The sequence below is a fragment of the Paroedura picta genome, chromosome 8 (assembly GCF_049243985.1).
Source record: "Paroedura picta isolate Pp20150507F chromosome 8, Ppicta_v3.0, whole genome shotgun sequence".
Classification (NCBI taxonomy): domain Eukaryota; kingdom Metazoa; phylum Chordata; class Lepidosauria; order Squamata; family Gekkonidae; genus Paroedura; species Paroedura picta.
The window spans coordinates 10,390,900-10,462,988 of record NC_135376.1 but is presented as its reverse complement, the minus strand read 5'-3'; the positions used below and the strand labels follow the sequence as shown (position 1 = coordinate 10,462,988).

Here is a 72,089-nt window from a genome sequence, read left to right as displayed (position 1 = left end):
TCGGCCTCTCTTGCCAAGAGGCCTGTGGTTTTGACCCAACACCTAGGAATGTACAAACCCCAGCAGAATCCTTAGAAGACTTGTTTGGATTGCTTCATACACCCAGCCTGGGAGAAGATGCAGATTGCACAATGGAGCAGGCACCTCTCCTCGGCCAAGAGGTCTCTTTGCATGCTCGGGAACAAGCGAATCTAAATGTGGAATGGCCCTTTCCATCTGGTGGAGAGAGCACATGCAAAAGAAAACACGGGTGTGCTGGCTCTCTGCATGATGAAACGTAAAGTGTGAGAACTCTGTGGATGTAGCAATTCTCTTCTGTTGCAGATGGAACACTGGATGCATTTGACCGCAGCTAGCCACAAGCTTAGGGTACTCGCAGGAATTTCCACGCTCAGTAAGACCAATGGTTCCCTGAGCACAGCAGTTGCCAAGATGCCATAGAATTCACTAATGTGGTTTCAGCATCCTATTGCATTAAAGAAGTGTGCCTGCACACGAAAGCTTATACCAGCCTTTCTCCACTTTTTTACCATTGAGGAAACCCCTGAAACATTCTTCAGGATTCAAGAAACCCCAGAAGTGGTGCGATAGTGCAGAATATGGTTGGGAAGCAGAGCAGTGGACACGCCCATTCTGGGCCCCTCCCAACCCCCTCCAGGCCCATCATTGGCCACTTTGGGAGGGTATGTGTAGAGTGATGTGACCATATATGGTCATAAAAGTAAAGGTAAAGGTATCCCCTGTGCAAGCACTGGGTCATGCCTGACCCTTGGGGTGACACCCTCTAGCGTTTTCATGGCAGACTCAATACGGGGTGGTTTGCCATTCCCTTCCCCAGTCATTACCGTTTACTCCCCAGCAAGCTGGGTACTCATTTTACCGACCTCGAAAGGATGGAAGGCTGAGTCAACCTTGAGCTGGCTGCTGGGATCGAACTCCCAGCCTCATGGGCAGAGCTTTCAGACTGCATGACTGCTGCCTTACCACTCTGTGCCACAAGAGGCTCTTGATATGGTCATATCACCCGATAAATGTTTAACAAATTTAAAAATATTACAAATTAATTCCTACCATTTGGGAAACCCTTCCAGGGCTCTCAAGAAATCCCAGGGTGTTCAGGAAATCCTGCCAGACAAAGCCTGGCTTATACCTTGCCCCTCAAAGACAAACGCACAGAATCTGCTCATGGTCCTCAGCCCCAGAAAAATTAAATTGACCTCAACCACAGTCTTTGCTGCCCTGGGGCCGCCCTGGTGGAACACTCTTCCGAGTGTTCTTCCTCTCTGATAGATATATAGCAGTGAACTTAGATTGGTTTTGTTGGAATTGCAATCAGCAAGTAATTTGGTGAAGTCGGACTTGAAGGGCTGTTCTTAAGCTGTATAAATAGCTGAGCTGTACCTGGGTGCTCATTAGTGCGTCAAGTGGTCAGAGGCAAAGTTGCAATGGAAAAACTCCAAGCACATGTCCTGGGATTCCTTTGTTTAAGATGGGCTCCCACCCACTTCCTGTTTCTTCAGGAAGAAGACCAGTGTATGTGTCCTTTGCAGAAGCCAGTAGCAGCATCCATTAAAGGTCTATGCAGCTGGGTAGGCATGTAGTCTGCTTGAGCCAGCCATGGAGGCTTGCAGTGTGTTTTCTTTGTAACTACTCTTTTAGCTTTTTTACTATGATATATATTGCAAATAACCATGCAGTTGACATTCTCTCTTTTAAACCTCAAAGTGCTGTGAGTCTTGATCAACATTGACACAACCTTTTCTTTTTGGTTCCTTCCTGGCCTTCCCATGTCAAACTGTTTCAGCATGATTCTGTTCATGTTTGCCCTGAAGTCTGCAGTGCTGTGTTAAATAGGATGCACACGTCTCCCCAGGAAGAATGTGGAGGAGAGCAGCCTCAGCGAAAGTACCTGTGCATTACAAATTGCTTTGAGTTTTTCTGTTCAGCTATCCTGGTATTCTTAATGGAATTCCTGTTAATTGGACATACAATTAGAGCCATTTAGCGGAAGCATGGTAGGCAACAGGCCTTGTCTCCCTGCCATGGCTCATGGACCATGGCTCAGAAGTAGATTGCATGTGGAAGGTCCCCAGTTCAGTTCCCTACATCTCAGTTAAAAAGAATCTCATTTAAAAGAGTTGGTGGGCAATCCTTCAGCTGAGACCGCCAGGAAGCTTACTGGAGTAGATAATACTAGGATACATGGACCATTGATCTGATCTGGTGTATGTTCTGCTTCTCCTTTCACTTCCTCGAAGAAAATTCTCCCCACCTCAGTTGCTATGCCTGGGAAAAACCAATTGGCTAGTGCCTGTGCCATCACAGATGACTGGTAACACTGAACCTGATGTCTCTATGCCACGTTGTACCCTTACAGTGAAAAGTCCAAGAAGAGGAGACTCACATGATAGGAACTCAACCTGATGAGATTTATTAGTCCATCAAAGTCACCGGAGGACAAGGGACAACACAGACGGTGAGTTTTGTGCATTATGAAAGAGGGTTTGAAAATAAAATGGCCCCTGTATAGATCGATGATACAGCCTAATTTGGAATACTCTGTGCAGTTCTGGTCACCATATTTCAAAAAGGACATTGCAGAGCTGGAAAAAGTACAGAGGGGGACAATTGAGATGATGAGGGGGTTGGAACACTTTCCCTGTGAGGAAAGGATGAAGGGTTTGGGAAAGAGATAACTGCATTAGGATGCTTAGGGCTGATCCTGTGTTGAGCAGGGGGTTGGACTAGATGGCCTCTATGGCCCCTTCCAACTCTATGATTCTATGATTCTAACTCACGGGGGACACGAGAGAGGCTTGTACAATTATGCAGGGGGTGGAAAGAGTTGACAAAGAGAAATTTTTCTCCCTCTGCCTTGAGGGCCTCCAATGAAACTGATGGGGGTGATTTAGGACAGACAAAAGGAAATGCTATTTTACACAGAGAAGAATTAAAATGTGGAATTCACTGCCAGGGGATGTACTGATGGCCACAGGCATAGCTATCTTTAAAAGAGGATTGGATGGATTGATGGAGATGAGCCCTGTCACTGACTGTTGGCCATGGTGACTGAGGGGAACCTCCACATTCAGGGGCAGGAAACCTCTGGATATCAATGCCAGGAGATCACATCAGGGGAAGGCCATTATCCCCTGTTGCTAGATCTCCAGAGGAAATGGTTGGCCATCGTATGCAACAGGACGCTGGACTAGCTGGGCAACTGTCCTAGAATCATAGAATCAAAGAGTTGGAAGGGGCCATACAGACTCAATGCAAGATCAGCCTAAGCACCCAAGATAAGTCAGTGCCCAGCTGTTGCTTTCCCTGCCCTCCTCTAAGTGACAACCTTTCAGATACTTAAAGAGAGCAACCCTGTCCCTTCTCAGCCTCCTCTTCTCCAGGCTGAACGTTCCCAAGTCCCTCAGCCTTTCGTCTTAGGGCTGGGTCCCCAGACTTCGGATCACCCTCATTGCTCTCCTCTACACCCTCTCCATTTTCTCCACAATTTTATTTTTTTAGTGAGGCCCCCAGAACTGCACCCAGGACTTCAGGGGCAGTCTGACCAATGTGGTATTCAGCGGGACCATGACATCTTGTGATTTTGATGTGATGCTTCTGTTGGGACAGCCCAAGACTGCACTTGCCATTCTTACCACTGATCTGGTAGGTCTCTTAGTACCTTCTTCACAGCATTAAACACGAGGGAAAGGTAGTTATCTGACTACAGTGGTGGTCTCCTGTCCAGGTACTAACCTTGGCCAACCCAGCTTAGTTTCCGAGTTCTGACAAAATCAAGTCAGTCAGGGCTATAACAATAACTTCAAGAAAATAAAATGAAAGAGGCTTCCAAAGAAACGGAGCTGCCGCCAACGTCTCCTCCTGTGGGTTGCTATTAACAACAGTGCTTTTGTAGAAGGATGCAAATGTCAAAACTGACAGCTCAGCTCTGTCCGTCTAAAATCTATGGAGAGAAATGCTTACTAGCTTAGGACCAGACCTTGTATTTGGTTAGCCTTCCCTGTTTCCTTTCTCATAAGTGCTGCTCCTGTGTCCATGTGTGTTTTGGTGCGGGACAAGCATCGAAAAAAGGAGAGACGAATGCTTATTGGAGGGGTATTCCAGGGTTAAGAAGAGTTGGTTCTTATACCCCCCTTTTCTCTATCAGGAGTCACCAAGTGGCTGACATTCGCCTTCCCTTTCCTCTCCCCACAACAGACACCCTGTGAGGTGGGTGAGGCTGAGAGAGCCCTGAGATTACTGAAGAAGAAGAAGAGTTGGTTCTTATATGCCTCTTTTCTCTACCCGGAGGAGTCTCAAAGCGGCTTATATTTGCCTTCCCTTTTCTCTCCCCACAACAGACATCCTGTGAGGGAGGGGAGGCTGAGAGAGAGCCCTGATATTCCTTTTCGGTCAGAACAGCTTTATCAGTGCTGTGGCGAGCCCAAGGTCACCCAGCTGGCTGCATGTGGGGGAGCGGGAAATCAAACCTGGCTTGCCAGATTAGAAGCCTCCTGTCTTAACCACTACACCAAGATGGCTCTAAGGAGAGCTGGTGACAGAAGACGTAAATAGTTACTGGGAGGAGGAGCTGTAAGTTTTGATGGGATAAATGAAGCTGGAGGACCGCAGCTTTCTAGTGTGGAAATTCTGGGCGATTAGAGATAATGGATGAAGAGCAGCCAAAGCTTTTTCTGTTGCCATTTTAATGGTAAATATCAGGGAATTTGAAGCCAAGGAAGAGAATGAAAGATGATGGCTGCACCTTCTCTGAGATCAGAGCCTTGATGGGCAGCCCATGAGACCTATCTGACGCAGTCCACATCTGAATCCGTTCTTTGGTGTGCCACTGTGATCTGAAATAACCCAGTGGCCCAAGTGAGACAGGGCTTTCTCCGTGGTGGCCCCTTGCAGCCCTCCATCTATAGATTTATTGGCTGGTACAATGTGTTTCCAGTGGCAGCTAAAGATGTTTACTGAGGTCTTCTGTTAAGTTTTAAAATGTATTTTAGAATGCGATTACGGTTTATATACTTTTAAGAAAATGGTATGTAATTCCAACACTTCCAGTGAAAACAGCAAGACAGAAATGATCAAAGAAAGATTCCCCACCAGCTCATACACAAATCAAGGGCTTGGAACATCCTTAAGTACAGCTCCTGCCTGCCTCCTGATCATTGCGGAAGGCCAGGGAGACTTAGATTCCCACAGCCCCAAATGTCTGACCCTTCCATGTGAGCAAGGGAGAAGTCATCCCTTGTCACTGAACAGGGCTTGGAGACATTCATCCTGAGCGATCTTCGTGGAGCCCCCTCCTCCCTCGTAGTTTGATTTTTGCCACCGCTTTTAATTGTCAAAGAACTGCTGATGCGTGCCCATCTATTTAGCATGAAATATTCCCGTCCAGATTGACAACTGGTAGAGACCGAGGTGGCCATGTGGAAAACGACAGGGCGGTGATGCATTTCCATGTCTGACAATGTGGCTCTCGCTGTCAACGAGTCAGCACACAGATGGAAAGCAAAGACCATATCTATTAAAAAAAAAAAAAGCTATAGAGCCGGAGAGGTAGTTATATCTGATATACAGTAATTCTAGTTCTTACGAAGACATAAAGTCAGATGGTGCACATTAGTGCAAACTCAACAGAAGTCAATAGGACTCGCTTTCTTCCCAATGGGAAAGTTGATCAGAGCCAAACACAGATGGCTACAAAATGTAATTTCCCCCCAAGGTCCCCCAAAGGTTGAAGATTGTTCTTTCCAATGCCTGATGGGCAAGAACCTTGCAAACTGGTATGGAATATGAGAGGGTCCTTGCAGCTGTTGTCCCAAACACTACAATGGTGAGGACCATTCATGGTGAAGATAGCAGAACGTTTCCAGCTGCTTTTTATATTCCGGGGGACCACTACATTCCAGTGGGTTTAGTAATCACTCCAGGGAATACCTGGAGCAGTGGTACAAGTAGGGATCTGGGGATTTGAACAGTCGTGTAAATCAGCAGTTGTACAAGTAAGGATATCTAGCAAAGAATGCTATAACCCAAGCTGAACGAGGCATATTTGTAGAAAGGTTTCTTTCAGAAAACCCTGGACCATTGAAATTGAGCTAGGACTGAATGAGGTCAAGTGCTTTCTGCAGCTTCAAGCAAATATTGTATACCATGGTGACAGTGACGAAGACAGAGAGGCAGGATATGAAATTTGTAAATAAATACAATTAGCACTAGCCGTGTTTAAATGGAACTTTCCCGGGTCAGGAAGTGGGCCTATGCACCTTGGCAGGGGTGCAACGTAACATCTTGCCCTCAGCCAGGAATTCTGCAGAGCCTGCTAAAGGGAGCTCCTCCGCCAGGCATTTGGTTGAGGTTGACTGGTACCACCACTTCCAATCGCCCCCCCCCCCAGCCTCCCTCCCACAACCATCACTGCAGATCCGCCCACCCACCAGGCCAACAGTAAGCGTTGATTTATTGTTCTCCCCAATGTTCTATTGTCCATCGCGTTATAGTTATTATTGTATTATTATAAACTGAGTTATTTGTATTGTTTCTGTTTGATGTAAACCGCCCCGAGCCTTCGGGGAGGGTGGTATATAAATAAATAAATAAATAAATAAATAAATAAATAAATAAATAAATAAATAAATAAATAAATAAATAAATAAATAAATAAATAAATAAATAAATTTGAGGGTGATCCTCCTCATTGATGGAGGCCCAGGTCACAGGAGGAACCCGCATGGCATTTTTCAATCTATGCCAGGTGAAGCTACTAGTGCCCTACCTGTCATCAAATTGCCTGGCTACAGTGATTCATGCATCTGAAGTCCAGATTGGATCTCTGTAATTTGCTCTGCATGGGCCTACCCTTGTCCTTGACCCAGAAATTGCAGTTGGTGCAGAACGCAGCAGCTAGGGTCCTCCCAGGTACATCTTGGAGGGCCCATCTCCAGCCAGTGCTGAGGCAGCTGCATTGGTTGCCAGTTGTAGCCTGGATCAAGTTCAAGTTTCTGGTTTTAAACTTTAAAGCCATCCATGGCTTGGGCACCACCCATCTGAGGGAAGGCTGGTCTTCTTATGCCCCCCCCCCCGTCACAGGGCCCTTTGCTCTGCGAGTGCAAATCTGCTGGAGATCCCTGGAACAAGGGAAGTGCATTTGGCCTCGACCAGGGCTACTGCCTTTTTGATCCTGGCCCCAACCTGGTGGAATGAACTTCCGGGAGAGCTAAAGGCCCTGATGGTACTGTCAGAGTTCTGGGCCCCCTCGGGTTGCACTAGAACATCAGGCAAACCCCATATCCTGAGGCAGAGGGTTGTCTGGACAGGCTAGGTGGGGCATAGGGGGCATATTGCTGCCGATCTTGTGATGGCTGTTGTGTGGGTCTTTAATGGGGTTTTAGTAGGGCCTTTATGTAACTATTGTTAACTGCCATGAGTAGTTCCCAAGCATGGCAGAATAAAAACCAACCAACGAAACAAACAAACAAACAAACAAACAGGCAGTAAAACTCTATACTGAATGCTGGGAAATAAATATTAAGCAATGGCCATTACTTGCATTCTGAGCTTAGAATATTAGGCTGCCTATTGTTGGAATTGAAATGTTTTGTTGGGTGATGTGGACTTTCGGCTTTGATCTGCTTCCAGCATTGTAAGTTCCCCTAGAAAACAGCTCTGGGTCATGTTGACTCTATAAACCCATCAGTTGGTAAGAATTGGACCCTTATGGTTTCCACGAAGAATTCTGGGATATGTTGTTTGGGTTGGGTTTGTAAATTATTGTAGGAGTACCCCAAACCCCTTGCAGAAGTGTTTTCCAGGATCCTCTGCCCAGAGGGGTCACTAAACCACTTACTGGATAGCCGTGTGGCCAGTGCATGAATATAAGAACATATTTTTTATCATTCTCCCCTCCTCCCCTTTTTTAAAGCTAAACTTATCAGCTTCAGTTGTCTCCTTCCCATCTCTTCCGTCATTCTCTCTGGCAGTTCTGAGCTCTCTCCGAAAAGTCTCCGTAGTTCAAGTTTGCTAATTAACAGCTAACAGTTAAGTGTGTCAAAAGCTTTCGAAAGATCAAGTGAAACGTCGCCTTTCACAGTTTCCTTTGATCAAGGCTGCAAAGATTATTGCCTCTGGATTCCGAGAGCCCATTTGTGCCAAAACATACAGCAAATGGCCTCAAACCAGAGAACTGACCATGCAGAATCTATTGAAGGGAAACAGCTGCTTTATGAACTCTGTAGATTCGATTTGGGAGACTGACAGCTGTGCTCGAAACACCCAATTGTTTGCCTCCAGTTGGAGGATTATTGCATAGATACCAAGCCATGATTCACCCCTTGTGTGCTGTAGCGGTTAAGAGCCATGGCTTCTAATCTGGTGGGCCGGGTTTGATTCCTCACTTCCCTACATGCAGTCAGCTGGGTGGCCTTGGGCTCGCCATAGTTCTGATAGTGCTGTTCTCACCAAGCAGCCTTGTCAGAGCTCTCTCAGCTTCGACTGCCTCACTGGGTAACTGCGGTGTGGAGAGGAAGGGAAGATGATTGCAAACTGTTTTGTAATTCCTTCTGGTAGAGAAAAACAATGTATAAAAACCAGCTCCTCCTCCTCCTCCTCCTCCTCCTCCTCTTCCTCCTCCTCCTCCTCCTCCTCCTCCTCCTCCTCCTCCTCCTCCTCCTCCTCTTCTTCTTCTTCTTCTTCTTCTTCTTCCTCCTTCTCCTCCTCCTCCTCCTCCTCCTCCTCTTCTTCGTCTTCTTCTTCTCCTTCTCCTCCTCTTCCTCTTCCTCTTCCTCTTCCTCCTCCTCCTCCTCCTCCTCCTCCTCCTCCTCCTCCTCTTCTTCGTCTTCTTCTTCTCCTTCTTCTCCTCTTCCTCCTCCTCCTCCTCCTCCTCCTCCTCCTCCTCTTCTTCTTCTTCTTCTTCTTCTTCTTCCTCCTTCTCCTCCTCCTCCTCCTCCTCCTCCTCCTCCTCTTCTTCGTCTTCTTCTTCTCCTCTTCCTCTTCCTCTTCCTCTTCCTCTTCCTCTTCCTCCTCCTCCTCCTCCTCCTCCTCCTCCTCCTCTTCTTCTTCTTCTTCTTCTTCTTCTTCTTCTTCTTCTTCTTCTTCTTCTTCTTCTTCTTCTTCTTCACTACCACAAAAACATTGGGGAAGGATCGTTGACACATGTCCTTTGCTCATGCCAGGTTTTACTCAGGGTCTCTTTTGAGAGAACTCAGGTTGCCAGAAAGTGCATGGCAACCGGTGGAAGGGCTGTGCGTGGGAATGGGGGAACGGAGAACGATTGTGCTGCTGGCTGAAGCACAACATCCCTTCCAGGACTGGCATAGGAACTGGATTTGAAGATGGCAGCCCTCTGTGGGAAACCGTGATGGGCCCTGTCCCACTTCAGACTGCTTCATTCAGTACCGATCCATACATAAATTTTCTCCTCAAAGAAAATCCAGAAAGAGAATGGTTCTTGTCTCATTTTCTCCCTGACACATTGATCTTCTGTGTGTGTGTGTTTGTGAGGGAACATCTCATGTGCCTTCCTTCACATGCTATCTGTAGTGATATAATTTAAAACATAAAGCTAGAGCCTCAGAGTGAACCAGGCCTCAGAGCTGTCCAACTGTTAGCTACTGTGCTGAGGTCAAAATGGCTGTTCAGCCAAATTCCTGTAAACCAGTCAATGACTGGAGGGTCTGAAACCTTTATTGTTAGGATCTGGAAATCTTGTCATTGTTACGAGACATTTGGTTCCCTGGAAGAGGGTAGCATGGCAAACATAATAAGGAAACAGACTTTGGTTTCATAAATTCCTCAGTCTGAAACGACATTTTCAGTATTCTTTCTTTCTGTTTTCGGCTGCCTGAAGCTGATCAGGAGTCCTGCACGCAGATTTAAGAGAAACAGAAGGGAAAAATATCGTTTCTCCCACTCCTGTCTTGGCCTCTTACGATTTTTAAGATGTCTGGTCTGGTTCATTTATTCGTAATCCTGGTATGCCACAGTTTAATCTTCTATCAATTAAATTAAATTGCCAGGGCGAGGCAAAAAAGAGAGCTTCAATTGAATCACCAGATGAAAACAGATCTGCTTGTCATATAAAGTAGGGTTTTTTTCCCCTCCCTTTTCTTCCCACTCTGGTAATCAATTGTCTAAGATTCTGCCAAGCAGAGACCAAGTGCAACTCAAAAGACTAGAAAAAAGATGCTTAGTTCCATCTGAGATTTTATTGAAAGACCGTCTGTCTCTACGTTGAGTAAAGGTTAAAAATCCTAGCTTTCCAGCAAAGCTCTCAACAACAATATGTATCATTGTAACCATAAAGGCTGCTTACATTTGGGGATGCCAGCCTCCTGGTGGGATAATGCGCTTTCAATGCACTTTAGAAGTAGATTTTCCTGTTCCGCACAGGAAAATCCAGCTGCCAAAGCACATTGAAAATGCATTATCCTATGTGTGCGGAATGGGTGTCGGTTGGTTGAGAGGTTGAAATCCACCCTTTTTGAGGAGAGGCTGACACAGTCGAGTGTGTGTCATTTGTCGAAGAGGAGGGCAAGAGGGGATAGGATAGCTGTGCTTAACCATGTGAAAGGCAGACATGTTGAAGAGGGGGCCGTCTTGTTGACTGCAGCCTTACAGACAAGCGCTAGGAGCAGTGGGTTCAAATGACGGGAAAGGAGGTTCCACTTAAATATTAGAAAGCAATTCCTTATGGTGAGGGCTGTTGGTCTATGGAATATGCTGCCTTGGAGGGTGTTGAAGATTTTTAGGGGGAGAGGAGATGAGAACCTGTCAGGAATGTGTGATTTTTACATCCCTGAGATGGTGGAGGCTAGACTGGATGGCCCTTTGTGGTCTCTCCCAGCTCAGTGGATTCTGATACCACCAGCCAGTGGCCACTTGGAATCTGGCTGGCAGCCCTAGTTCAAACTGGTTTTGGGACTGGCTGGCTGGGCTTGTCCCCCCCAAAACAGAATGCATGTTCTCTGTTGCAGCCATCACTAGAAATATTCTCATCAGAAAGCTTTCATAAGAAGCTTCTGATACCTTCAGGAAAACATCTAAGGGACTCTAGGGCAGAGTCTGCACTTAATTACTTTATTCCATTGTCAATCCTGTTGAATTCAGATCACTTTGAACTCGGGTCTTCCTCACCCCCCCCCATTGAAACAGGAAAGTCTTCTGCACATGGTTAGGGAGGCTCAGAAGGTGGGGGGGGGGCTCTTTCTTTCTTTTCTTGAAAGGTGGGGGGGAGAAGCCAAGCAGGGAGCCTCTTTCTTTTCTTGGAGGGGAGGGGGAGAGGATCAAAAAAGGCAGAGAAGGGAGAAAAAATCCAGGACCGACAGAAGTTGAGAGAAATTAGGGGCTTCTCCTTTAAGGCAAGCGTGTCACATGACCAGGTGTAGCCTATCAGAGGTTCTCTACCATGGAGCTTTCTTTCCCGATCTGGATATTGAGCATTAAAAGCACTCTGAGATATCACACAATAAAGGTAGGGTCACTCCGGATCAATCCTTCTTGCTGCAGAAGGAAAATTAAAATCGGCCCAAATCCAAACGGAAATCGCATTCTGTGTAGAGGGCAGGGACTGAATCGACCTGGGGTTGGAATAAAAGCTCCGTGCAGTTTACACCCTGGTCTGTCCAGATTGGACATTCAAAATGACCACTCTAGGGCAATGCTTCGCTATATATTTTTTATTTTGTGAGGTGAAGTATCAGTACCAGCCAGGATTATGTTTCCACTTGCCTAGCTGTAAACTTCTTTTTGGAGAGAAATATATTCTAATTTGGGAACCCGAGCAGGACTCAAGCTGCTATCCTAAGCATATTTTCATGGAATGAAGTTCCGTTGAAATGAGGGGCAAAAAAATTCTTTTCAAATAGCTGAGTTGAAACTTTGGATGCCAGCCATTTGTGAAATGCCGAGAATCCCGCAGTTGGCGTTCCATCATCTCCATTCAGATCTCATGGCGCCGGGGACGTTCAGAGATTAAATCTAAGTATTCTGTTATCCAGCCAGGAAGTAGATGAGCATTTGCTCATAGTCTTGAGTTTCTGCACAGATTTATTTTGGTTGCAGTGCTGTTTAATTTTCTTCGGAAGTTCTGGCTTGAACAGAACATGCAATACACAGTCCTCCAACCGCTTCTTACACAAGCAAGTTTGATAATCCTCAATTCCCAATGCCAAAGGACACACTATCAGTTTATAAACAGAACATTGCAATGATTATGTTAACAAGGAGTTGTGACTATTAATGTTACCGATTCCCTGCAATCTGTAGGCATCTAGGTAGAGAAAAGCTTTCTCCTCCCTGCTGTTTTAGACCCCTTCCCTGCAAAATCCCTTCGCCCTTATGCAAGTCAAACCTGAAATTCCATAACCTGCTTCTTTCCAGCAAATATTAAATGTAAAAAAAAAACACCATTTGCCTTGGAGGCACAGAAGCTTGACATGGTACACTTGATTCTCCACATTTCCTGGTTAAATGGAAAATGCTGTTCAAACCAGTTACAAAGATGGCCTAACTCTAATGGTAACAAGAAAAAGAAATTTTACTTACATGAATCGAAGCCCATCTTACTTGGCATATTTGCGTGGATATATTTAAATTATGGTGAACAGGTTAACTTAAGAAAGGTTAATTTGCAACAGCTTCAAGTTCAGGTAAAAGAGAAAAAAAGAAAGGTTCTATACAAGATGAAAAACCAGTGAGAGGGTGCTGCCAGTGGCCAAGTACCTGAGTGTGAGAATCTCTTGACCCTTTCCCTCCCAGTTCCTCTTGCATGCAGACAATAACCAACACCAAATGCCCAGCCCCATAGGCACATTTTTTCAGTGTTAGCTGCATGCCGAACATAAGAAGAGCTCTGCTGGATCTGGCCAAGATCCACCTAGTCCAGCATCCTGTGTCACACAGTGGCCAACCAGTTCCTCCTGATGCAGCCCCCTGGCTCTGGGATTCAGAGGTTTAATGCCTCTGAATGTGGAGGTTCCCCACAGTCACCATGGCTAGTAGACGGATAGACCCACCCTAATTAAAACTGTCTGATATCTCTTTAAAACTACATCCTCTGGCTGTGCAAATTCCACATTTTAATCATTTTTTGTCCATTCTGTGTCTACTGCCCATCAGCTGCATTGGATGCCCTCGAATTCCACTATATTGGAAGACGAGGGGGGGGGGGAAAGATCTCTTTGTAAACTCTCTGCATAATTTCATAAACATCCCTAAAGCTATTTTAACAGGTGGACTGTTCAAGGCGAAATGTTTCAGAGCTGGTCTCCGTACCTCTGCGGGAATCGGCCTTCACTTATCCAACGGTTTTTGGGTAAGCAGGCATGCCGATGATTTGTCAACTGAGCCTTTGAGCACTGCTTGAACGGTGTTTATTAATTAAGTATGCATGATCTCTCGGAAGAAATATGAGCCGAGACCGGGAATGTTTCACTGGCGGGGCCTCCCCTGGCCTAGTTCTCGGGAAGGTAATGAAAGGAAGGAATTGAATGTCATAAAAAGCGAACATCTGGTTGTGCGTTCAGAGGAAGGCTGTGTACCGATTTGCAGCAGCGATTTCAGAAGCATTCCAAATATTTGGGAAGGACGTGTTCTGCAGAGTGAACAGCTAGGCAGGCATGAGAATGACATGTCCAGAAAAGCAAGGCTGAGATGTTACCCTGACCCAGGATAACAGAAGGAAATCCTTGGGGACAGGCTGCAGGCCAGCAATGGAACACATGTTTTGTCTACGTAATGGACAAGTTGTAAAACCCCAAATCTCCAGCTGGGTTGGGGCTAGCATTGCCAGCTGGAGATTTGGGGGCAGTGCCTAGTGGGGACGGAGTTGGAGGGGGGTGACACCTTCGAGTTGACCTTCTCAAGCTGCCATTTTTTGTTCAAGGAAATTGATCTCTGTAGCCTGTAGATCAGTTACAAGCCCAGGAGATCTACTTGGAATTTGTTGACCCTCATTGGGACTAGTATCTACCAGGGGTGGACCATAGAGATGTATTAATTTATGCATTTATTTCTTGGATTTCTGCGCTGCCCATTTCTGAGCTGCCCGAGTAAATCTTTTATTTATTTGTTTGTTTGTTTTTCAGTTTGTATAGTGCCACTCTCCCAATGGTCTCACTGTGGTTCACAGTAATAAAAACATTAAAATAAAATCCAGGCTGAACATTCCCAGGTCCCTCAGCCTTTCCTCAGAGGGCTTTCATCCCCAGGCCCCAGAACATCCTCCTCACTCTCCTCTGCACCCTCCCAGTTCTGTCCACGTCCTTTTTGAAGTGAGGTCTCCAGCACTGCACCCAAGTGGGCTCTGCCCAATGCAGTATACAGTGGGACAATGACATCTTGTGATTTTGATGTGATGCCTTTGTTGAGGTAGCCTAAGACTGCATCTCTCTGTCTCTGTCTCTGTCTGTCTCTGTCTGTCTCTGTCTCAGTCTGTCTTTCTCTGTCTCAGTCTCTCTCTCTGTGTTCTGGGTTGGGAAGTCCCTGAAAATTTGGGGGTCGAGACTGGAGGCAGCAGGGTTTGGAGAAGGTGAGACCTTCAAAGGGTATAACACCCTAGTGTCCACCTTCCAAATTAGCTGTTTACTCCAAGAAAACTGATCTCTATCACTTGGAGACCAGTTAGAATCCCAGGAGATCTCCAGCTACAACCTGGAGATTGGCAACCTTAGTTTGGACACTGAAATTGTCTTATTTCCCCCCTCTTCTTGCTCGATTGGATGTAGCTTCCTAGAAGTGGCTATCCCCTAAAGCCAGTCCCTGGAGTTAGGAACAGCGATCTTCTCCCATAAAGCTGTTGAAGCCTTTGAAATATAGGGAAACATTACGACAATCATTATTAGTATAAATTACTAGTAAATGGAGCATTAGCCGCATCTGTTCTCCAAGAGGAAATCTTTGCACACGGTGCCTTAATTTTTAAATAAATAACCAATATGTAATTTTCCCCCTTTCCTTCTCTCCCAGGGAAAAAAAAAAAGAAAGATGGTTTCTTAAAAGTGAAGCCTTGTGACAGATCTTCTTCCGTCTCTGAGCAATAACACGCACGTCGAATTGCTCCAATGACGTTGCATCGGTTTGCTCGGGGAGTAAGAAAGAAGGGAAGGGGTAGTTATGATGAATGATGGGACTTTTCATTTTTGTAAAAAAAAAAAAACCCGTCCTAACATAGATCTAAAGAGCTTCTAAAAGGGGTGGGGGGGGTGGCAGGGAGAGAATGGGCCTCTATCTTCTCCATGGCACTTCCCACCGTAATTTGTCATCTTAATTTACTCAAGAGAGACATCAGCGAAACCTTCAGAATCACAATGCCGGGCTTAATGAATCCCCTTTTGCTAATGTTCAAATTCTGATATAGGAATGCTCTCTGTGGCTCCAGAGTGTGCCATGTGATGCTACGCCTTGGATGCTTCTTCTTTTCCCCTTTTACTCCATGTTTTAAAATCCCAACCGGAAGTTGCTTTGCAAACTGAGGGAGGATTCCCCAGGCGTCTTTCTTGCTTCCCCCAAGTTGTGATTTGAGAGCGTCTGAAAAGATGGGACTGAACTGAGGCTCAAAGGCTGCTGTGCTCAGCAGCTGTCCTCACAACGGGCAAAAGGGGCGGTCTGTTTAGCCCAAATGCTGCTACTGTGACACAGGTGAGGCAACGGATAATTTGGGGCCAAGCATTAGCAGTTGATTACAATATGAGGCTCACTAGAGCTATGCCTTGGAGTGGTTCCCCCCCCCGCAATCCCCCCCCCAAACTAGAACTCAAGGACGTCTGATGAAGCTGATGGGCAGTAGGCTCCAGGTGGACAAAAGGAAATATTACTTTACGCTGAGTGATTAAAATGTGGAAGAAGAAGTGTTGGTTCTTATATGACGCTTTTCTCTACCAGAAGTCTCAAAGCGGCTTACAATCCCCTTCCCTTTCCTCACTCTACAACAGACACCCCGTGAGGTGGGTGAGGCTGAGAGAGCCCTGATATTACTGAAAGAGAAGAAGAGTTGGTTCTTATATGCCAATTTTCTCTACCCAAAGGGAGTCTCAAAGTGGCTTACAATCACCTTCCCTTTCCTCTCCCCACCACAGACACCCTGTGAGGGAAGTGGGGCTGAGAGAGCCCTGATATTACTGAAGAAGAAGAACAGTTGGTTCTTATATGCCGCTTTTCCCTACCAGGAGTCTCTAAGTGGCTGACATTCACCTTCCCTTTCCTCTCCCCACAACAGACACCCTGTTAGGTGGGTGAGGCTGAGAGAGCCCTGATATTACTGAAGAAGAGGATTTGGTTCTTCTATGACGCTTTTCTCCACCCGAAGGAGTCTCAAAGCGGCTTCCACCAGAGGTGGGGTGAATGGTGTATCTAACCCTTTGTTATGAACATGACTGAGTATTTACATGGTGGTGACATCAGCTAATCATGGTGAAAGAGGGGTCTACAAGTCATAGAACAAATATGTACAATAATAGGGGGTAAAATCATGTTGCAGTGATTGTGTCTGTAGACACAAAGAGACCTTGAGCTTGGGATCTAAGACTGGGATCTTGAACCTTTGTCCAGGATTCACTAGCCCGGGGCATGTAGCCAATCACAGGGCAGCCTTCATGGACCAATCACAAGCCTCCATTAATAGCCAATGGTGTGTCTTGAGAATGTAAATAAGTTCTACAGTGCTGGCTCCTGTTCATTTTTTTTCTTGTTCTAGTACAATTGTCGGAGCTGAGTGTCCGTGTCTTACTGAACCCACGGATTTAATAGCGGTGAAAAGAAATAGGCCCGATGAAGTCATTCTTTCTGTCCATGGGATTCTGGGAGTTGTTCTTCTGTGAGGAGAAAGCTGCAGCCTTCTAATGGATAAATCTTTAGCTCTCTTGCCAGCCTGTAATCCCCAAGATTCACTGAGGGAAGCCACAATAGTTAAATTGCTATAAAAAACCGATTTCAGATGGCAGTGGAAAGATTCCTTCTGTCGCCCCCATTGACAGTGTTTTGGTCCTTCGTCAGTGCTGAAGCTGGGGATGGAAGCGGCCCTGATCTCTTTGTTTATACAACGACGGAATTATCCCAAGGGCTCTGGCCGCACCGACAGTACGTTATGACTTAAAGACACAAGATTTACAATGCTTCCCTGGAGAGATAATTACAGAATCCAGTAATAAAAACTTCACAGCTTTGGACTTTGTACTCTTGGTCCTTTGCCTAGATTCTTCTCTACTTGGGCTCATTTCTTTAAAACGAGTTAGAACTTTGCCATCTGTCTCCCCCACACACCCAGGCTAATCTCAGCACAGTCCTTGGTGTTCGTGTCCTTCGAGGCAGTTACCAGTCATCACCTTGCCGTCCTTCGTCCTAGTCAAGGAAGGGCTGACCAAGGGGCTTGTACTGAAATTTCCTGATCAGCCGCTGCTGCAGAGAGCCACTGTGGGCCAGGAGTGAGTCAAGCCAAGCCAAGCCAAGCCCTAGCATATCTAACAAATGATTTGGTGTTGGAACATGCAACATCTGCAGTATGCATAACTGAGCAGAATATAAAGGGTGTCCTGCAGGAGGCACCAGAGAAGATGTATATTTAGCATAGAATCATAGAATCATAGAATCATAGAATTGGAAGGGGCCATACAGGCCATCTAGTCCAACCCCCTGCTCAACGCAGGATCAGCCCAAAGCATCCTAAAGCATCCAAGAGAAGTGTGTATCCAACCTTTGCTTGAAGTCTGCCAGTGAGGGGGAGCTCACCACCTCCTTAGGCAGCCTATTCCACTGCTGAACGACTCTGACTGTGAAAAATTTTTTCCTGATATCTAGCCTATATCGTTGTACTTTAAGTTTAAACCCATTACTGTGTGTCCTTTCCTCTGCAGCCAACAGAAACAGCATAGTTAGGACTGGAACGTCCTGATGATTTTCAAATTACTTTCTCCAATATCCTGATTAGCTCAACAAGCTTAGTAGCTCCAGATTGGAAATACCTGGAAATTTTGCAGATGGAGCCCGAGGAGGGCAGGGTTTGGGGAGGGGAGGGACGTCAAAGGGCTGTAATGTCCTCGAGTCCCCCTTCAAAGCAGCCATTTTCTCCCAGTAAACTGCTCTTTGTCATCTGGGGAACACTTGGAATAGTGGGGGATCTCCATCTGCCAGCTGGAGACTGGCCACCCTACTTCCAGTTGTCTGCAACTCAAAACTGCCTGCATCTCTAATGCTAACCATGTAGTAGCTAAGTGTCCATCATCACATCCTGTAAACTGGTGCTTGTATTCAGGACTTCTCTGTTCAAGCCCAGTGACAACATCACAGTGGAGTCTCTGCTAGGAACGTACAGTTGAAAATGCCGTCTCAGCTGCCTGAGTTCTTACATGCATCTCAAGGACTTGACCTCTCCTGGCTGGCGAGGCTTCTAGGGAATGCCTGGCTGAGTCGGGGAAAGGTCAAGAGCTTTTCTGCTGAAGAATAGAAGCGATTATCCCCTGGCAGGCTCCCCCAGGTCACATGCTTGGCCCGGGCAAGGAATTCGAAGGCTGCCTTCCACACACTTGGGTTCAGTGATGAGCTCCAGTCTACCCAGGAAAAGTTGACGAAAGACAAGTCCCAGAACTAGGACAACTTTACCTGCTGTCCCAGCTAGCCCCTGCAGGTGTGGACTCCGGGGAATGGTCAAAGACAGGAAGGCCTGGAGGATCATTGTTCATGGGGTCGCGATGGGTTGGACACGACTTCTCACCTAACAACAACAAATATGTTTTTAAAAATTTTTGGGTGATATTCATTCATTCATTCATTCATTCATTCATTCATTCATTCATTCATTCATTCATTCATTCATTCATTCATTCATTCATTCATTTATTTAGATTTATATACCGCCCTACCCGAAGGCGTGCAATATGGCCATATATAGTCATGTTGATCCACCCACCCCTCCGAAAATGGCCAATGATATGCTTGGAGGGGCCCTGGTTGAGCGTGTCCACCGCTATGCTTCCCAACCATATTCTACACACCATCATGCAACTTCTGGGGTTTCTTAAAGCCTGAAGAATGTTTCAGGGGTTAGAAATTTGAGGAAGGCTGATCTAGGCATTCATCCCCGGTCTCATTGTTTGCAAAGTGTGGGTTCTTTCACACAAACAGATGCATGCATCAACATGCTGGATGTACCTGCAATTGCTCTGACATGGGAACAGGACTTGTAGCAAAGGATGCTGAAGTTGCACAAGGAAAGAGCAATAGCTGAGATGAGTTTCTGCTTTGTATGTAGAATCCAAGTGAAATGTGTTTCAGGCTTTGAGGCTGGCCATACCTCCCTGCCACACCCACCAGAAGTGAAATGAGCCTCGAGTGGCAAAGATTTAAATGGCCGGGGCCCCTCCCCTTCCCACCCCCTACAGGCCCATCACTGAGCACTCTGGGAGGGGATGCCCAAGGACAGGTAGAAATTCTTCTAAAACTTTAAAGTCCTTTTCTTTCACAGGGAGGGAGGGCTCTCCCCATCCGCCATTTTGAAACCCCCCATGCTGTGGTAACATTGAGGGGCCTTCACAGTGGTGTATGTCACCTTGGTAATGTGGTTCATAGAATCATAGAGTTGGAAGGGGCCATACAGGCCATCTAGTCCAACCCCCTGCTCAACACAGGATCAGCCCTAAGCATCCTAAAGCATCCAAGAAAAGTGTGTATCCAACCTTTGCTTGAAGACTGCCAGTGAGGGGGAGCTCACCACCTCCTTAGGCAGCCTATTCCACTGCTGAACTACTCTGACTGTGAAATTCTTTTTCCTGATATCTAGCCTATATTGTTGTACTTGTAGTTTAAACCCATTACTGCATGTCCTTTCCTCTGCAGCCAACGGGAACAGCATCCTGCCCTCCTCCAAGTGACAACCTTTCAAATACTTAAAGAGGGCTATCATGTCCCCTCTCAACATCCTTTTCTCCAGGCTGAATATTCCCAAGTCCCTCAACCTATCTTCATAGGGCTTGGTCCCTTGGCCCCAGATCATCTTTGTCGCTCTCCTCTGTACCCTTTCAATTTTATCCACATCCACATCCTTCTTGAAGTGAGGCCTCCAGAACTGCACACAGTACTTCAGGTGTGGTCTGAGCAGTGCTGTATACAATGGGACTGACATCTTGTGATTTTGATGTGATGCCCCTGATGATACAGCCCAAAATGGCATTCGCCTTTTTTGCCGCTGCATCACACTGCCTGCTCATGTTTAGCTTACAATCCACAAGTACCCCAAGGTCTCGTTCGCACACAGTGTTACCTAGAAGCGTATCCCCCATCCAGTAGGTCATTTTTCTGAACCAGGATCAGAAATTGCTGGCTTCTAAACTCAAACTCAAGAAGGAAACACCATCCATGTTCCAAGAGGGAAGGGTTTTTTTCGGTGCTTTGTTCCTGTCACCTCCACTTCCCATTTTCTAGAAATGGATAAACCACCCGTGCCCTGCTATACGTGTAAAAAGGGATGGCCATTGGAACAAATGCACATGGATGCTCCCATCAGAGCTTGTTTGACTCCCTAGAGGTATTTTTACTGGGTTGGGTTAGGAGAGCAATTGCCATGATTTTAAAAAGAGCCACAATTTGGGGCTGCTTCTGTAGTGAAAGTTTCCTCCCCCCCCCTAAGCCTGTTTCCCCCTTTAAAAAAACCTCAAATGGCAGGAAATTGATCACGGGTCTCCTGGATCAATCGCAGTTTGGCCCCGAGCGTCAGTGTAATTTTTGCATGGTTAAGGCGGACGTTGATTTCAGATCTAAAACAGACTTTCTGAACGATTCTGGAGCTCCTTTGATCCCACACGTCTCAGAACCAAAATATATTCTATTCTGTCTGAATCTATTTTTGAGCTCAGGAAGGATAAAAATGGAGCGGGCAGATGGACGGTGGGATGGACAGATGGACGGATCGACTGTAAGATCAGTGCTCGTAAAGCGGGATACCCGAAACAGGAGGGAGATTTGGCAAGAAAGGTTCCAGTGGAATTTGTGCCGTGAACCACTTTGAACAAGGAGGAAAAGCAGTATAAAAATATAGGGAATACATTAATACAGTGGTCCCCAACCTTTTGATCACTGGGGACCAGTCAACACTTAACAATTTTACTAAGGCCCAGGGGGATAGTCTTTTGCCGATGGACGTCGCCACCGCCTGAGCCCCTGTTCCACTTGCTTTCCCGCCGATGCCCCTGACTTCCTGCTGACTGCTGGGGGGCGCTGCCAGCCGCAGCTGTGCAGTGCCATGCTGAGGGGGAGCCCCAGCCATGGCAGCCGCTGGAGAGCACCAAAGGTGAGCTGGCGGCAGAGTGGCAGGGCAGCCCCCAAGTCAGCAGCCAGGGAGGAGGACGAGGAGGAGCCGCGGACCAGTACCAACTGATCCACGGACTGGTCCCGGTCCCCAGACCGGGGGTTGGGGACCACTGCATTAATAGACTTAAGAGGTTGGAGACAGTACAGAGCAGCCCCTGTGGAGGTGAGAATCCACCCACACAGGATTTCTGCACAGGTTTTCCGGCAGGTCCCCACATGCAAAACATGGGAATTACAACAGATCTATAGAAATCAGTTCCCCTGGAGAAAAGGGATGCTTTGAATAGTGGACACGGTGGCATTACAGCCTGCTGAGTCCCTCCCCTCCCTAAATGCCCCCCTCAGATTCCACTCCCAAACCTTCAGGCATTCCCTAATCTAATGTTGGCAACCCTAGATGAGTTACAAAGAGGCACACTCTATATTTGAAATTCACCTCCGTGTTCCCTGGAGCTTTCCTTCCAGCGGCAACCCTGCAAGTTGTGATGACAGATGATGTAGCGGAGGGTTTCCCTAACCCCCAAATATGGCTTTGCAGATTGGGTGGAACTCTGGTGGGGCCCAACAAGTCCCACCAATAGCAACCTCATGCATCCTGGGCCCATTCCGCACACACTGGATAATGCAGTTTCAGTGTGCTTTTGCAGCTGGATTTTCCTGTGCAGAAGAGGAAAATCTACTTTGAAAGTGCATCGAAAGCATATTATCTAGCATGTGCAGAATGGGCCCTGGACAGCAGGAATAAGCAGCGGCCCTTACACTGCATGTACTAGGGCAGGGCTTGGGGAAGAAAAGGATTTTAGTGTGGTAGACCTGGGGTAGTCAACCTGTGGTCCTCCAGATGTCCATGGACTACAATTCCCATGAGCCCCTGCCAGCAAACGCTGGCAGGGGCTCATGGGAATTGTAGTCCATGGACATCTGGAGGACCACAGGTTGACTATCCCTGCGGTAGACCACACCCTCCAAAGCAGTCTTTTTCTCCTTGATTAATTGATCCCTGCCATCTAGAGACCAATGGTAAAAGCAGGAGATCTCTGGTCCCCGTCTACAGGTTGGCAAACCTAGATCCCACCCAAGAAGTGAACAGGAAGATGTCAATGAAGGCAAAGTTTGCCAACTTTATTTCCAGGTAGTGCCACAAAAACACTAAGGAGGAGGCACAGATGGGAGGGGCCAGCCAGGAAGGAAGCCACAGCCCAACCCAAAGGGGGTAGCAATGCAGCTGGGCTGGAAGGAGGGATTGTTCTCCAAGGGGTGAAAAAAGTGTGGAAGGAAAAAAAAAAGATGGAATCTTTATGCTTTTGGTTCCACTTCAGTTTCTGAGCGAAGCAGGGAGGAGGGAGGTAAAATGGCCAGAAAGCAAACGGAAGGAAATTGATGCAGAAGGCAAATTTAACCCCAATTGAGGTACATAATCAAAGTGACAGGAAAGCAGAACGAGTTTTTTTTTTTAATGGAAATGCGCTATGAAAACAAGGGAAACCACCAATGCAGAAAAGTCCTTGGTTTCCTAGAGCAGGCTGGACAGAGCCACTGGGAAGGAGCTGATGTCAGCTCTCTATGTGTTGAAACGGCTGAACCATATTTGACAAAAATGAGAACTGGCTCCAGGATGGCAAAGCTTCGTTGGCTTTCTCATTGGTTGCCAAGCTGGTGCCCATTATGTCGCTCGTATCAGAATGCCATGGAAGCAGGCATCCGCTTTGAATGGAGCTTTATTATCCCAGTAATGACCCAATCAGGCGATAATCAAACACACTCATCCCCGTTCTGTAAGGGGATGCTCTGGAGAGGTGTTAGGAGAGCTGTCCAAAAATTGTTTTCCTGCGTATAGCGGGATGCAAATCTGTTGTTTGCAAGGCACTGACGTCCATTGCAGATTGGAGAAGGACTTGGGTGTGTTTTCGGGGGACCCAGGAGTGGAACTTTTAATTACCCTCCCTTTTTTGCAATGCTGTTTTATGTAAGTGGAAAAATTACACAAGAAGATGAGCTGGAAATCAAATTGGTACATAATGTTAGAGTGGCATCTCATGGGGTGTTAAGATCTTATCTCCTGAAAATGGAAGGACTGTAGAGCCAGCCTGCAGAAGAAGAAGAGGAAGAAGAAGAAGAAGAAGAAGAAGAAGAAGAAGAAGAAGAGTTGGTTTTTATAACCCGCTTTTCTCTACCAGAAGGAGTCTCGAAATGGCTTACATTTGCCTTCCCTTTCCTCTCCCCACAACAGATACCCTGTGAGGTGAGTGAGGCTGAGAGAGCCCTGATATCACTGCCCGGTCAGAACAGCTTTATCAGTGCTGTGGCCAGCCCAAGGTCACCCAGCTGATTGCATGTGGGGGAGCAGGGAATCATACCTGGCTCGCCAGATTAGAAGTCTGCACTCCTAACCACCACACCAAGTTGGTGTTGTGGTGAAGAGTGGCAGCCTCTAATCTGAAGAGCTGGGTGCGATTCCTGACTCCTCTTCCACAAGCAGCCTGCAGGGTGATGCAGGGCCAGTCACAGTTCTCTCTGAGCTCCCCCAGCCCCACCTGCCTCACAGGGTGCCTGTTGTGGGGAGAGGAAGGGAAGGCGATGGAATGTAAGCCGCTTTGAGCCCCCTTTTGGTAGTAAAAAGTGGGGTATGAAAAGCAACTCATTATTATTATCACAGGAACACATAAACACATGAATCTACATTATACTGAATAGGACTATCAGATCATCAATGTCATAATTGTCACTAAGCGGCTCTCCAGGGTGTCAGGCAGAGATCTTTTGCATCATCTACTGCCTGACCCTTTGAACTGGAGATGCTGGGGAATGAACCTGGGACCTCCTGCATGCAAACAGATGCCTCTACCATTGAGCCACTCATCCATGGTGAACCATCTTCCTGAACCATCTTCCATGGTGAACCATCTCACTGAACCATCTTCCTCCTCCTCACTATTTATAGCATCATTATTCCAATGAGTTAGCAGAGTTCTCAAGACTTCCCTCCCCCAGAAATGCAGGCTTTGGTTCCCCTGGAATATCATCACAGCTTCAGACTACAGACTACAAATATCAGGGGTTTTTTTTTGAGAAAATGAATGCTCTGAAGGGTGGACTCTATGGCATTTTCCCCCACTGAGGTTCTTGTTCTCCCCAGGCTCCATCCTCAAATCTCCAGGAGTTTCCCCATCCTGGATCTAGCAAACCCCCCTACCCAGCCCCCACCAACCCACACCAGTGTCTAGGAGGTACCTGGCAATACACAGACTAGAATTTGGGCGGCAAGGTAGAATCCATGCGGAAGTAACCTTCCTGCATCGATAGCAATGTCTGAACATAAAGATCTTCATATACTTTCTTTCTGTGGTTCTAAAATAGCCTTTCTCACCATTGAGAAACCCCTGGGACATTCTTCAGGTTTCAGGAAACCTCAGCAGTAGCGCAATTGTACAGAATATAGTTGGGAAGCACACCTGTGTATATGCCCAGGGCAAGAATTATGGGAAAGGAAACTTTGTAGGATTGAACACCTACACACAGGTGCAATGCAGAGGAAAGGCAGAAAACAGGGGTTCGGTTATTCCCTTTGATAGCTCTCAAAGCACCCTCCATGGCCTTACAAAAGACCGAGTTATAAGGAATCCTATGATAGATTAATTGGATCTACCTAATTGGATACAGTCGGGGATTCTCATAGAGGAGGGCTGTGTACTCTTACTGTGCAAAACATCCTTGGACCGGTTGACCTGCACAGAACTTTCTTCTCCTCCTTTCCCCATCTGATCTCCCTTGAAATCGAATGTAGTTTTTGTTTTTGAAAAGTGGAACGTACAGTTTCAGAACGACTAGTGTACTGCAGCCAGTTCCATCTGAATGTGAATGTGAATATTCCACAAGGAGATGAATTGTTTTGTTGCAAATTGTTTCTTTAAGGCTCTAATTAGAAGATTTTGAAATAGACATCCAGCGTTTAATGGCCTTCTTGATAAACCGGATGCCGGGTGCACAGTAGGGATTTGTGCTAATGTGATATTATTTCAACATTAAGCACAAAACGGCACCAAAGAAGAAAGTTCAAAATATATCTTCTTTTCTCTGGGTGGGAAAAGAAAAACATCAGCCAGAGTTCCTTGAGCTTCTGCAAATATGAACATTAAAAAAAAAATAGACAAAGATAGTGTACTTTGAACCCCTGATACACAAAAATGTTGAACCCTAAAAAGAAAGAATAGTGTATCACCATGAGGGGGGTAAAAATTATATGGCAAGAAGATGAAGAGATGGGTTTTATGCACTGTTTTTCACTGCCTGATAGGAGTCTCAAAATGGCTTAGGGTCGCCTTCCCTTCCTCTCCCCACAACAGACACCCAGTGAGGTAGGCAGGGCTGAGAGAGATCTGACAGGACTGCTCTGTGAAAACAGCACTATCAGGGCTATGATGAGCCCTGGTGGTTCATGTGGCTGGCTGCATGTGGAGAAGCCCATAGAGTTCTTACCGGAAAAGACAATAACGCTAGGAAAAGTTAGCAGCGATAAGAAAAGAGAAGGATCCAAGCTGAACAGCATTGACTCCACAAAGAGAGCCACAGCGTTCACAGTGCACCGCCCGAGCAAGGCTTTTAAAGGTATGATGACGGAGAGGTTATTCATTCATAGGATGGCCATCTGTTGGGAGCAGCCCTGGACTCTCTTGCTGGCTTCCCCTCCATGGGCCTATCCAGCTTTGCTTCTGATGAGATTGCCTGGATCATCCAGGTCAACAAATGACTGAGTTTTAGCATTAGCTAGCAAACAAACACCTGAGACTCTCAAGCAGGTGATGGATTAGGGACCAAAAATAACCTGACCACTGCGGAAAAGCAATTTCTTTGCTCAAAGATTCTCCTCCAGATACTAGCATCTGGTTTTTCCAGCCCTGAAGTCCTGAAGTAATGCATGGCGTTGGGTGATGTCTCTGCTTTCAAGAGAGATCCTTGGCATGAAAGGATTTCCCTTTCTTTGAGAACATCACAAGCTTCTTCGAAGGATGTGGTATTTATGGGCACCCCCTATGCCGAGTTGGACACGCGCCTCAGCGGTGCAGAGCTTCTGATTTCGGAAAACTTGACCCGGTCTCTTCAGCAGCCGCCGAGAAGATGCACTGTGGGATAAAAACCTATGTGTGGAAGGCCGCAGAGCAGGAGTCTTTCATCTCTCTTTTGTGGGAACTCTGTGTAACGTGCTCTTCAAAAAGCTCTCACGTGAAAGTGGCCAAAGAAAATAATTCACACTTGGCAGGGGGGTTCTGGACTCCTACCAAACCTATTAGCCTCATATTTAAGGGGAAACGATGAGGGAGTGGGAAATTCCTCTTGATACAGTGTTTGAAGCTAGTGTGTCTACGGATTCATCATGTCCAGGGCAGCCTTTCTCAACTCTTTTACAATTGAGAAACCCCTGAAATGTTCTTCAATCTTCGACAAACCCCAGAAGTGGTGAGATGGTACAGAATAAGGCAGAGCTGTGGACACACCCACCTGGGGTCCCTCCCCTTCTCACCCCTCCAGGCCCATCATCAGCCATTGGGGGACGGAGGAGGGCTGGTCGACATGACCATATATGGTCATAAGGTAAAGGTATCCCCTGTGCAAGCACCAGGTCATGTCTGACCCTTGGGGTGACGCCCTCTAGCGTTTTCATGGCAGACTCAATATGGGGAGGTTTGCCAATGCCTTCCCTAGCCATTACCATCATTACCGATACTTTGAACCTTTTGATCATGAAGGAAACCCTGAAAGTTGAGAAAAGCCTGAGAAAGGCTTCAGGAAAACCCGTAAGTGGTGCTGTGCCCCTTCAGAGAAGTGGGCGTGGAAGTAAGACGTGGGAGCCAGCCAATCGATTGATCGATCATTGACCGTTTCCATTGTGGAGAAAGAGAGCAGCCTGTAGAGCAACAGGGGAAGGGGGTTCCTACAATGTCTAGTGGTGACAGCAACTATCTGAACTTCTGGAAAAGGCCACGTAACCCCTGGGGAACTCTTGCGTAACCGCAGGGTAACCTGGAGCCCCAGTTGGGAATCCCTGCCATAGAATCTGCCCTTCAATGCTGCCATTTGCTGCAGAGGGACTTAGCCTTGTAATCCGTAGATCAGTTATATTTCTGGGGGAATCCAGGCCGTATGTGGAGGCTGGTATCCCTACTTCCCAAGTAAGCATACCTAGGTTGCCATCTTGTTCTTTTGTTTCATTTCAGCAGTGGTTTTGGTGTCCATTGTTTGTTGCCAGCCAGGTGCACTCCCTGCAATTGCATCATTTCCATAGGTCCTCAAATTCTGGCATGGTGTTGGCAACAGGCTTTGATTTTTCTTTGTCTTGTACACAACAACAGACGGGGTGGCTCTGGGTCAGGCTCAAAACCCTGATTAACTACCCAAAACTGATTAACTACCCAAAACAACATGTCCCATGGATTTCGTGCATCTGTTTTTAACCAAAGCAATTAAAACAACCACGGCCGTTAAAAAAAGAAGGGACGCAAGCAAACCGTTTGAGGTGTTGTGCCCACAAGCCTACGCATTACTAGCACCACACATTGTGTATTCTCAATTAACAATAAAGACAACTGGCTGCCTTTGTCAGTCACCTCAGCATTGCAAATTAAGCTTGCCTTGGGCAAATTGCCTTCCCTTTGAAATCCAAGAGCCTTTCTTTTATCGCTTCCTGTTGAGTCAACTTTTGGTGCATCTTTAGAATTTACAGACTTGCCCAGTAGCTCAAATGGTGCTTTTGGCACAGGGATAGACCCAGCTGGTTCACTGTACAAAAGCGTGTTTTTAGAACAGGCTTTCTCAACCACAGTTTCATGAAAACCTGGGGTTTCTTGGCGGCCCTGGAAGGGTTTTCTGAATGGGTGGGAGTGAACTAATTTTTTATATATATTGTCATTTCTGGTTTGGAGAAATACCTGGAGATGTTGGGAGTGGAGCCTGGGGAAGGGAGAACTGGGGGTGGGGGAGGCTCATCAGGGTATAATGCCATAAAATACAGTCTGCAAAACAGAAATGTTCTCCAGAGGAACTGATCTTGGTCATCTGGGAATCAATAGTAATCATGGGGGATCTCCAGGTGCCACCTGGAGGTTGGCAACTCTACCTGGTTGGCCCCAGATAGCCTGATCTCATCAGATCCCAGAAGTTAAGCAGCGATGCTTTGTGAATGGAAGTCCAACCATGGAGTCCGGGGTTGCAGACACCGGAAACGGCATGCCACCTCTGTGAGTCTTTTGCCTTGAAGACCCCAAGTCAGTTGTGACTCGATGGCACTTTCTACCACAACCATGTTTTTATCTGTCTTCCTACAGAAAGCTCAGAAGGCATGCTTGAACACCTGCCTGCTCCACTCACAATGTTTTGCTGTTTCTGATCGGGGAGCCGATTCATCAATAGCCCGTTCAGTTGTTTGCTACCTGTTTATGCAGTTTGTCAGCAGCCCTTGATCAGCTGGAAGTCAGCAGTTGAACAATTCTGATTGGCATCTGTTTACACTGTTCTGCTTGAGCTGAGCAAATCCATGGCTGGCTCATGATCTGACCTTGACCAACAACTACAGTATGATCAGTTGTCGAACAGATTTACTGTGAAATTCTCTATCTGTCCCTGGGTTCTCCTCTAGTTTACATTATCCTCGCAAGCCCACCAGGATTCCAAAGTGACTCTTCCATCAAAGTGCCTCTTCTATGTCATTTTTGGAAAATATTTAATGTCGCCATTAAGGCCATCTCCCGATTAAAGAAATGTTAAGTTTTGCTTGATGAACTGAATTATAGTCAATGAAGTGATTGAAAATATATGCATCCCATAACTTCTGTGCAAGAAACCACAACAAAACCATATGGAACCAGTAATTAAAAAATTATAAAAACCAGAAATGCAGATTATAAAAGCTGAGAAAAAACCCATCAAATAAACCCAAATGGCTTAAAACAGAACATAAAACTTACCCCCAGCAACCAGCACTGTATTCAATGATGACAATCTCGTTCCTGTTTCAGAGGGTAACCTCTAGGGCAGCAGTAGAAGAGCTAGATTGCTGGCAGGGGCTCATGGGAATTGTAGTCCATGAACATCCGGAGGACCAAAGGTTGACTACCCCTGCCTTAGAGACCAACAAGGTTTCAGCACATGCCCTTTTGGATGTCGGATCTGACAAAGGGAGCTTCGACTCTCAAAAGCTAATCCCACCAAAATGTTGTCGGCATCTAAGGTGCTACTGAACAAATCTACCTCACTCTTGTCGCTAAAGGAGATGTGAACCAAAGCAGAGAAAACGACCCTTTCATGAATAGACTATAACAGTGGTCGCCAACCTTTTATCACCGGGGACCAGTCAACGCTTGACAATTTTACTGAGGCCTGGGGGGGGGGGGTAGTCTTAAGGGATGGCTGTTCAGACCTTAATGGCCGCTTTAGCAAATAGCCTGGAGCCGCGGCCCGGTACCGACTGATTCACGGACCGGTCCCAGTCCACGAACCGGGGGTTGGGGATCGCTAGACTATGGCAATGGCATATAGTTCCTAGTTATGACTTCATGAATAATGCTAAAAAAATTAGTTTCAGGTGAACTTGGATGGCTTCTCTGCTACGGATTGCCATTTTGACTCCTGTTCTTCCTCTGATCTTTCAACACAGAGATCCAGAGCTACCTTAGGGGCAAATGACATGTTACATTTTCCTGTTTTGGATGGAAAGGCGTCTTCTGAAGTTCTGCCCTTCCAGGGGCACATGGGTCCCATCTGACTAGGACCATGGCACGTGGAGAGGGGGGGACTGGACCCTTCTGGCATGCCATTTTCCTAGCATGGAATGACCCCAAGTGCAAGCAGCCGTTGCTTTTATCAGGTGCTTTACGACGAAGGGGAAAATTGACAGGTGGGCCCAAAAAGGTTTGAATACGAGTGTGAATCGTATTTCCTACTTGTAATGCGTCGAAATGAAACAACGGCCTCCGAGTTGCGGGGAGCTCTGAAGCTAATCTCCCAGGCTTTGCCAAAGTGATTTCATTCCTTAAACCCAAGCATATAATTAAAAAAAAAAAAGTATTGAGTTCATCCAGCTCAGATAATAATATCTTAGAATAAATCCGAGCCTTCCGGTAAAATGCTCGGAATGCACGTCATTAAACGGCGGGGTTCGCTTTTATATGTCACAAATTGGAGCACACTTAATTAAAAACACTGAGAGCGACCGTGTGGGCATTTAAAAGATTTTCTGTGAAAACTGGGGGGGGGGGGGAGGGGGAGGGAATGCATTCGGCGCTTTTTGAATTCCATCTGTTTCATATTTCCAGAACACCATGTTCCTCGGCTGCCTGATCCATGGAAACATTTTCCTATTATACTCGTAAAATAAAATTAAAAGATATTGTTTTAACTGGCGGGGGGAGGGGAGAGATGGCAGTAAGTGTGAGGGAGAGGTTGACACCCCTCTGAGCCATTTCGTTCCACCGGGTGCGGTCTGTGGATCTAGATGGGAGGAAAATTGGATGGAAAAGGGGACATTATGCAGGGGAAAGCGACAGGGGAAAGAAGGGTTAAACACCATCTCTCTCTCTCTCTCTCTCTCTCTCTCTCTCTCTCTCTCTCTCTCTCTCTCTCCTGCTATTTCTCCCATGCAAGATAATTTACTCCCCACGTATGTTTCACAGTGAGGGTCCCCAGCCCAAACCTGACCCCGGGTAGGAGCTTGCCCATCTACGACTTGAATAATATCTCACCAGTAATGAATTCAGGAGGGAAAGCAGCGTGGCATAGCCCGATCTTGTCAGATCTCAGCAGCTAAGCAGGGTCGGTATTTGGAAAGGAGACCACCAAGCAAGTCTCTGCAGAGGAAGGTCATGGCCAATCATCTCTGCTTCTCCCTGGCCTTGGAAACCCCTTGCTGGGGTTGCTGTAAGTTGGCTGTTGCTTGATGGCCCTTTGGTGACCAGATTGTCCCACTTTTGGAGGGACATCTGGGGGTACCTGGCAAATGTATGTTGAAATTAATATATATATATATATTACAATACTATTTTTGCGTTCTATGAGTTCTATGAAACTTTTTGTTGCTCCATATAGACCAAATTTTTAATCAAGAACCCCCCCCCCCGGTCAATGGTGTCCCACTTTACCAATGTTAAAATCAGTATTTTATCAGTATTTCTTCCTAAGCAGGAGTTCCACCCACCCCTACTTAGGAGCACAGCAACAGTGTACAACGTCGACGAGCCAAATCTATGCGTTCACCATTCCTACCATTAAAGGTCATCTGTATCGATGCCGTCTCCATTTGTTTGTCTCGTTTACACCCTGTCTTTCTCCTCAATGCAGCTTGCATCATTCTCCTCTCCTCCTTTTTATCCTCACAACAATCCTGTGAGGTAGTTGCGACAAGCTGACCTTCTCTCAGCCGGCAGCTCAAGCCATCCCGCCTTCCTTCAGCCCACTTTGATTCCAACTCTACAGATGGCCGTTTAACTGCCCCCTCACCGACATTCCGTTGGCCCCGATTGGGCGCTCTGAGGGAGAGGTGGAACCTAACCTGTCAATCACTAGGATTTGAAGAAGAGTTGGTTATTTATACCCTGCTTTTCACTACCCGAAGGCGTCTCAAAGCAGCCTACAATCCCTTCCTCTCCCTACAAGAAGCACCTTTGGTGAGATAGGTGAGGCTGAAAGAGCTCTAACAGTACTGCTCTGTGAGAACAGCACAATCAGGGCTGTGATGAGCCCAAGGCCACCCAGCTGGCTGCATGTGGAGGAGGAGGAATGGGGAATCAAGCCCTGCTCACCAGATTAGAACCCGCCTCTCCTGACCACTACACCAGCAAGTTTCCATGGCCCTGTGGAGATTCAAACTACCAACATTCAGTGACCTGCAGCCACCATGTTGGGAACACATGCATGTGCTTTGGTGTGTTTGAACCAGGACTCTGAAAAATCCAGTGGTTGGCTCATGGCTATGAAAGCTGTAGGCATGCAAAATATCCATGCCGTTCCTATGTTGGCTGCAACTTGATGGCGCTTTCTACCAACTTCCACCCATGCTCCCCAAACCCTGGCCATGGTTTCAAGGCTGCCGTCCATCATGGCAACTGATCTGCAGCGGCCGGGACTGGCTTTTGCCTCCTTCTCTTTATTCTTTTAGTCCAACAGCACCCTACTGTGTAACTCAAAATGGCCCCTGCTGCAAATCCACTCTAATATGCACGATTTCCAGATTTCTGTCTATTTAATGCTGAGTCATATGTTTCCGAAGACGCAGCTGCCTTTGTTCGGAAGTGGCCAAAAATAGCTGGATCAGCCTCGAATGAGCCGAGTGTTAAATTATTTACATTTCAAAGCCCATAAGTAGAAACAATGGTTGCATTGCACAGTCTGTACCTCCTGACAAATCTCCACCCCCCACCCCCCGCCTTTTGCAAGCATGATTTAGTCTCCACATTTGCTCAGTTCCATTCAGCTCCCATTTCTCCTTTTGAAGCGATTATCTTTTGTTTTCCTGGAAAGCAAAGAAGGGAAATGTTCCTTCCACAGCCCGACAACCTTGTTTTATTTATTTAAAATATGCATGGCATCTTTCCATCATTCTGATGTGCGAGAATGCACCTTGATGCTTGTCCCAGACGCAAGGACTAGGAGCACAGGTGCTTTAGGGGTGTTTACACCGATAAACAGTTTGGTGTAGTGGTTAGGAGTGCGGACTTCTAATCTGGCATGCCAAGTTCGATTCTGCACTCCCCCACATGCAGCCAGCTGGGTGACCTTGGGCTCGCCACGGCACTGATAAAACTGTTCTGACTGAGCAGTGATATCAGGGCTCTCTCAGCCTCACCTCTCTTACAGGGTGTCTGTTGTGGGGAGAGGAAAGGGAAGGCGACTGTAAGCCGCTTTGAGCCTCCTTTGGGTAGAGAAAAGCGGCATGTAAGAACCAGCTCTTCTTCTTCTTCAGTAATATCAGGGCTCTTTCAGCCTCACCCACACCACAAGGTGTCTGTTGTGGGGAGAGGAAAGGGAAGGCGACTGTAAGCCGCTTTGAGCCTCCTTCGGGTAGGGGAAAGCGGCATGTAAGAACCAACTCTTCTTCTTCTTCTAAAGTCACACACAGAGTTGTGGCCCCTTGTTGAGAGGCAACAAAAAAACCATCATGCATGTGAGAGGTATCTGGGGCCAGGTATGATTGTATAATTATTTATCACCTTTGCTCTCCACCTTTCCTTCAATAAGCCCAGGGAGGCAGCCTAGAAACCCTCTCCTTTCATCATACAGTACAGTCTATGGGACCAGTCCGATGTGCTCGAGGTTAGTGGTCAACAACGCAAAAACCTATGGCACAGATCTGTTCCTTTGACATTGGCAGTTTGCCCATTAATTAATAAACGTAACGTGGACTGTCAAGATGCAGCCGTGATTTCACCTCATGGTAAGAGATCTCTGCAAGATGGGCAAAGATGGTTTTCCATTGCTTTTGTCTTCCTTGGTAGTCTTCCTCTCAAGTATTGACTCTGCTTACCTTCCAGGTTCTGATGAGATGAGGCTAGCTTGGGCTACTAGAGCTGCAACCTTAATCAACATCTCTCCAATTTGTAAACTTCATATCTAAATATCCGCGTTCCCATGGGGCAACGGAGGGCCTCATGCGAGCCAAGGATGGGATGGGGCCAGGATGGTGCTGATGTCGTATGGAAGCAGGGATTATTCCCGCTGCCATATGACCGCTGGCCTGGCATTTTCTGCCCGTGCGGAATTGGTCTTAATGTCTCTTCTTTTGTGCTATTGGGATAAACACAGACAAGATTGAGCTCAATGCACAAAGTCAGAAATCCAAACAGGGGTTGGGTGGGAGGAGAAGCCCACTCCAAATTGACATGAGAGCCAGCGTGGTGCACTGGTTAAGAGAGGTGGTTTGATTCCCCACTTCTAGGCATGCAGCCTGCTGGGTGATCTCAGTCCCGCCTACCTCACAGGATGTCTGTTGTGGGGAGAGGAAGGGGAAGGTGTTTAGGTACTGAACACTGGGGTATAAAAAAGCCAGCTGCTTACTTTGAAACCGACAACAGTGTTTTCAGGGAGAGCTCGCCCCCTGTTGCCTTGAATCCTGGTAAACATTTAGTTTGAGCAGAGACAGTCTGTCTGGAAGTGTATCCATTTCACGAAACAGCACAAACCTTTATGGACAGCTTGGAACGTCTTGGAATTTTCATACGGGTTAACCTGTCACAAACTTGTGTTTGTGAACCACAAACCAGCCAAAATCCCTCACCAACTTTAGTTGGAGAGTTGGTTCATGCCCATACCTATGCCCATGTGTAAATAGCATCAAAGGAGCTATGGAATAGGAATGTAAACATCTCCACCTTAAAAGCAGCAAAGAGCACCTTAAGATTTCTCCTGGCACTCTGCCATTGCAAATGCTGCAGGCGGAGGGTTAATCAAAAGGAAATGTACTTTTTATGCAAGGTGGGGGGATGGGCAGCTTAGGCTTGGCTGCTTGGGAAGGATTAAAAAAAACACACCATTCCCCTGGATTCCCCCTCCCCCCGCAACAAAACACGCCAAATTGATTTTCCAATTTTGCCCTCAGCCCTCCTTTATGTCTGTTCTGATTTATTTACATAGGTTTATAACCTGTGCTTTCCACCAGTGCTCTGGGCGGATGCTGGCGTTTAAGACAACAAGACGGTAAAAGATTTATTTCTAAGCACACCGTTGTATAGAACGTAGATTACAAGCGTGTGGACCAGTGGAGCAATTTCACGGATTGTGTATTTTCCAGTTGCGTTTTAAACGGTTGTATCCGATGCCTTTTGTGCCATTTCACTGTGATCAGGATAAACAACCTTTCATTGTTGAAGGCTGCAAATGAAATTAGTAATGATGACGAAGGTGGTGGGGATGATGAAGCTTTTAAAGAGACAAGTGCTTCTAAATTAGGTGTTTTGCTTTTTTTACAAGCATATGTATGCTTTTAGGGGAAAGGCAGGCATCTAAGGTCATGATTTTTATGTAAACCACCTAACTGGCTGGGCCAAGAGTGGCAGTCTATAAATCCGATAATAAACAAACAAATACAATTCTATTTCAGGAGGGGCCATTAATGGCCCAGCTGAATGGCCCACATGTAGAGGTGGTGGGTTCTCCATCTTTGGAAATGTTTAAGCAGAGGCTGGATAGCCATCTGATGGAGAGGCTGATTCTGTGAAGGCTCAAGGGGGTGGCAGGATACAGTGGATGAGCAATTGGGATGTGAGTGTCCTGCATAGTGCAGGGGGTTGGACTAGATAACCCATGAGGTCCCTTCCAACTCTATGATTCTATGATTCTAAACAACCGTCTAAACATCCGGAAGAAGTTCCTGACAGTTACAGCGGTTCCTCAGTGGAACAGGCTTCCTCGGGAGGGGGTGGGTTTTCCATCTTTGGAAATGAGAGGCTGATTCTGTGAAAGCTCAAGGGGGTTGCAGGTGACAGTGGATGAGTGATAGGGTTGTGAGTGTCCTGCATAGTGCAGGGGGTTGGACTAGATGACCCAGGAGGTCCCTTCCAACTCTATGATTCTATGTGGCTCAAGTTAAAAGGATGGTGTAGTAAATGACAGGAAAGAACGTGACTAGACATTTCATAAAGACTGTTTTGGCCCTACCGATATCATTTGGATTTGCCTTTTTGAAGGGCCTACTTTTTCATTCATTTCCATGCCTACCAAGCACCTGCTACTTGACTTTCCTTAAGGCCACCATCTGTTAAAGGTTTCAGATGAGAGACCTGTTTTTCTAGTGTATTTTATCCATTCTTTCCTTCAAGAAGCTTGGGGCAGTTTATATGATACTCCTTTCCCCATTTTATCCTCACAACAACACTGAAAGGTAGGTGAAGCAGAGAGTGACCAGCCCAGAGTCAGTCAGTCAGGTTCACGGAAGACAGGGAATTTGAACCCATGTCTTCCAAATCCTAGTTTCACGCATTGGCTCAGAGCCCAGTGTGAGAAATTGGAGGTTGAGGACAGTCGCACTGGTGTCACTTCCTGCAAAAATATAGGAACCATAGAAGAAGAAGAGGAAGAAGAAGAAGAAGAAGAAGAAGAGGAAGAGGAAGAAGAAGAGGAAGAAGAAGAAGAAGAAGAAGAAGAAGAAGAAGAAGAAGAAGAGTTGGTTCTTATATGCCGCTTTTCTCTACCCGAGAAAGTCGCCTTCCCTTTCCTCTGGGTCACTCTTGGAGCATCACCCTGATGTCGTGACATCACTTCCAGTTTTTCCAGGAAGTGATGTTGTTCTTGCTCAATGCAATTCATCCCCCCATGCCAGCAAAGAACAGAGGGAATTGTCCCCTAACCAGTTTTTTTGTTGATTTCTCTTCCTTACCTTCATCTGTTTGGACCATCTTTGTGGAGCTAACCTTATCTTGGCTTCAGGATGAGTATCCTTCAATCAGTTCCTTGGGTCCTCCAAGATGTAGGCCTCATTGGGATGTATCTGCTACAATTAATAACGGGGGTTGGGGGGTGCATCTAGAAATGACAGAATCCCATTCACTGCCGGTCTGTTCCAACAATCATCATTAACAACTGATCAATGTGTATTTATTTAGAATATTTCAATGCTGCCTCTTCAGACTCCTACTCACTGCCACTTACAATTTACTTACATAGACTAATATCCATAGCCTTTATCAAGGAGAACATCAAAGAGAGCAACCAAGATGATGAGGGGGTTGGAGTATCTTCCCTATGAGGAAAGACTAAAGAGTCTGAGACTTTTCAGTTCAGAAAAGAGATGACTCAGGGGGGGACTTGATAGAGGTTTATACATTATACATGGAATGGAGAGTGTTGACAAAGAGAACTTTTTCTCCCTTGTCCCAGATACTAGAACTCGAGAGCATCCAGTGAAACTGATGGGCAGTAGGGACAGACAAAAAAACCCCCTACTTTACACAGAGTGGGATTAAAATATGGAATTCACTGCCAGAGGATGTAGTGATGGCCACAGGAATGAAGAGCTTTAAAAGGGGATTAGATAGATTCATGAAGGAGAAGTCTATCAATGGCTACTAGCCATGGTGACTAAAGGGAACTTTCATATTCAGAGGTACTACACTTCTGAATCCCAGAAGGCGACATGAAGGGAAGGTTTTTGTCTCTATGCCCTGATGTTGGCCCTCCAGAGGAACTGGTTGTCCACTGTGTGAGATAGGATGCTGGAAAAGATGGACCATTGGTCTCATCCAGCAGGGCTCTTCTGATGTTCTTATAAAGGCTTTGGACTCTATGTCCTCAAAAGGAACTGGATGGCCAGTGTGAGACAGGTTTCTGGACTAGATGGACCCTCACTGATCTGATCCAGCAGGACTCTTCTGAGAGAGAAGATATGTAGCCTAGAGCTTGACTTGAGGATCCTGCTGATTTTGTCGAATACATGTGTCAGACCCTAAACAGGGAGAAATGGAAGATAGAATCAAGACCCAACTTTAAAGCTGAGGTGTCAGAAGAGGACCTACAGAGTTGCAACCACCTGACAGGAGTCATGTGACAGGAAGACAGGTTTCCCAGTTATGACCCCACTGGTGAAAAGGGGGACTTCCCACTGCTAACACTTATGGGGAATGGGAGAAACCAATGATAGGGTGGGAGATGCCTTGGTCAGAAAATGAGAAGGAAATGAGAAGGAAAACTACATCATGTGTGGGTGGTGGTCTCAGAACCTATGTGTATTATTAAAGTGCCATCATCTCACTATAGTACTTGATAGGTTGTACTGTACCCCTCTTCAGAGAAGACTGTTGAATATACTGCATTTTCAAAGGTTTGTTTTTTAAAATTCACGGCACAGTACTTCGTCATGCATATGGTTGTAAGTTATTTCAAACATATGATAGAACCTTGAACATCTTGGATAGTTTTCATGAAGCAACTTTATGGTTTACTGACAAGCCACAAGGCCAAGGGATGGGGTTATTCCTTCACTTGAACCATCCCGAATTTTCCACTCCGGAGAATTTAGGGGAAATATCTATGTAGCCAAGGTTCTTTTGGATTATATGGATCCATGCCCTGTACTTTGCAGGGTTCTCAGCAGCATGGAGGGAGCATGAGCGCATGGAATTTGAAGTGCATTCCCTCTGTTCATTCCTTTGGCTGACTGCCTTGAGGTAATGAATTATGACAGCTAGCGTCATCCTGATTTCCCGGCATTGATCTTACTCTCTGAGAAGGATTCATGAAGCAATCCTTCCTTTCTTCTTCCCCCAGATAAGAGCAAGTTGTACACACAGACTGAAGTCACTTCTCCTTAGGGTTGCCGTGTCCCCTCAGGTATCGGTGGGTGTTGAGGGAGTAGGTTTGCCAGATCCAGGTCTGGAAACTCCTGGAAATTTGGGGTTTGAACTTCCATTGTCTCCAGTGGAACTGGTCTCGGTAGTCTGGAGTTGAGCTGTAATTCCCAGGGATCTACAGGTCTCACCTGGAGGCTGGCATTTCTATTTCTACATGGGCCCAACGTGGTTGTGGGTAATTTAATCACCAGGCACCACTTTATTCGGTGTTGAAGAAGGAGGGAAGGATTCTCGGGAGTCTTATCAGGAATCTCTAGGCAGAAAATCATTAAACGTTGCCCATCTCATACAAAAGTTGTCACCAAACATAAATGTGGACTGCTAGGTGATCATAGGCTCTTTTATTTCCATATCCAGGCAGGTTATAAAAACAGGATGTTTATGGAGGCCACCGTACAGCATTAGTTGGTTGCATACAGCTTTGTGGGTCAAATGGTAAAAGCTTGGAACCTGCTGGTTGGGGTGGAGGTAGATATTATCTTGGTGAGTGCATGGTCGAAGCCACACGCTGATGACAATCATGAGTAGGCAGAAGTGGTGGCAGGTCAGACATTTAGAGGGCAGAAATAATCAGAGGATAGACTACTTCATCCCTTCCACAAAGATAGTTTCAGAAGGCAGTGGTGTGGCTCTGCAGCAGAAGAGTTAAGTGTGAGTCTAGGAACACCTTGAAGGCCAACAAGAACTTCAGAGTATGAGCTTTCAACGGTCCAAGGGCCTTCCCTCAGACACATGATGAAGGAATTGCTTTAGGATGCTTAGGGCTGATCCTGCATTGAGCAGGGGGTTGGACTAGATGGCCTGTATGGCCCCTTCCAACTTTATGATTCCATGATTCTATGATTCTATGGCCTGTATGGCCCCTTCCAACTCTATGATTCTATGATTCTATTAATTCCTTCCACACCAGGTGATTCTCCCTGTGGAGTGTCTTTTTGAGTCCTTTTTTTCTTATCTGCTCACTTACAGTTTCCGATCCTGGTTGGAGTATTAAGTAGGCCATGTTACCAGAGAAACATATAAGGCAGTGAAGCTGGGGCTTCCCTTGCAAGAAAAAGAAGTGTTAGTTTGATACCCCACTTTTCACTGCCCAAAGCAGTCGAAAAGAGTGTTGTTTTGAACTGAGTGTTGTTTCTCCCTGTCTCAAAATTCAGCCTAGTTTTGAAAAAGAAAAGTTGGTTCTTATATGCCACATTTCTCGACCTGAAGGAGTCTCAAAGTGGCTTTCATTCGCCTTCCCTTTCCTCTCCCCACAACAGACACCCTGTGAGGTAGGCAAGGCTGAGAGAGCCCTGATATCACTGCTCGGTCAGAACAGCTTCATCAGTGCTGTGGCGAGCCCAAGGTCACCCAGCTGGCTGCATGTGGAGGAGCAGGGAATCAAACCCGGCTCACCAGATGAGAAGTCCCCACTCCTAACCACTGCACCACACTGTAATGATTCGTTTGGCACGAATGAGTGAGGAAAGACAGATCCCGAGTCTGCTTCTGCAACCTGGCTTTCCTGGTCTCCTACAAAGCCCCCGAAAGCGGCTCCTGTTTTCTTCATGTACATTTCCTTTTAATCAGACCATTAGTATTCCCACTGATTAACCAGCTACTTCTCTATTTAATTAAAATTTGGGCTATATTTCTTTTTATCAAGAGCCAAAGGTTTCAATTACATTTTCTTCTCATTATAGCAGGGCTGACTCCTGTTAGCCAGGAACACCAGAGGTATTCATTAACTCTTTGCGGGCTCTGAAAAAAAAAAGAGCAGGTAATAAATTGGCCCTTCTCGCTATCTTCCAAGTCCCTCGATAACCATGCTGATTCATATTTCCGCACCTTTCTCATCTAGAATTCTCCAGCCAGTTTAAAATACAAATGTGAATCGTCGTTATTTTTCATCTTAAGAAGCTCCTAAAACGGTATAATTTATCTTCAGGTATGAAAGCTGGTTCCTAATGTTCTTGCACACCATAGGGAGCATTCCGAGGAACCTTGGAGGAAGTTAAACAGATGAAGGGATATGGGCGATGTAGACAATCATGCTTCATTCTCATTGGCTCACTGTCACCCTAAGGGCGCAGATTCACCTCCTTCCGTTGGTATCAATGAGGGGAGACATCCCATCTCACCCCATTCTGTACACTTAGTTTTTCTCTTTGAAAATCCCTTTCCATTTCTCCATTTCCCTTGTGTGAATCAGAAATCTTCCCACACTTGTCTGAAACCATCATATGAAGAACAGGGGACGGTTGGAGAGCATAGAATCATAGAGTTGGAAGGGGCCATGTAGGCCATCAAGTCTGACCCTTGCTCAATGCAGGATCAGCATACTCGCTACTGATCTCCGGACAACAGAGATCAGCTCTCCTGGGGAAAATGGCTGTTTCGTAGGGTGGACTTGATGGCGTTGTATACCATGGACAGCCAAAGTTACCAACAAGATAGTTTTAGAGAGGAGCAAACCATCTATGTCATTAGAAGGCAAGATATTACGGCTAAAGCTCACTTACTTTGGACGCATCATGCGATCAGACTCGTTAGAAAAATCATTCATGCTCGGCATGGTCAGCAGCAAAAGGAAACGTGGTCGCCAAAGGATCCACTGGCTCAACACGATCAAAACCGACACAGGGATGACCATGAACCAACTGAAAGAAGCGATCATTGACAGAGACAAATGGAGAAAACTTTCCTATAGAATCCCCAAGGGTTGGACACGGCTGAACGGATGTCATCATCATCATCCCGTCGAACTCCCTCCCCTCCCCCAACCCCACTTTTTCCATGCTCCATCCTCCCAAATCTCATTCTCACCTGGAGTTGACCACCCCACCGAAGGGGTGAACTAGCATTGCATGTGATGTCGTTTCTAGATGTTACCAAACAGCTCTGGTAATGTTTGCTTCGGATATTCCACTTTCCATATGCTAAAAGCAACATGAAGTCCTGCAGCTAATGTCTTCACCGTGGATTTCCAGGTTCAAGCCTGTCAAGAAGCTCTGCCCTTTGGCCCAGAGGCATTCCCCTTGGATGCTTCTTAGCCCTAGAACAGGGGTAGTCAAACTGCGGCCCTCCAGATGTCCGTGGACTACAATTCCCATGAGCCCCTGCCAGTGTTTGCTGGCAGGGGCTCATGAGAATTGTCATCCAAGGACATCTGGAGGGCCGCAGTTTGACGACCCCTGCCCTAGAACAACAATCTCTGTCTGGACTTGGCCCAGGGCTCAGCATGCTGAGGACTGTTCAGCAAAGAAAGCTGTTGATTTCTTCCTGCCATCCCTCCCATATAAATTAGGTAAAGTGATTGACTTGTGGTGGTTCCAGGAAGAAACTGACTGGGATGTGACAAACACCAAGGGAGAAAGGGATGCGGGGAGAGGACATTGATGGTTACATTATGACAAACAGAACAGAAACCCTTGCTGTCAATAAACCCTTTGGGGCCATACGTGGGGACATCAGTTGTGAATTCTCGACCGACATTCCATGTGGGCTGGAAAGCATCATGCATTTTCATTAAAAGGAGCTCCTGCTGACGAACAGGGCCTTTAAAATATGCTTGTGCACTGCATGCCTGCTGTGGTAGGTTCCCCTTCAGCCTCAAGAACCATGAGGTGCCCTCTAGATTCAGATTCAGATACCTTTATTGGCATAAGACTTGATATACATAAAACAAAATTTAAAACAGAAACAAATTCCGGGCATAGACAGATGGAGAACAGTAATAGGGCCTTAAGTCGTATACCTGATCTGCAGCAGGTAAAGGTAAAGGTATCCCCTGTGCAAGCACCGTGTCATGTCTGACCCTTGGGGTGACGCCCTCCAGCGTTTTCTTGGCAGACTCAATACGGGGTGGTTTGCCAGTGCCTTCCCCAGTCATTACCGTTTACCCCCCAGCAAGCAGGGTGCTCATTTTACCGACCTCGGAAGGATGGAAGGCTGAGTCAACCTTGAGCCGGCTGCTGGGATCGAACTCCCAACCTCATGGGCAGACAGCTTCAGAGAGCATTTCTGCTGCTTACCATTCTGCACCACAAGAGGCTCTTCTGCAGCAGGTAGTGCCCTCTAAAAGCTCTGTGTTTATGGTAGCCTGTGGATAACTGCTCCTCTGGATCCTTGAGGTAGGTATGTCTTATTGACAGATTCAGGATTTTGAAGACATCTTCCTCCTCTCCTCAGAGGAGCCTTTCTCAACCTTTTTACCATTGAGAACCCCCTGAAACATTCTTCAGGCTTCGAGAAACCTTAGAAGTGGCACGGTTGTGTCGAATATTGTTGGGATACACAGCTGTGTACTGTCTACCCGGGACCCCTCCCCTTCCCATCCCCTCCAGGCCCATCATTGGCCATTTGGGGACGGGACGGCGGGTTGACGTGACCATATTTGGTCATGTCACCTGATAAAAGTTTAAGAAATTCAACTATACATATAAAAAGGTCATTAACTCCCACCCATTCAGGAAACCTTTCCAGGACAGTCAAGAAATCGAATAATAATAATAATAATAATAATAATAATAATAATAATAATAATAATAATAATAATAATAATAAAAGAAATCCTGGGGTTTCATGAAACCCTGGCTGAGACAGCCTGTCCCAGAGAGAGTGATCATTCTTAAAAATTCTTGAGATATTAAATCACATCTGGGTTCAAGTTCAAGTATAAAGTATGTATTATATACATTGTTGTATTATATACAACGAAATTGTGCTATTACTTTGTATGGTTTTGCCCAACCTCATAGCACTGATAGCCCCCCCCCCAAAAAAAAAGATCTTAAACTATAAGAGGAGGCAGCTTTTTAAAATGTTCTTAAAACCTAAATTCCATTTAGCATTTAATTACTGTTTTAACTTATTTGTAATTGCTTTACCTTTGACGTTACACGCCCTGAGCCAACTAGGGAAGGGTGGGATCTAAATAATAATAATAATAATAATAATAATAATAATGATGATGATGTTAATAACAACAACAACAACAACAACAATAATAATAGCAGCCCTGCAATAGAGGCATTGTTATTCCGGAAGAACAGACAATGTCTTCTCCTGTTGCTGACTCCACGGAGTCCCCCAGCAGCAGAGAGAAGCCAGGGCAATTTCATTTCCCTTCAGCGCTTCCCCTCTCCTGTGATTTACTGCCCCAGAGAGAACCAGACCCACCCATCAGACTTGCAGCCATCCCTTCAGGGAAATGGAAGCAGTTTTCAAATGCTCAGCCATCGAGCACCTAGGCAGGGTGTCATCTTGTATTTTCTGGGACAAGTAGGTCTTGCTGGCTTGTTATGATCCTGGAAATATGAAGGACGTGAAGCCCCCTAAGGAGGACAGGGAGATATTCTGGCTCAGCATTTTCCATTCCATTCCATTCCCTCCCCTCCCTCTCAATGGCAATTCGGCTTTTCTCCCCCCCCCTCCCACACACACACATGCACAGATCCTTCGCCGCACAGGCCCGTCTGCTGCCTGGCAACAGTGCCACGGGCGATGTCACAGGGACTCAGAAGCCTGTGGAAAGGGAATAAACAACAGGGCCTGCTGGATTTGTCTAAAGCGGCTGGGCTGGGAGCCTTGTTGGTCTACCAGCATCTGCCAGAGATATTTTCAGAAATCAGGTTAATCCAGCCGCAGTGTTGGGGACGCTTCGCACAAAAACCGCAGAAGCCTTGAGCTTACTGATACGGGTGCGCTGCCTCAAGTCACGGCTGATGTTGAGCTTTATGCGGCATGCAGCCATGTATGAGAAAGGAATGCTTTAAATTTGTTTTTAAGGCATTGAAATTAGGGGCGCCGGGCCTCCTGCTATGGCGGGAGAATTCCCACTGGTGGCCCCTGTTGCTTAACCAGAGAGCCAGTTTGGTGTAGTGGTTAGGAGTGCGGACTTCTAATCTGGCATGCCGGGTTCGATTCTGCGCTCCCCCACATGCAGCCAGCTGGGTGACCTTGGGCTTGCCACAGCACTGATAAAGCTGTTCTGACCGAGCAGTGATATCAGGGCTCTCTCAGCCTCACCCACCTCACAGGGTGTCTGTTGTGGGGAGAGGAATGGGAAGGCGACTGTAAGCAGCTTTGAGCCTCCTTCGGGTAGGGGAAAGCGGCATATAAGAACCAACTCTTCTTCTTCTTCTTCTTCTTCTTCTTCTTCTTCTTCATAAAAAATGTGTGAAAAACCTGGAAATAACATTACGTCATTCTATGAATAGCTGGAAACTCTATGGGTCTACTATAGAGTTCTCAGCCATTCTTAGAGTGATGCAACACGACTTGTGGGTTTTCCCAGAAGTGATGTCACGGAGTGTGTGATGCTCCCCTATGTCCCCATGCCCCCCATGTTTAGAGTAGCAGCCTGGCTCCTAAGAGACTTGATTTCGAATTGCCACTCAGCTGTGAATCTCTCTGGGTCATTTTCTCTCATTTTCTCATTTTCTCTCAACGTAGGCTGCCTCACTGGGGTGTTGTAAAGGTTAAATGAAGACCATGAAAATCATGCACACTGCCCAAAGCTCCATGGGGAGATGAGGGGATGCATAAATTTGGGCCAACACATACAGTGGGTTTCTATAAAGTGCTCAGAATGACCACTTCAAGGTGCCACCGGGCTCCAATACATTATTATTAATTATGGGTTGGCTCCTGTCATGTTTTCTGCTCAGCCTCAACTGATTCACCTCCTTGCTTTTGCTTCCCCGACATAATTTTTGCGATGGTCAACTAGGCGCGCCACCTTCCTTCTTCAGCAGAAAATCTGGCAGGATCGATGAATCCTTTAGGTTCATTCTGTATGTCCCCCCTTCCCGGGACAGAGCGGTATGAGTGACGTCTCTGTGCCCCTCTTCCCAACCCCCTCTTGGAGGTTTTTATTGGGAGAACGATAGTAAGTTGAGTGCCGTATCTCCTTTTAGTTACTGTGATTGGTTGGCTCTGTGCTATGGTTTTATGTCTGGAGATTTTAATGGTTTTTTTTTTTACTGGGATTTTATTCAGACAAATGTAACCCGCCATGAGCCATTTGGGAGTGGCGGGTAATAAATCAAAATCAAAATCATCATCATCATCATCATCATCATCATCATCATCATCATCATCATCATCATCATCATCATCATCATCATTCTTTTGGACTGTCATAAAATTGCAGGGGATTGTTACAAGCCAAATGAATAGTCAGTTTTGAAATTGTTGCAAATCCGTGTACACGAAAGAAGGGATCCAAAATGCCATGGAGACAGAGTGGGGAGGAGGGAAGAGGAAGAACAATGACCTCATCTTCTGGCAGCCATTCATCATGACTACAGCTGGGATATGAAAGGTCTGAAGCATGACTAATTGGCTCTTGAAAGTTCCTTTCTGCAGATTGACTCGGCCACAGATAAATGCTCAAATACACGCAAGGTGATTATCTGGTGCAGATCCATCGTCGTACTGTAGGCAGATGGAATTGGACTGTATATATAGATTTACCTATCAGCTGTATTCTAGCTGAATTGCTGCAGGAAGACGAGACCAAATAGGTCCTCCTGTTTTCATTTTGTTCTTTTACTTCAAATATTCAGTTCCATATTGAGTCTATTGATTTGTAATAATTTCAAAGGGTTCTCCCCCTGCAAAAATGTTGATTCCTTTTTGTTCCTAAAGCATCTCTGCATTTAAATAAAGAGTCTGGAAGTTATGAGTACTTTCAGCAGTGCGGGCATCAATACAACTCAAAATGAATCTTCCTCCGGAAACGCACTGTGCAAACTCAAGGTTTTCTTTGGGGCACATGGCTATGTGCTGTCAAGTTGTAATTGGTGACCTCAACAAGGGGCTTTCAAGGTCAGTGAGAAGCAGAGGTGGTTTGTCCATTGGCTTCCCTTGCACATCCCAACCCTGCTTTCCTGCTGATGGGGCTATACCATGCTGCTTCTCTTCCCTTGTAAAACTATCTTGTGAAACCCACAGATTCATTTCCGTCAGCCCAGTTTATCAAACTGATACCACAAGACCGCAGTTTAATCCCACTATAGAATCCTGGGCCCATTCCGCACACATAGGATAATGCTCTTTCAATGCACTTTGACAGCTTGATTTTCCTGTAAAGGGCCCATTATGCACGGAGTGGAAGGTCTGCATTCGGGGTGGAATGGCGGCGGCTAAAATCACCAATTATGCACGCTGCAGGCGGCAACCGGGTGCAGAGTCAACGTATGCCGCCGAAAAAGCTGTGTTAGCGAGATGCGGAAGAAAGTGGAGCTTCCCAGGACCAGGAAGCAATCTGCATTATATCTATGGACACTTGACTGTTATTAGGAATAAGAACATATGTTGACACCTCCCTATGTTGACACCACCACCACCACCACAAACTCTGAGATCACAAAACCATGATGCCATAAAAAAAACCCCTAGAAGTAATGCTCTGATGAGGGCCTTCCCATCTCCAAACCCATAAGAACGTAAGATGACCATTGCTGGACAACACCAATGGTTCATCCAGTCTAGTGTCTAGTTTCACACAGTGGCCAACCAGCATCTCTAGAAGGCCAGCAACAGGGCATAGATGCCAAGGCATCCCCCTGATATTGCCTCCTGGCTCTGGGATTCAGAGGCTCTGAATGGGGAGGTGCCCCTCAGCCACCATGGCTAGTAGCCACTGATAGACTTGTCCTCCACGAATCTACCGAAGCCCATTTTAAAGCTGTTTACCCAGCCCTCTCCAGGCTCCCTTCCCCCAAATCTCCATGCATTTCCCCAAACCAAGTTGGTAACCCTAACATCTGAATGTTAACATTTTATCTGCCGCCCTTACAGCTGAACGAAATGGCTGCTGCACCCTCTGTCTTTGTTGCAGCTATACGGATCAAATACCACCTGCTTGAAAAATGGAATTTCCCCTATGAAGTGGAATAAAACATGTGAAAAGCAGATACTAGTTTCCTGATTCTTAGAAAGGGGGTCAATCCAGCTCTCTTCCTTAAATAAAAAAGGATGGTAAGAGGCCCTCCGGGGTATTCGAGACCATTAATTAAATCCACTTTCCTTAGATGCTCTTCCCAGCAGCCTTGGGAATTATAAGCCTTCTGAACTTACCTAGTTTTCCAGTTGGCTTATTTTCGCTGCTCAGAGTTCAGGTATCTCTCACAGCTTGCCCTCCTTCGCTTTTAATTTACAAAGGGCCGGAGGTCCCCAATGTTGTTTTTCTAGCAGAAACAAGCAGTGAGAACAGGGAGAGGGAGAAAATCGGGATTGTAAAACCTCTCTCTACATTCTTCGGGGGTGAATTTTCCTCTGTAGTTACCCATTAGGTATTGCAAAATCCTTGCAAGATCTCTCCGAGTAACTTTAATCTGTGTTTTCTGTCTTCTGGTATATCCCTTCTGACCTAGAGATGACCTACCGTTTCTCAGAAGAGTTGTTGTTGTTGTTTTTTTTTGTGTGGACCCTTTGGTGCTAACTTAAACTACCATGCAAATGAGGGCTTGCAAAAGGACCAATCAGAAACTCTAGGGCTACGTTAAGGGCCAATCTGGGCTCTTGGCGGGCTCCCCCAAATTGTATGTAAGCCCATGTTTCCATCCAGTTGTTGTTCATTGTTTAGATGGTGTTTGCATTCAATAAAAGAGCCGTGTTTTCGAAGAACTTGTAGTCTGTGTCTACTGAACCCGCAGATTTATTATTTTTTATACCCTGCTTTTCTCTCTGGCTTACAATCTTCTTCTCTTCCTGTTCCCATCCCAGGGACCTTGTGAGGTAGGTGGGGCTGGCAGAATTCTGAGGGAACTGTGACTGACCCAAGGTCACCCAACAGTTTTATGGGAGGAAGCAGGTTGGCCAAACTGGGGGAGTGGTGATCTTTGATGGCACGTGATGACATCACTTCCACTGCATCCTGGGAGCCCTGTCATTGCACCAGGGTGGCTCTCTGCTACTCACCCAAGAACTCTATGGCAAGTGCTAGAGCGTTGTCATGGTGCAGAGCCAGTGATTCCAGGTCATGCCAGAAGTGACATCATCATACACCAAAGAAAACTGCTGCCCCCTGCAGTAAGTACCCAACTTCCCATGCATTTGCCTGGCCTGAAAACCTTACTAAGTGACCTGAGCGATCAGAAATATGCATCACCCCTTGGGAGACACTCCTGGCTTTAGCCTGGGACTGTGAGCCTTCCCCCCAACCCACAAAAAATAGCCAGTGCTGCACTCTCCAAGAGAAATGGCTAAGGGAGATGCCCCTGAAATTTTTGCATCCCATTTCTACTCTGGTTGTCCAAAGCTTCTTTTTCTGTGTGTTCAGATCCATTTAACACAACCTCCTAGTATTATTTTTGGAAATGAGATGAATGATTTGGCACTGGAAGGCTTGGCCAAGAGAGCTTATGGCATTCCCTGTGGCAGGTGGGATAACGTTTTTCATTCTTCATAATGTATTACAGTCCGTTTCGTATGCCTCAGTGACCTGAGCCTTGCTTGAGTACAGCGGAGGATAATGATATTCTCAAATGCATCAGCATGATAGTTTGGGATGTCATGTAGAAGGAGAAACTACTGAGAAATTCGACCTTGTTATCTTATTCCCCAAAATGCTCTTGCAAGGACTTACAGATTTGCTTTTTGCGTTCTTGGCAACGGACTTACAGATTTGCTCTTTGTGATCTTGGCAAAGGCTGCTTCAAGGATGGGATGGGAGGAGAGGGTATCATGCCAAAAAGCAGGGGTAGCCAAACTTTGGCTCTCCAGATGTCCATGGACTACAACTACCATGTGACCCTGCCAGTATGTGCATTGTTGTCCTTGGACATTTGGAGAGCCACAGTTTGGGCACCCTTGGCATAGAGAGTCATAGAGATCATATCCCACCAGTTTTGGCTCTTCTACACTGTCTCCCAATTTGTTTCCGGGACAGGGCCTTTTTGGTCATGGCACCAGAGCTCTGGAAAGCCTACGACGTGATCTGAGAAGCCAACAGAGATCAGAAATATGCCATCACCCCTTGGGAGGCACTCCATTCACCCCCGCTTGAAAAGATGGAACTGGGTTTTCTGGAAATTCCTAGGGCAAGTGAAGCAGAAATTCAGATCTGCACACGAAGAAGCGGATTTCGGTGGGGAAATGGACAAAAAAGTCTACCCATTAAAAATGCAAATCCGAACACTGTCGCTAGTGTGGAAACAGACTCAATCTCAACTACCTAGCAGCGTGTCTGCTGTAGGGAGAGGAAGGGAAGGCGATTATAAGCTGCTCTGCTAATCTTTAGGGTAGTGAAAAGCAAGGTACAAAAACTCACCTTTTCTTTTGAATTGACTGGCGATTCATTGCAATTAATGGATATCTCCTGGCCCCACCTGGAGGTTGGCAGTCTTGGTGGTAGCACTCAGGAACCTCCGGTCCGACAGAACACACGCCTGGTTTTGAAAGGCATCTCAGCTGGCCATCCTCACTACCACTTGCAGTATGCCAAGGATGAAGGGGCACCTAGATGAAGGGACACAGTCTTGTGAGCAAAGCAGTAGTGCTGAATTCTGCTTCTTGGGCTTTCAGATTTAACCAGGCCTGCTTCAGAGGCCACTGCTCGGCCAGACGAGACCAGAACTGGCTATGAATCTAATGTGCTGAAATGTATCCAGCATGCTGGCCAACCGCATTCTGTAGAAAGGTTATGTGTCTGGATTGCCAAACAAGCACAAGACAGAATGCCTTTAAAGGGGGACAAAAAAAGGAACCCAGATGCTTTAGTGAGCTCAGCATGCATCTCTGGTGTCCTGCCTGCTTTCTGGATTAAGAAGCAGCAACAACAAGCATTCGGCTGATTTATGACTTATTTTCCCAGGGTGACTCTTCTTCTCTGTACTTTTTTAAAGGATCATTCAAGGCAATGTTCGGAAGCAACAAACCACAATGTTTACTGACATTTCTGAGAATTTCAAATTGTTGCCCCCCCGCCCCCTTCCCGGGGCTACAAAGGGCAGATGAACAGCCAGGGCAGCAGTAGCACAAAGTTTGAGTTGGGTGATACTTTTATAAGTCCAAGTTTTATAAGTTTTCTCAAAGGCCATCATGATGGGAGTCAACAGGTTTTTGTGGGGTTTTCAGGCTGGGTGACTATGCTCTGATAGTTTTAGTCCCTGACGTTTGGTCAGGAACTGGCTGTCTGAGAGTAGAGCAGTGGTAGTCAACCTGTGGTCCTCCAGATGTCCATGGACTACAATTCCCATGAGCCCCTGCCAGCAAATGCATCTGGAGGACCACAGGTTGACTACCCCTGGAGTAGAGTACAGCTGGCTTGACATAGTGCTTAACAGCAGCCTCTAATCTGACTAGCGGGGTTTGATTCCCCGCTCCTCCACATGCAGCCAACTTGGTGACCTTGAGCCAGTCACAGTCCTGTTAGCGCTGTTCTCCTAGAGCAGTCCTGTCAGAGCTCCCTCAGCCCCACTCACCTCTCAGGGGGTCTGCTGTGGAGAGAGGAAGTCAAGGCAATTGTAAGCTGCTTGGAGACTCCTTTGGTATTAAAAAGTGTGGTATAAAAAACAACTCTCCTTATTTTTTCTTAGATGGATTAAGGGGTCTGATGCAGAATAAGGCAGTTCCAGCCACCACCTGAAGTCTGGCAAATTTATGGGATTGCCCATGTGACCCATCCTGGAAGAAGCCTTAAGAAGAGCCACAGCGGATAAGTGATATGAAGGCAGTAAATAGGACTGAAAAAAAGGAGATTATTCTTACCTCTAACTATTTCAGAGAAATTACGTATATCTCTTTCCTCCCCAGCAATATTTTCAGGCCCTGTTTTTTTTTTTTTTTTAACAAATATGCAATCCTAGATGGGAATGAAAAGGAGCAGCTAGATTGGAGGGGGAATAGGGTTGCCAGGTCTGGGTTGGGAAATACCTGGGGGTGGAGCCAGGGGTGGGCGGGACTTGGGATGGGGAGGGGCCTCATTGTAACATCATGCTCCGGAGTCCACCCACCAAAGCAGTCATTTTCTCCAGGGGAACTGATCTCTGTCACCTGGAGAAGAGCTGTTAAACTAAACGGTAATGACTGGGGAAGGCACTGGCAAACCACACCATATTGAGTCTGCCATGAAAACGCTGGAGGGCGTCACCCCAAGGGTCAGACATGACCCGGTGCTTGCACAGGGGATACCTTCACCTTTAAGAGGGAAGGAGAGAGGAATCATATGTAGTAGAGGAAACATACATTTTCTCATCACAGATTTTTCAAAACTAGCAAAGGAGATTGAAACAGTACGATTTCTTCCCCCATTTTTGAAATGTGACTGAGTCGTTAAGCGGTTTAAGGAATTATGATGCCGCCAGCTATTTCTATTTGCATTGTTTAAGAGTTTTTAAAGGGCATTAAGGGTTTTGCATTGTTTAAAGCAAGGGTAGTCAAACTGCGGCCTTCCAGATGTCCATGGACTCCAATTCCCAGGAGCCCCTGCCAGCATTCGCTGGCAGGGGCTCCTGGGAATTGGAGTCCATGGACATCTGGGGGGCCGCAGTTTGACTACCCCTGCTTTAAAGGGTTTTTTTTAAATATTGCAATTTCTAATGGTTTTATATTGTGAACCACAACGAGATGTCCTGCCGTGAGAGGCGGTATAAAAATCTATCTATCTATCTATCTATCTATCTATCTATCTATCTATCTATCTATCTATCTATCTATCTATCTATCTATCTATCTATCTATCTATCTATCTATCTATCTATCTATATATATATATATATATATATATATATTAATATATATTTAATATATATTTAATATATATTTTAAAAAACTCCAAAGGGTATGCTTTTTCTAAAAACCTCTTTCCTTAGTTGTCTTCATTTGTGAAAGAGATTTCTTTCCAAAAAAAAGGAAGGACGGGTGACATCTAGACAGTGAGAACACATTGAAGGTGATGCTCTGTCCCTTTGAGCTATAATGGCGGATTGCATAACAAGGCCTGGGGGGAGGGCATCTCTGTGCGTGTGTGCGGGGGGAGGGTTGCTCGCTTCTGCCACATCTCCTGTCTGCGTTAAATATTAACGCGACTTGCACTTGGGGAGGGATTGTTCCGGCGCCCGGATACGGCTGAGCCAATCACCGTCGGCCATGTTGCCATGGAAGCAACCGCTCCGATTCATTTCATTTACAATGAAATCCTCACAGCGCTTTCCTAAATGGGCCTATAAAAAATGAACCACGGAAAAGAGGAGCAAACAGTCCTCTGTATTCACTGTGTGCTGCCCCGTGCGTTCCCTTCTCTACCCCCACCGTGCTCTTGGCTTTGAGAATAGATTCCTACAAATTAAATATATTCTCTCTCTCTCTCTCTCTCTCTCTCTCTCTCTCTCTCTCTCTCTCTCTCTCTCTCTGTCTCTGTCTCTGTCTCTGTCTCTGTCTCTGTCTCTGTCTCTCTCTCTGAAGCTGTGAGCCGTTTTCAACTTTGCCTCGATTGGAAAATGAATTTTCGCAAACCTAATTTCCTTGCTGCCTCCCTATCCCGGCACCTAACCTTTCCATCGGAAACCTGAACTCTCTCAAGCTGCTGAGTAGGGTGAATTCTCAAACCAGCCGTTTGGGAGACCTGATTAGAGGGAAATGGGCTGTCTTTCCTCGTAATGTGTGGTTGTTGACGACAGTATTGCACGCCACGGGCCTTGCATTCTGCGCCCGAGTTCAATCACGCCTTGGCTGTGTCTTTAATTAAGCTAAGTACGGTTCTGATTGGAGGATTAATTGGCAGTGACCTCTCTACAACAGAGCCAGAGAGGTAAGGCTGGTTGTTTGCAGAGTCCGACAATGAGCAATAGATCAGTGACCGCCATGAAGGCAATCCACAGCTCTTGCTTTTAATCGACTGCAAAAAATCTGCAGCAGCCCTAATCTACACTGGTTACACGTATGAGCTATGTACAGTGTACCACTTGATTTTTCTTTATCCATGTATTCTGTCATCATTGTGTGACATTCAATGTTTTATAGCTGAATGAGTGGGTGGAACCACTTGTTTATCAAGGTCAGGGTTTCATGAAACCCTGGGGTTTCTTGATGGCCCTGGAAGGATTTCCTGAATGGGTAGAAGTTATTCTTTTTTATATGTTTTTAAATTGATGGGGAAGAAATGTAGGTAGTGACTGATTTTATTTTCCTGGGCTCCAAGATCACTGCAGATGGGGACTGCAGCAAAGAAATCAAAAGACATTTGCTCCTGGGGAGGAAAGCTATGGCAAATCTAGACAGCATCCTAAAAAGCAGAGACATCACCCTGCCAACAAAAGTACGTTTAGTCAAGGCTATGGTCTTCCCACTTGCAATGTATGGCTGCGAAAGTTGGACCATAAGGAAGACCGAGCGTCAAAGAATTGAGGCTTTTGAACTCTGGTGCTGGAGAAGACTCTTGCGAGTCCCTTGGACTGCAAGGCGAACAAACCGGTCAGTCCTAGAGGAGATCAACCCTGACTGCTCTTTAGAAGGCCAGATCCTGAAGATGAAACTCAAATACTTTGGCCACCTCATGAGAAGGAAGGACTCCCTGGAGAAGAGCCTAATGCTGGGAGTGATCGAGGGCAAAAGAAGAAGGAGACGACAGAGAATGAGGTGGCTGGATGGAGTCACTGAAGCAGTAGGTGCAAACTTAAATGGACTCTGGGGAATAGTCAAAGACAGGAAGGCCTGGAGGTTACGATGGGTTGGACACGACTTCACACCTAACAACAACAAATATGTTTTTAATAATGTTTTAACATTTTTGAGTGATATGGCCATATATAGTCATGTTGATCCACCCACCCCTCCGAAAATGGCCAATGATATGCCTGGAGGGGCCCTGGTTGAGCGTGTCCACCGCTCTGTTTCCCAACCATATTCTACACGATCATGCCACTTCTGGGGTTTCTTAAAGCCTGAAGAATGTTTCAGGGGTTAGATATTTGAGGAAGGCTGATCTAGGCATTCATCCCCGGTCTCATTGTTTGCAAAGTGTGGGTTCTTTCATACAAACAGATGCATGCATCAACATCCTGGATGTACCTGCAATTGCTCTGACATGGGAACAGGACTTGTAGCAAAGGATGCTGAAGTTGCACAAGGAAAGAGCGATAGCTGAGTTGAGTTTCTGCTTTGTATGTAGAATCCAAGTGAAATGTGTTTCAGGCTTTGAGGCTAGCCATACCTCCCTGCCACACCCACCAGAAGTGAAATGAGCCTTGAGTGGTAAAGATTTAAATGGCCGGGGCCCCTCCCCTTCCCACCCCCTACAGGCCCATCACTGAGCACTCTGGGAGGGGATGCCCAAGGACAGATAGAAATTCTTCTAAAATTTTAAAGTCCTTTTCTTTCACAGGGAAGGAAGGCTCTCCCCATCCGCCATTTTGAAACCCCCCATGCTGTGGTGCCATTGAGGGGCCTTCACGGTGGTGTATGTGACCTTGGTACTGTGGTTCAATTAATCATAGAATCATAGAGTTGGAAGGGGCCATACAGGCCATCTAGTCCAACCCCCTGCTCAACGCAGGATCAGCCCTAAGCATCTTAAGCATCCAAGAAAAGTGTGTATCCAACCTTTGCTTGAAGACTGCCAGTGAGGGTTAGCTCACCACCTCCTTAGGCAGCCTATTCCACTGCTGAACTACTCTGACTGTGAAAATTTTTTTCCTGATATCTAGCCTATATCGTTGTACTTGTAGTTCAAACCCATTACTGTGTGTCCTTTTCTCTGCAGCCAACGGGAACAGCATCCTGCCCTCCTCCAAGTGACAACCTTTCAAATACTTAAAGAGGGCTCTCATGTCCCCTCTCAACCTCCTTTTCTCCAGGCTGAACATTCCCAAGTCCCTCAACCTATCTTCATAGGGCTTGGGAAACCCAGGCTCACGGGGTTGCTATAAGTCAGCTGTGTGACTTAATGGCATTTTCTCTCACCAGTAGGGATAAAAAAGAATACCGGCTCCAGAAAAGCCACTGGTCTGACAGGCATGTGTCATGTGCTCCTTCAGATAAATGAGAGCATCAGGAGCAAGTCTCTCATGAAGTAAAGTGTCTCTCTCCCACACAGGAATCTTGTTTCAATTCCATTTTCTCCATCAAGGGCAGTGAATTTACACAGAAAGCCCTTGGGTGTGTTTAAATTTCATTGGATTTCATTTGTGCTGCACAACTTGCAATCATATATCTCATCACCGAGTAGGAGCGCTCATGCGGATCACGCAGGGCTGCACTTAGGTGGGAAATACAAAAACAGGGACACTACAACAAAACAACACAAAACTCGGGAAACACCAAAATATGGTCAATACAAAATACTTTACGGGGAGAAGGGTTTTCCCCACCCAGTAGCTAACAGTAATATGAATGACTGCATTGCCTGGCAAAAAGATAACAGGAATAACAGAGGAGATAGTGGATAGACGTGGGGCGGGGAGAGCCAGGAAACAAGGGGGAAAGGTAGGCTGCATAAATAAGTAGATATTCTCATAGCTACAAGCTGTACTTGTGTTAGAGAATGGTTTAATGTGAAAGACCTTGGCACATTCTACAAACGTTCAATGCACTTTAGATGCAGATTCTCCTGTTTCACACAGGAAAATCCAGCTGCAGAAGCACATTGAAAGTGCATTCTCCAACGTATGTGAAATGAGCATTAGAAACTACAACACCACGAGGGGACCAGTAATTTGGTTCTTGTACATGTGTCAGCTGTGTGACTTATATACAGCACCCTATCCCCTAAACATGATTACTTTGATAGTAATTTTGAACCAAGGTAATCTGCTCTGTGGGTGTCATGAGTTACCACCAGAAATTGGGATTGAGGCTTCTGAAGCAAAGTCAGAGTATCAGAATAATGTACTGTTGAACGAACCCAGTACTCACATTTTTGAGTTATTTATTTCCTTGACACTTCATTCGAGACTAGGTATGGGCAATTTGGCTTGGATACACTGAAAAGTACCCAAATCAATGCTGATTCGAGTACTTTTCAATCTATCCGAGCCGAACTGCCCAGCCCCTGCATTTAAATGGTCCAGAGGTGGATGAATTGTGATTCAGCAATTCGACCATGATTTGCATTGCCTGGCAAAAAGATAACAGGAATAACAGAGGAGATAGTGGATAGACGTGGGGCGGGGAGAGCCAGGAAACAAGGGGGAAATGCAGTCCTCCACTTTCTCAGGCAGCACCTGTGAAGGCAGGGAGGGGAATGAGAGAGAGCTGCCCACATCCTTTAAATTCCTCCCTCATATCTTTTCAGGCAAGGCTGCTTATGAAGGTCGGTGTGCGGGAGCATTTAACTTCAGTAGGGGGCATTTAAAAGGAGCAGCTGGCCATATAGAATCATAGAATCATAGAACCATAGAGTTGGATGGGGCCACACAGGCCATCTAGTCCAACCCTCTGCTCAACGCAGGATCAGCCCAAAGCATCCTAAAGCAACCTAACAGCTGATAATGAAAAGTGTGCTGCCTGCTCCCTTTAAATCCCTCCCCAACCTTGGATTTAAAGGTAATGGCCTGCTGGTCATTATCAGTTGTTTGGTGGGTGATATCTTCCTCCCTCTCAGGCAGCACAGAAGCATTCTGCTGCCTGGGAGGGAGGAGCATGCATGTACAAAACCCCCAACCCTTTTCTGATTCAACTGAATCGATTCAGCTGAATCCAAAATGGTACATTTTTTTACATGTACACATGCCTATTTGGGACTCAAAGTAATTTACTACACTCCCATCTATTTTATCCGTACAACAACTCTAACAAGGTGGGTTAGGCTGAAAGTATGTGCTGAGCCCAACAAGCTTCTATGGCAGAATGGGGAGAAATTGGATTCTTCATCACAACACTATGTTGGCAATTCTGAATGAGGGGTCTGAACCCCCACGTTTGGTGAACCTGGGCTGAAAAGCTTCAATTAGCTGAAGGATACAGACGGCCTGGTACAAAAGGATCAAAATATTTCTTGCAGCCCTGTATGAATGCTCATTCATATGCATGTGACTCATGAGATTTGTCCAAAAGACGGCAGTGATGAAAATGGTTACCAACGTTTTTCAAGAAGCTTTCCCCAGAGTTGGAATTGGCACTTGGCCTGAATTCCAGCTTTTTAACCTTTTGGTTGCAAAAATCTGAAAAGGACAAGAGCTCGAAAAAGCATGCTATTGAGGAGGAACAGGTGGTCTTCTAGCGCTGCCTCCTACATCAAAGATGCTCCGAATGCTCTATCACTCCCACGTGTGTGCATTTCTCCATTCATTCCAATGACAAAAGCATCTCTGCAGATGTAGTAAGAAGCAGTGTTGGGTGACACACTTTGCTTGAATTATATTTGTGTCACTAATTATGAAGATAACTCTTGAATTGTTGAAAAAGAGAGCACCCCACCCAAAAAAAAAAAAAAAGAGCTCCCAATGGACTCACATTGGGTGCACTTGCATTTCTATGCTGCGGAATTGGGGCATAGAGGCAGGCAAGAAGCAACATATTTATTAAGCAATTGCCTGGGATTTTTGTAATGATTAGGTGGCTGGATTGCAGAAAGAGCCAGGTCAGTGCTCTGAAGGTCTCATTGCTATTTAAAACACATTTGTAGCTTTAGTCGTCGGGAACAGAAAACAGTTTTCATAGACACAGCTTTTCTCAACTTTTTTTTACCCTTGAGAAACCCCTGAAACATTCCTCAGGGTTCGAGAAACCCCAGAAGTGGCACAATTTAGGATGCTTAGGGCTGATCCTGCGTTGAGTAGGGGGTTGGACTAGATGGCCTGTATGGCCCCTTCCAATTCTAGGATTCTGTGATTCTAATATGGTGGGGAAGCAGAGCTGTGTATCCACTGACGTGGGGCCCCTCCTCACCCCTCCAGGCCCATCAGTGGCCATTTGGGGAGGGTGGGAGGGTCAACATGACCATATTTGGTCATGTCACCTGATAAATATTTCACAAATTAAAAATATATGTTAAAATTAATTAATTCAGGAAGCCTTTCCAGGACCATCAAGAAAACCCAGGGTTTTCCAGAAACCCTGGTTGAGAAAGCCTTGGTTAGCATAGTCAAATTCCGAGCACGCGCCGAGGACAGCCTCAATTGCCTGTTCTAAGGCACCCCAACTGCACAGGTGGAACCACAAAGCAGAACATCAGCTCAAAAGGAGCCTTGTTATTCATTCGCCATGGAGTCAGGGTTGAGGATAAGAACGTTCTGATCCACAGTAAAAACAAATAGTGTGAGCTGTGCAGATGACCGCTGTGAATTTTGTCAGCATCACTCCGAGCAGGAAGCCGATGAAGCAAGGTCTGTTGTCACTGAAGCACACGAGGAAGCCACTGGCCGGGAAGAGGCTCTATGTAGCCCCTGGAGCGTGAGAAGGCAGTTAATGCGCCGTGAAAAACAAGCCACTTTAATTTGAACAACAAATACCGCATTTAATTGAAATGATCTGGTCGCGGCATGGCTTTCCTGTGATCAGTTGCCGTGTGAATTCTTTAAATTAGTTTATCTGCAACCCGAATGGGCACAGGCGGCATAATTCAGAGGAGGGAGACAAACAGGAGGTTGGGTGGCCGAGGAAGCGTAAGGACAAAACGTTTGTGGAGGTGGATCCTTTTCTGATTTCCCTCCTCCCCCCAGCAGCCTCCTAAGATGCTGTCAAAAATTGTGGGGGGTCATGGGGTCCCTTATGGACAGGAAGAAGAACTGGTTGCAATCCCTGCCTCTTATGTGTTGAAATGTTGACTTTGATGCATTGTCTTCAAAAGCTGCTAATCAGCTGTTAGAGTGGCAGCTCCAGAAATTCCCAGAGATGTGGGGAGGCGGAGCCTGGGGGGGGTGGAGTTTGGGGATAGGAAGGACCTCAACAGGGGATAATGCCATAAAGTCCACCCCACAAGCAGCCATCTTCTCCAGGGGGACTGATCTGTCAGCTGGAGATTAGTTGTGATTCTGGGAGGTGCCAAAATGGAAGTTAGCCAAACCAAGGAGTGACGTAGGTGGGGTGGGGGAATCTGGGGAGTGCTGAGAGAAGGAGGAGGCTGGGAAAGATCATTTTACACACATTCCAAGATCCCATCCAAGGTCTCTAATAGCAGAAGAATCCTGCAAAATGAATGCACCACCGTGTTGTACTCTGTTGAATGGAAAATAAACATCTTTTTCTTTAATGAACATAGCAAGCAAAGGAAAGGTGACGTGGACAAAGTGGATGGTTTGCTTGACTCTAAGGTAGCTGCTTATCAAGGCAATTCAGTAGCTCTTGTAAGCCTCCTCTGCTTAAGCGAACGCTGGCAGGGGCTCCTGGGAATTGTAGTCCATGGACATCTGGAGGGCCGCAGTTTGACTACCCCTGCTCTAAACCGATGAACTGGGTTCGATTTCTCACTCCTCCTCCACCTCCAGCCAGCGGGGTGACTCTGGGCTAGTCACAGTCCTGTTTGAACTGTTCTCACAGAATAGTTCTCTCAAAGCTCTCTCAGCCTCACAGGGTTTCTGTTGCGGGGATTGGAAAGGGGTTTGTAAGCCACTTTGGGACTCCTTCTGGCAGTGAAAAGCGGGGTATAAAGCCCAACTCTTCTTCTGAATATATATGTGTTAAAAAGGATCCTGTCTTTTTAAAAATCCACCCAGAAATATGTAAGCAGGAGAATGGCTGTAACTTCTAAGCTGGTGGTTTGCTTGGCAGTATAATCAGGACAATTTAGGCTGTGCTTTTTGTGGCCAGGCCCAGACATTGTTTGTTCGAAGGGCTCGGCATAGTGACGCAAAGCAGCCCCAGTGCTGCACTGAATGAGCAAAAAGACGCTGGAATTGTTCCAAGGACTCCCTGAAAACTTCGAACAGCCTAGGCCAGGGTGGCCTGCCATGGCGGGAGGGAGGGATTGAGGGAGGGAGGGAGGAAGGAGCTTTCCAATGGGTCTCCTCCGTTCCAATCAGGGTCGCTTACCGACGCATTCCACGAGGACAAAACACGGCTTTCAAAGCCCTCCTCAGAACCTTCCATGGGGCTGAAACGGATCCGATTGTTACAAAGCTGTGATTGTTATCCCCCTTTTAAAATCTTTCAAGGGAGCTTTTTGTTTTGATTTTTAAAAAGGACTGGAGGCATGCCAAAGGAAAACAGGCCAGTGTTTTCTCCCGTTGGCTCTTGGTGCATTCAGATAGCTTTTTGTTATTCCTGGAAAAGAAGGCAGAAAATGTAAGTACAGCTGGAGGCTGTGGAATGTGTATTTTTACATCAAGACAGAGCAGGAAAACAAACACACACACACACACACACACACAAACGTCCATTTATGCAGGTTTTACAAAACTCCAGATGAACTCGAATGCAGAGTCCCACAGGGGGGTGATTCTCTAAGGCAGCAGACATGCAGTCTGAAAGTTCTGCCCATGAGGCTGAGAGTTCAATCCCAGCAGCCAGCTCAAGGTTGACTCAGCCTTCCATCCTTCCGAGGTCGGTAAAATGAGTACCCAGCTTGCTGCTGGGGGGTAAACGGTAATGACTGGGGAGGGCACTGGCAAACCACCCCGTATTGAGTCTGCCATGAAAACGCTAGAGGGCGTCACCCCAAGGGTCAGACATGACCCGGTGCTTGCACAGGGGATACCTTTACCTTTAAGCCCCCACAAATCCTTAAACTGGCTCTAGGGCAACGGGCCTCGTCAATCCTTAAACCAGACCTGTATCCAAGCACTGACCAGGGCTGACCCTGCTTAACTTCTGAGATCTGACATGATCAGTCTAGCCCAGGCTATCCAGATCAGGGCAGAAGCAGGGAGACCTGGTTTCAAATCTCTCTGCCATGATGCTCACAGGGTGACCTTGAGCTGGTCACTTTCTCTCAGCCTAGCTTGCTGGACTCAGTTTGGCCCTGGGCCATTTTGACATCCTCATCAGCCCACGATTCCAGTGACTCTTCCATGCCGTATCTTTGTTTCCCCCAGAATGCCTCTGTCACAGAACAGCGAGTCTGACCCGAGATCTGGCAACAGGAACAACCACCGTCCATGTTTATCATGGCAATCTTGAAAGGCCTAATTTGTGTCCCAGAGACCAGGCGAGAAGAGGTAATTGTTAATCATTTGAGCTGCCACTTGGTCCAGCTGTGGCTGGGGGTGGAGGGCAGTGAGGAAGATCAGAAGGGGTGAGAGATAGGACTGGGCAGGAAAAGGGTCTCAGAGTCACTGTCTCAACTCATCTCCCATTTTGTGGAGCCGGCAACACCCTGGAGCTCTGCTGTGGAAGTAAATTTTTTAAAAAAGACAGTCCAGTAAGCAATACATCAGAGGCTGAGCATGCAGGCCAGACTGTTAAAAATAATTCAACTTTGTATACAAAGACTATAAAAGATAAGAGGCTGGTGTTTGCTTGTTCAAAGTCTGGCATTTGTTCGGTCAAAGTTATGTAAGTTCCACACCTGAGGAATCCGGGGGCCTGGAAGAGACTGGAAGAGACTGCTGGGGAGAAAGCAAAATGAGGGGACAAAGGAAAACCAACAGGATAAGGAGGGTTGGTAGATTTTTCTAAAGTCAGAAAGGGGAGTGTGGAAGGAAGGAAGGAAGGAAGGAAGGAAGGAAGGAAGGAAGGAAGGAAGGAAGGAAGGAAGGGAGGAAGGGAGGAAGGGAGGAAGGGAGGAAGGATCCTTCCTTGGGCTGATCCTGCGTTGAGCAGGGGGTTGGACTAGATGGCCTATATAGCCCCTTCAAACTCTATGATTCTATGATTCTAAGATTCTAAGGAAGGAAGGAAGGAAGGAAGGAAGGAAGGAAGGAAGGAAGGAAGGAAGGAAGGAAGGAAGGAAGGGTGGCCAGACAATATTTAATGATGGTTTCCATGTAGGGTTGTCAGTCATGACCTATCAGCTAGCATGAGACTGGGAGGGGGGAGGAGGCATTGGGAGGTGGCTGTCATCCCATATTTTTGGAATGAGGCAGTAGAAGGGTCCCCTGCCCGGTTAGGGGTTTGGCAGTCCTATTTCCAGTTAGGGCTGCCAGCTCTGGGTTGGAACAGGCCATCTAGCCTGACCTCCTGCTCAGTGCAGGATCAGCCCAGAACATCCCTGACAAGTGTTCATCCAGTCCCTGCTTGAAGACCGACAGTGAGGGGGAGCTCATCCCCTCCCCGCTTGTTTGCTTACATAACCAATCGTTCCATCAAGACGGGTCCTTTATAGTCCCCTTCCACAAACAGCTCAATCTCCTGGCCTTTACATAATGCAATGGAGAGAATTTTAGAAGAGCCTGAAGGCAGAGACGCTGTGTTACGCTAGTCCGGGTGGCGGGGGGCTGAGTACGGCTCTCCTTTTAAATATTGAATTGCTTCTCAATTTGCGTAGAAATTGTCTAAAGCAGCCCAGTTGCTTTAAAGTCAGTATTTCACACGGACGTATTCTCTGTGCCAAAATTATGCATGGGGCTATCATATGCATCAACGTCTCTTAAAAGTGCAAAGAAAGTAGAGGCCCATTCCTTTTTTGCATGCATTTTTAGGATTTTGTACTATTTGCATTTTGCTCTTGATGTATGCACACAGGCATTGCCCCTGTGTTCTTTCCTTACTCTGTCAATTTATGTAGCTAGTAGCTTTGCTAAACTGCTGTGTGAACACATCATCTCTCTCTCTCTCTCTCGTGATATTTTATATTTAATGTTTAGCTGACCCCCCCCCCCTCCGCATAATATGTTAACTCAGGGTCACGCAATGAAAATGAAAGATAGCAGGGCAGGACAGATGTAAGAAAATATCCCTCCCCCCCTATAATTAATGGTTCAAATTCACTCCTGGATGAGGGGTGAGCATCGGCAGTCATTTAAGATGGCTTGAAAGGAGGGTTAGATCAATACCTGCAGGATCAGACTACTCTAGTGAGAGTGATTGCCCATGGGAGAAATAATAGATCCTCCACATACAGAGATATTATATTCCTTACGATATAATGGCGGAGCTGTCACTGTGTCGTCTAGTTGTAGCCACGCACTCTGAGAGGCAACGTGGTTAAGAATGGCAGCCCCTCTCCTACACATTTTCATAGAGCAGGAATATCAGGACTCTCTCTGTTCCACCAACCTCACAGGTTGTCTGTTGTGGGAAGAGGAAAGGGAAGGCAACTGTAAGCTGCTTTGTGACTCCTTTAGGTAGAGAAAAGCGGCATATAAGAACCAACTCTCTTCTTCTTCAGTAATATCAGGACTCTCTCTGTTCCACCAACCTCACAGGTTGTCTGTTGTGGGGAGAGGAAAGGGAAGGCAACTGTAAGCTGCTTTGAGACTCCTTTGGGTAGAGAAAAGCAGCATCTAAGAACCAACTCTTCTTCTTCTTCTTCTTCTTCTTCTTCTTCTTCTTCTTCTTCTTCTTCTTCTTCTTCTTCTTCTTCTTCTTCTTCTTCTTCTTCTTCTTCTTCCTTTCATAATAATGATCTCTGATGACCCCCCTGTAAGGGTCTTGAAGCCAGAGATGTTCAGAGACGGCTCCATTGCCAGCCACTGACTAGCAGCCAGGACATCCATGGTGGTCTCCGCATCCAAGAACTAACTAGGGCTGACCCTGTTTAGCTTCCAAGATCTGTCAAGATCAGGCCAGCCTGGCCTATCTGGGTCAGAACTACTGTATCCCTAGGGAAAACTGGTTATGGCACTCTTTCATATTCTGCTGAGGCCTCTTCCTTCTCCTTCTCCTCCCTCCCCTCCTCAGTCGTTTGCGCTTTTGTTCGTTCGCGATCTCATTTTGATTCTTTTAACGGCTCATCAAATTACTTGTTGTCGTACTTCTCATTAACCTCTACAATAGTCATTTTCCAAACTAAGCAACCGTTTACAGACTCTCTCGGTTGGCTGTGACCATCTCCGGGATTCTCGCCTTCATTTCAGGACATTGTTGTTTGAGATGTTCATCTGACGTGCTAAAGAAATAGGGATCGGTACCAATTAAAATGAAAGACTGTCTGATCTTCTCGGAAATCACTTTCCTTTTTCCAAGTTGGTTTGGGACAGCCAGCTTAGTGCTGTGGTTAAACCAGGCTTTTTCAACCAGGGGTGCGTGAGACCTTATGGTTTCTTGATGGCCCGGAAAGGGTTTCCAAAATGGATGGCAGTTAATTAGGGTTATTACATTTTCAAAATTTGTTAAACATTTATTGGGTATATGGTCATGTTGACCCATTCTCCCAGAATGGCCTGGAGGAGATGGGAAGGGGAGGGGCCCTGGGTGAGCACCTACATAGCTTTGCTTCTCAACCATATTCTGCACGACCGTGCCACTTCTGGGGTTTCTTGAAACCTGGAGGATGCTTCAGGGTTTCTCAACGGTAAAAGAAAAGTTGAGAAAAGTTGGGTTAGACCATGAGAGGAGAAAACTGGGATAAAATGTCCATTAAACTGTGAGTCTCATTGGATGATCCTAGGCAATCAGTGTCTCTCATTTTAACCCACCTCATAGTAGTCTTGCCTCTGTGTTGGTGTGTTACTTCCTGGTGCAATTGGAAGGGACAAGGGGTAACTCAAGGAATTTCTGGAAACTCCATGGTAAAACCATAGAATATCTAGTGAGTCCTAGAGTCACACAGGTGACATTGCCAGAGTCATCTTCCCTCACATCTTCTATAGGTTGGTAGTGAGGCTGAAAGAAGGGTAGGGAAGCTGATAGGTCCTGACGTCCTTGGAGGGCACGCAAATGTTTTAACAAACTGAATAAATAAAGTGATCTGTGTACTCTGGAGAGCAGTTGTCATCCCAACAGATCTCCAGCCCACAACTGGTGGTTGACAACGAGGGAGCCTGTTTCTTTTTGGCCTAACACCCAGGGGCACTTTACGTAAAAAGCTGAATAGGGAATATTCTCCTTGAATTGCACGGTTTTGTTTGAAACGAAAGAGCTCAGCCTAGAGAGAGTCGCGCATTTGCAGCTGAGCAATTTTTCCTTTGCCGCAGACACAGCCCTGCTCAGCTCAAAGGCTCGCAGCGGTGGCCACTCGTCTGGAAACGGTTTAATGCTAAGTGGATCTGCGAGCATGCGGGAGGATTCATCAAAATAAAACCCTTTGCCGCTCTGGAGTGAAACGTAATGAAATATGCCCTCCCAGGTTCCGAGTGCTAGAAACGTTCCCTATTTCTTTTCTAATGTATTGTTTGTTCTTTCAAGGAAGGACGTCAGACCCTTCAGCCACATGGTTCTTGGGGACGGCTGATAATTAAAATCAAAGCCAAACTGCAACACGTAAAACAAAACAAATTATTGGTGAAATAAAAAACAAGTAGCGTCAAAAGGGTAGGGAAAACATCTACCCCCCAAAGAACGCTTAGAAATTGAGAAAAATGGAGAACGCAAAAAAACAAACAAACAACAAAAACAGTCGAAAGAAAATTATATATGCAAGCAAGGATTTAAAAACATTAAAAGAAAACTATAAAGAAAACCAAAACAGGGCAGCACTGACAAACAGTAAGTCAATGTTCTTAGGGCTCAGACCATAACTAAAAGAGAAGGAAGGGGAGAGATTAGGGTTGTTTCTCCTGGCAACTGGCGGGGGATGGGGGAACTTACTGGGAGAAAGAGAAAGGCCGAGGCCACTCAGGTTTGAATCCCCATTTTGTTATGAATAGGTGACATTGGTTCAGTCACTCGCTTTCAGCAAAACCTACCTCACAGGGCTGTTGTGAGGATAAAACGGAGGAGAGGAGAATTATGTTAGCTGCTTTGGGTCCACATCGGGGAGAAAGGTAGCTGTATGAAGTAATTAAATAAATGCTAAAGCTGAAGACCAGGAGGTAGGGGATGTTGGTAGGTGGGAAGAACATAAGGAAGCAGCAAAACTGGTGAGGATATAGGAGGAAGCAGGAAAAGAGGCGAGGATGTAGGGGGGTGACAAGGATGGAGAGGGGATCCAGGAGGAAATGAAGTGAACTTCACAAATCCTTTTGGATTTCCTGCTTGTCAGACATAAAATGACATATCTCACATGTATATCTACAGTACTGGCTGCCGATGAAATCCATGCAACATGTTATCCAATAATAATGAATCAGTAAAAGCAACAGGGAAAAGTGGAGAGTCAAATGAAATGACAAAAATCTAAAACAAAAATATGATGAAAACATATGCCCGGCTTTTTCAACCTTCTTACCATGGAGAATCCCCTGAAATATTTTTCAAAATACAAGGAACCCTGGAGGAGGTGACTTGCCCCTTCAAATAAGTAAGATGTGGGAGTCAGCTAATCAATCGATCGATCATTTACTGTTTCCATTGGGGAGAAAAAGACTAGGCTCTAGAGAGCAACAGGGGAAGTGGGCTCCAGTGACATCTAGTGATGTCAACGGCCATCCAAACTTCTGGAAAAGGCCACGTACCCCTTGGGGAGCTCTTGCACAACCCCAGAGATCCCTGGAGCCCTGGTTGGGAATCCCTGACATAAGCAAATCTGAAAAAAAAAAATAAAAGGAAAAGGAAATTTGCTCATTTCTAATCTAATTTGCTAATTTCTAATTTTGGTGGCAAGACTAGATTCAGCATTAGCATTCTCTTTGCAAATCAGGAGCTCTGACTCAGATCAGTGCCCCCTTCCAATCTGTGGATATAATCATAGAGTTGGAAGGGACCTCCAGGGACATCCCTCTGCTGAATGCAGGATCAGAAGGAGCACACTGTGTTGGCAGTTCAGCTTTGCTGGGCAATTAGAGTTTCATGGATACACTGTGCACAGGCTTGGCTATGGCTGGAACACTACGTACAAACCTGAACTGCCTTCAAGAAAGATGTTGTGAATCTCCTACCCTCCTAATGATACCATTTCCTGGATCCTAAATAACTAGAAAGTTGTCATGCAGTAGCCAATATATTTTTCTTGGGCAAAGTGCTCATGTAAGTGGTAGATGGATACCTCCAGGTTTTCTCAGATGAAACAAAGTCTGAGTCCAGTGGCGCCCTTAAGACCAACAAAGTTGAATTCTGGGTTTAAGCTTTCACATACATGCACTCAAAAACCCAGAATTAAACTTTGTTGGTCTTAAAAGTTCCATTGAACTCAAACTTAGTTCTGTTGCTTCAAACCAAAATGACTACCCACCTGAATCTATCTTGCATGAAACAAATTATCTAGAGTCATTTCAGTCTGGTTATGGGCCTGTGTTGGTTAGCTGTGTTAGCCGAAATGGCTTCTCCTGGCACTCCCTTTTCCTTACGGTTCCCGGATTCCTTCTCTTCAACCTTCTCTGCAGTTATGATTATCTAGCGTGTTTTCTCCACACCGAATTCTAAATGTAGACTCCAAATTAGTGCCTGGCATTCTGCATCTGTGGTTTTCTCTTGTCACTGGTCAGGACTCCAACCATGGCATGTGTATTGTGTTTCATCGGGAGAGTGGGTGGTCCTGCCTCCCTTCATTCCTCCCCCCTTTTTTGGTCTGAGCATGTGCAGTGACTCAGTTGTGCAGTAAGCAATCAAAAATGTCAGCCAGGGCAATTTTGCAGGTTGACAGTTGTGAGAACCCATGCTTGAAGTGTGGTTTAGTTGCGTTTCATTTCCCTCTTGCACAAAGCAAGACTTATCGCAAACCTCCCAATCCCTCAATTCCCATGGCAATTGAATCACCCAAGCAAGGTGGGGGACAGTTCTTGTGTTGATATGTGCTCAAGTTCCATGCATGCATGGAGACAAAGCATGTCGGCTGCCATTACGCAGCTGTTTACCTGCACGAAACTTAAGAAGTGCCCTATTGCAGGGGTAATCAACCTGTGGTCCTCCAGATGTCCATGGTGCCCCAGATCCCAGAATGACTAAACAGTACAGCACTTGTTCAGCCCTCTAACACTAAACTACCTTGGCTCTCATAGACAACTTGGACTTGATATTTAAAACTCAGCAGAGCCTGAGCTGTAACTATGCAAATGCTCCATTCTTGCATAACATTAAGAAGTAGTAAAAATTAAGTAGTACAAATAAACCTGATGAGTCCTCCCTCAAGAGCCAAAATAGCCATCAAAGTGGCCCTGCTTCCCCTTCCTCCACCTTTTATTTTCAGAAACCAATGCCTTTACTCGCAATACTGTTGCAGTTGCCTAGCAACAGCCGCATTCTGCATACATTGGATAATGCACTTTCAATGCACTTTGAACGTAAATTTTCGTGTTTTGCACAGGAAAACTCAGCTGCAAAATCAACCGTGACAGTGTGTCATCCAGCGTATGTGGAACAGAATGCATTTGTTTCTTAAAGCTACAGGTGCTCAGCTGTTACAGAAAATTTTTGTCCCGACGCCTATAAAATTTGTTGCTTCATGGTTAGGTGACTTTTCTGTGAAATTTGTAACCTATTATATCTGGATTGTCCCATTTTATTCTAATTTTACAAATAAGGGATTGTTTTTCCCCTCCTATTTTATTCTATTTGTTTCTGTGTTTGTGTTTTATTATTGCTCTGGTGTAAGGCCATTTAAATAAATAAATGGCATATGCTACAGATGCTGTTTCTATTACTGGGGGGGGGGCTACTCCCCCCCAAATGTTTTTTTTTAAGTTTTTGGATTTTTTTTTTGCAAGCCTGTGGCTTTTCCTCTGGTATCTTGAAAGATCTGTCTTATCTCTCTCATAGCCCCAGTTTCTGGATTTGAGCATCCTCAGATTTGGCCATGTTGACAAATGCATTGTCGTATGTATAATGAGAAACAGCAATTTACTGCATGCACAAATAAAAAGTAAATTGCACACATATTATGGAGGGGGGGGGTGTGGTACAAAGAAAACAGCCATGATGAAAAAATAAGGACTCTCCAGCTTAAGTTCACACAAAGTAAGAATGAAGTCACCTCAGGGAACTTTAGGCTGAATAAGAAATTTAACTTCCTCCCTCTCTCCACCGGTCCAGGTTGGGAAAGACTCTACCCTTCCTGAAACCTTGGAGAGATGCTGCCAGGTGACTTCAGTATCGGATTAGATGGTCCATTAGTTTACTTCCACGTCAGGCAGTTTCGTGCATTCATTGCTGGCTGGAGAACGGAGAAGCCCCCTACAAGCTTGGCCAGCCGTGATGTACAATATCGCTCAGGCTCCGGATTGCCATTCATATCCCTCCGTGTTAAAAAGCAACTGACAAAATATTATTGGAGAAGACTTGAAAGACTCAATATCCCTTGGCAGATACATCCATATAAATGTTCAAAAGTACATTTTCACAGACCAACAAGGGAACAAAGATCAATCTTCCTGGACAGTTCGATAGACATCGTTTCATTTCCTAAAAACAGTCACTGCACTTGCCTGCATCTCCATTCATTATATGTTTTTTTCTTTTTGGGGGGGGGGAGGGTTCCTTTGCGAAAACAAAATGTGTTCAGTCCTCCACCCTGAAGAACTGCATTTATCACTGGAAGGCTACAAATATGCCCTTGAGCTGAAATTGCCTTTCTAATCATTTGATTCTGACATGTGTGGGGGGGAGAGAATTGGGGGTGGAGAAGCTGGCGGAGATGCAAAATCTGCAAGGAAACAACACACTCCCAAAGATTTAGACTGGAATATTTTGAACATGGTTAATGGACGCATTTCGTCCTGTGGCCGGGCTTCGGTATAATTGACAGTGTGGCATGCAAACCCACCCCATTTGCCTGGGTCACAGAGGTAGGTGGAAGGGTCTCCAAACCTTTTAATGAGGTTTGTGGTCTCTGGACCATTCCTCTGCACAGATTCACCTCTTCCACTCTTGGTGACTTAGTGTCTCACCTTTGTGCTTCTGCTCCCGCCCTCTTTGCTCCTCATTAACACACATCTCTTAAAGCCTTCCATGAAGGAAGGATTCTCCAGCGCCAGAAATACGACCCAATTGTGCTCACAGTAATTGCTGCCCTGCCAATCGGATGGGAGATTCCCGATTCCCTTAATTCCTGCTCTGAACTCCCCACTCCCCATTTGCCTTTACCCTCATCGATTTCATCTTCATTGGCATTTTATAATTCCCCCCCCCCGACAACAATGAAGGCTGTCCCATTTTTAATTACTGTATTGATCCTAATGGCAGCCTAAATAGCTCAGACTACCCTGTACTCTTTGGAGTTTGGAAGCTAAGCAGGGTTATTCATGGTTGGTACTGAGATGAGAGACCCCCAAAGAAGACCAGGGCCCATTCTGCACATGTAGGATAATGCACTTTCAATATGCTTTTGCAATGTGCTTTTGCAGCTAAATTTTCCTGTGCAGAACAGGAACACATTGAAAGTGCATTATCCAACATGTGCGGAATTGAAATCCAGCATGTTTGGAATTGAAAGTGCATTATCCAACTTGTGCGGAATTGAAGTGCATTATCCAACATGTGCGGAATTGAAAGTGCATTACCCAATGCGGAATTGAAAATGCATTATCCAACATGTGTGGAATGGGCCCAGGATTTCTATGAAGAGGAAGGCAACGGCAGGCCACCTTTGCTCATCTCTTGCCTTCTAAACCTCATGGCCATCATAAGCTGGTTGCACTTATTTATTATGCATGCTTTTAGGCACTGTATCATTCTTCCTCCTCCCTGGGCAGATTATTGGCTAACTATGTCTACAATGGGCATATCCAAGAAAAGAGGATACCCACAGTCTTGCTTAGGTAACAACATCTAAATAATGGAATAAATTGGTACACTGTGGTGTAGTAGTTGTGAGCAGCGGACTCTAAGCTGGAGAACCGAGTTGGAATCCTCACCTCCTCCTCCACATGATGCCTGCCGGGTGACCTTGGCCAGTCACAATTCCCTCTGAACTCTCTCCCAGACCCACCTACCTCACAAGGTACCTGTTGAAAGGGAAGAGACTTAAGAGAAAGGGAAGATGATTACTGTAAACCACTTTGCGACTTCTCGAGATAGAGGAAAATAGGGTATAAAACCTACTCTTTCCCTGGAAAATTCATTAATATTTGCTTCCAAACAACTTGTGCAGCCACAGGACCTGTGCTTACAGAAAAGCAAAATATGCTTCCAAAGATGGTTCAATGAACAGCAGAAAGTAGAAAGGCTGTGTACAGAAATACTAATGGGGACAAATCTGTTGGGGGAAGAGATGGGTTAATTGTCTTGGATGTATAATATCCCTGTCAGTTGAGCCACTTTCTCTTCTTGTGGGCCACCCTGCTGGCTGGGAAAATGAAACTTGAGGCACCGGGGGGGGGGGGGAGTGCTCCCAAACATTGGAAAGAATTCTCTTCACATTTTGGAGTATTTAGTCCACTCATAAAGGAACATTGCTGGGCATGGTTTTCAGTCAATGCCCAACTGGAAATGTTGAATAAAACAATCTTGGATCCTATAGTGCCAAGAATAGCTGCAGTTTGCTTGGTGGCAGGCCTAAATTTAGTTCCTGAGTTGACTGTGTGGGTTAGCTGTTCTTCATTGTGGATGTAAAAAGATGCCACAGCAGAACGAAGGACTAGTTTGGCATGTTCCAAAGAACTCCCACAGGCCAGTGGCTTATGAAGGCAGTTCCAAAATGTTTACAGGGGAGGGGGGGGGGGCTGCACACACTCTCCAGTGCTTTTGATT

The 72,089-nt window shown here is 46.1% G+C and overlaps 1 long non-coding RNA gene across 1 annotated transcript; it reads right to left on the bottom strand.

Annotated features, from left to right (window-relative positions):
* Positions 1–38,968: 38,968 nt before the first annotated feature.
* Positions 38,969–50,144, bottom strand: LOC143842572 (uncharacterized). Its single transcript, XR_013233186.1, has 4 exons — positions 49,885–50,144; positions 47,691–47,800; positions 41,126–41,263; positions 38,969–39,255 (listed from the first exon to the last, which is right to left on the bottom strand). It is a non-coding gene; the product is annotated as an uncharacterized LOC143842572 (long non-coding RNA).
* Between the last annotated feature and the right edge of the window lie 21,945 nt (positions 50,145–72,089).